We start from the raw sequence: 60,948 nt of genomic DNA, 5'->3' as shown, positions 1-60,948 counted from the left end.
CCCTCTTTCTGCCTTCCATGCAGAGAAGAGGAACATTTCCTGGTGGGTAACATCCATGAAGGGAAAAGATGAACATTTCTCGGTAGCAAACATCCGTGAAGAATCCATAGCTCCTGGAAGTTCTCAGGAGCCAGAGCAGGATGTGAAACAGCAGAGGTGGTGGTGAAAAGGACAGTGAGCCTGAGCACGAAGAAGGCACGTGCCCACCCAACTAGTACTAACTGAATCCTCGTGCAGCTGCCAACGTGAGGCCAAAGGCAGTGTCCCACTCATGTCATCCACGGTCCAGATGAGACTTACCCAAATATCTCAAAAGACCTAACAGTAGCTGAGTCACTTGGGTAGAACCGAACAAGCACTGGAATAAATTAAACTCAGGAGGGATGCCCTGAAGAAGAGATGGGGAATTCACCCTGTGACCAGCCAGATGCAGGAATCTAATCCTCAAAGCTTTTTGCCCATTCCATCTCAGAACTTCTTTTTGTTAAAGAATTACTGTCCTGGAGAATACTAGTGAGTAAGTGAGAGTCGCTCAGTCATGTCCAACTCTTTGTGACCTCATGGACTATACAGTCCATGGAATTCTCCAGGCCACAATACTGGAGTGGGTAGCCTTTCCCTTCTCCAGGGGATCTTCCCAACCCAGGGATCGAACCCAGGTCTCCCTCATTGCAGGAGGATTCTTTACCAGCTGAGCCACAAGGGAAGCCTGAGTGGAGAACACTATTCAGGGCCAAAAGTAGGGATCCTAGACTTAGAGACCATGTTTCTCTGGTGGATCAGACCGTAAAGAATCTGCCTGCAAGGCAGGAGGCCTGGGTTCAATCCCTGAGTCAGGAGGATCACGTGGAGAAGAATGGCTACCCACTCCAGTATTCTTGCCTGGAGCATGCCATGGACAGAGGAGCCTGGCAGTCTCCTATGTCCAAACCTATGGCAGTCCATAGGTTTGCAAAGAGTTAGACACAACTGAGTAACACATACACACACACTCCATCCACTAAAAGAAGCAGTATGATGGGGGAAAGTTTCCTTTAAGGAATTTGAATCTATTACTAAGGAAGAGAATATTACAGAATAGTTTACTGAAATATTTTGCTCTGTTTTCATTGGTGTTAAGAAAATGAGAGCTATTTTGTTTCTGCTATCTGATTTTAAGAATTATCTAGGTCTTCTGTTTTCAAATGAGACTGTCTCACCAAAATAGAAGGTTCCTGAAGAGAACATCTCTTCTTGAACTTTTGATTTAGAAAGCCTAAAATCAATGAGGGAATTCCCTATTAGGAGAAATGAAGAGAGACAATATGTTTGATGTTACAAGACTTTGCAAAGGAGTCTTCCACTGTAAGAAAAATAGAAAAAAATTAGAGATGAGGGAAGAAGACAGAAATATGAAGTTCTAAGAATTAAAATGGGAACCTAACCCACTCCCTAGAATTCCCCAGGGAAATATCAAGAATGGTACAAACAAGAATGGTCTGTCCACAAGATAAACCCAGAGGCTAATACTTGGCTCTAGGGATCCTAGCATCGACAAAGATTTTCATGTTTTAGTGTAGGCTCAACTGAGGCATCTGTCTCCAAGGACCAATCTGGGCTTGTACAATCAGCATACTGTTAGTGATAAACATAGACTAGTTTTATCTAGAGACGCCTTCCTGAATATCTAGGTACTCACAAGCCTCTCCAGGATCTTTTGTGACATGGTTTGCTGAGCAGTGGGAGGAACACCAGCCCCAGTCTCATAACTGATACTGACTTTGCCATGATGGGGAATTGGAGTCTGACTTAAATTTTACTTCAGCATTTAAGAAATATGAAATTTCTTCATGCTACATCACACCTAATACATCTGTGCTTTGTAAGGGTACAGATAATTAAAAAATAAAAACCTGTTAAACAGTTTGAAATATAAAATGAAAGAAATGTAACATTGCATATTTGTATCTGCATCTGAATTATAATTTTATTAAATTCCATACAGTGAACAATATGTGATATAGTCCCTCTGATGTTTATGATGTACTGAGCTTGTAAGTTTTACCACTCTGCATCACCAATGGCTTTTGCAAATACATAGTCTCTCCCTCCAAAACACATAACACCATCTTTCAGATAGAATTTCCATTTGTCCTTGCTTCGATGAATCTGGAGGGAGAAAAATCGTCTAAATTAATCAAATTAAGAAGTTAAAGGATTATTTACATTCCTTTGCATATCCCATGGGATTATTCTGACCCTAAATGGGAGTTCTTTTTTTAGAATATTTATTTATTTACTTATTTATTTGGTTGCCTTGGGTCTTAGTTGTAGCATGCAGGATCTTTATTGTGGCTTGCAGGATCCTTTGCTGCAATGCAGGAATTCTCCAGCTGTGGCTCACAGGCTTAGCAGTTGTGCTGTGCAGGCTCCAGAGCACGTGGGTTTCAACAGTGGTGGCATGTGGGCTCTCTAGCTGTGATGTGTGGGCTTAGCTGCTCCACAGCATATGGGATCTTAGTTCCCTGACCAGGGACAGAACCCACATCCCCTGCATTGGAAGGCAAATTCTTAAGTACTGGACCACCAGGGAGTTCTTTATAAATAAAATCTCTTTAGGATAGTTTATTCACTCATTCAGCAAATATTTGCTGAGTTCCTATGTATCAGGTATTGCTTTAAGCACTAGAGATTTATTAGTTTTTTTAAAAAGGAAAATATATAATTTTTTTTTTGAACAGGAGAAAAATTCCTGTCTTTGAAGAGTTTACATTTTACTAAGGATTGGAGAAACAAAGCCAATAAAACCAGAAACTCCACAGACTATTAAAAAGTAGTGTGCATGCACACTAAGCTGCTTCAGTCGCATCTGACTCTCTGTGACCCTATGAGCTGTAGCCTGCCAGGCTCCTCTGTCCATGGGATTCTCCAGGCAAGAATATTGGAGTGGGTTGCCATGCCCTCCTCCTGGGGATCTTCCCGACCAGGGATCAAACCCAGGTCTCTTATGTCTCCTGCACTGACAAGCAGGTTCTTTACCACTAGCACCACCTGGGAAGTGTTATGAAAAATATATCAGGAAAAAAGAGTATCACAAACACAGAGATGGGGTTACAATTTTAAGTAGAAGCATCAGTGGGAGCTTGAGGTAACATCTGAGCAAAGACTGAAAAAGACTGTGTTGACTAGAGAGCATTATAGGCATAGAGAACAGAAGTCCTGAGAGGGGCATGCCTGGATTGCTCAAGAACAGCAGATGTCACTGTATCTGCAAAGGAATAGAGAGGATGCAGTTAATATCAAGAATGAAAAAAAATACTTGTGTTTCATTTTGAAGAAGAAAGTTAATAGTCCTAAAGAACACACTGAGCAAGGTCAGAAAATATAGCTTATAATCTATCAGATTCTACTGGCTATTCTTTAGATTCAGTAAACCAGGCTGATACAAAATAAAGACTAGAAAATCCTACCATCTTAATAGGTAAGAAATCATACAATTATTGTTACTTCTGGGTAAATCACAAGTGACTATTTAAAAAGCTTAGAAATACATGATCTGAAATCAAGAGTAAAAATTAAACCTAGTTGTTGACTGCAAATAGTCAAACTGAGGAAGAAAACCCTGTGTCTAGTATTCAGATGCATTTTGGGAGGCACAGGAAAATACAAAGGATAAATCCTCCATTTGTGTGGGGAGGGGGGAAATGTCCTAATGATGGAAAATTTCTTCTCTTAGAAAGTTTTGACTTTCTAATTTTCATATGCACTTATCTTTGGTCTCAGGGAACACAACCATGACAACAGAATCCTTAACAGAAATGATAAAATCTGACCAATATTAGGAAAAGAAAAATAGCAGAAGCAGCAACAACTCTGCCTTTATCAAGTGACTATATTTATTAATTATTTTCTATATTTATTCTAGAAATGCAACCATGGTTCAACATTAGGAACTTATTAATATAAAAAACTATATTACTAGACATAAGGAGACAAATAATATAATCATCCCCAATGATGCTGAAAAAGCTTTTGATAAAACTCAAGCATTTTAAGAAAGACTATGTCCTACAAAAACACACACACACTCTCTCTCTCCTACCTCACCCAAAAGCTGTGACTTAGTGCTTAGTGAGGAAAATCCTAAAAATATTCCCACTCAAGTCAGAACATAGACAAGAAAACAATTATCTAACTTTTCACTCTAGAGGTACCAGCCAATAACGGTAGACAAAAGGAAAGTACAACGGGCACTAGGCAACATAATCAGATGGACTGGGGGCAGGAGGAGAGGAGGACGACCGAGGGTGAGACGGCTGGATGGCATCACCGACTCGATGGACGTGAGTTTGGGTAAACTCAGGGAGTTGGTGATGGGCAGGGAGGCCTGGCGTGTGTGATTCATGGGGTCGCAAAGAGTCAGACACGACTGAGTGACTGCACTGAACTGAAGAGACATAAAAACTGAAAGAGATTAAATAAATTTGCAGACACAATGACTGGATATCTGAAAAATCTAAGATAATCAATTAAAAATGACTAAACAAGAATTCAGTATTGGTACAAAATTAGTGTATAGAAATTCATAGCTTTCACATATACAAGCAACAGTTATAAAGAAACAGCCTGTTTCCTGTAGCAAAAAAAAGACATAGCATAGTTAGGAATAAATTTTACAAATACTCGACTACCGGCACCATTAAATACATTCTCCTTTTTGAAATATTTTCCTCATTTGGCTTCCAGAACATTCCTGGTTTTCCACTTCTTTCTATTCCATTTCTTTGACCATTCCTTTGTTTTCTGTACTGATTTCTCCTTCTCTCCCTCACCTCTCTTTTAGAGTGTACCAGGACTCTTCTTCCTGTTTATATCACTCTCTTGGTGATCTTATCTAATCTCATGGTTTTAAATATCAACTAATGAGCCCCGCAATTTATATCCCCAGCTCATATGTCCCCCTTAAAACTCTGATTCTCATTCAACTGCTTCAACACATCTTCCTGAATGTCCAATAAACATCTCAAGCAAGTTTAAAACAAGGACACTGATATATCTTCTCCCCTGAACTTCACAGTCTTCCCCATCTCAGTGGGGAATGGCCACTCATTCAGACAAGAAATCTTGGAGATAATCTTTACCCTTCTTACTCACACCTCACATCCAGGTCCATCAGTAAATGTTAGTGCTACCTGCAAGCCATATTCACACTCCAGCCATTTCCGCCACCTCCATATCTGTTACTCTTGTTTCAGCTACCATCCTCTCTCACCTGGACTGATATGCTCCACGACTAGTTTCCCTATTTTCACCCTTCTCCCCCACTAAGTCTACTCTAAAAATGGTAGCCAGAGTGGCCCTGTTAAAACATAAATCAGATATCACTTCTATGCTCAAACTCTCCAATGACTTCTCATTCAAAAATAAAGTCCTTAAAATGGCCTATAAGGTCATTCCCCCTACTTAATGTTCTTCCCCTCACTTAATGCTCTGGTCTCCTCACTGTTCCCTGAACACACTGGTATTCTTCTACCTCAGGACTTATGTATTTGTTGCTCCCTCTGTCTGAAATGATTATATCCAAATATCCTCATGGCTCATTCTCTTACAATCTTTCGATCTTTACCCTATCACATTGTCAGTAAAGCCTCCCCTGGACATCGCATCCAAAACTGAAACCCACTCCTCCTTAATATTACTAAAATACCAAATTCTATTAATGTGATCTCAGTGAAAATATCAACAGGTTTTTGTTTTTTGTTTTTTTTAACTAGAGAAGCTGATTCTTAAGTCAATACAGAGAAATAAACAAGAATGTCCAGGAAAACTCTGGAAAAGAATATGAAGAAATACCAGCCCTACAAGATATTAAAGCTGTGGTACATATACACAATTGAATATTACTCAGCCATTAAAAAGAATACATTTGAATCAGTTCTAATGAGGTGGATGAAACTGGAGCCTATTATACAGAGTGAAGTTAGAAAGAAAAACACCAATACAGTATATTAATATATATATATGGAATTTAGAAAGATGGTAATGATGACTCTATATGCAAGACAGCAAAAAAGACACAGATGTATAGAACAGTCTTTTGGACTCTGTGGGAGAAAGCGAGGGTGGGATGATCTGAGAGAATAGCATTGAAACATGTATATCATCATATGTGAAACAGATCACCAGTCCATGTTTGATGCATGAGCCAGGGTGCTCAGGGCTGGTGCACTGGGATCCCAGACCCTGAGGGATGGGATGGGGAGGGAGGTGGGAGGGGGATTCAGGATGGGGAATACATGTACACCCATGGCTGATTCATGTCAATATATGGCAAAAACCACTACAATACTGTAAACTAATTAGACTCCAATTAAAGTACGTAAATTTTTAAAAATAAAATAAAGATATTAAAAACCTCAAAACAATTAAAGCAATGTAGCAGAGGTTAATGGACAACCCAATGAGACAAAACAGAAAATCAAGAAGTAAATTCAAAATATTGAACTTCAGTAGATGATAAAGAAATCATTCTCTTTTAAGTGGAGACAAAATAGACTTATCAATAAGCAATATTAAGAAAACTGGGTAGCCATCTGAGAAAAAATTTATAATCATCTGTCACACCAAGAAAAATGGTTCTATCAATCAAGACTTACATTTTTTAAAAGAAACCAAAGAAATACTAGAGAAAAACATGGGTGAATCCCTTTAAAATCCTGAGGTAAAAAAGAACTTTCTATTCATGGCTCAAAACTCAGAAGCCATAAAAATAAAGGTTGACAAGTTCAACATCTGCTTGAAAGGAAGAAAAAGCATTGAAAGCAAACAACTGAGGAAAAAGTATTTTTGCACATACCAAGAGCTAATCTCTCCTAAAATAACACAGAACTCTTAGGACTCAATAAACTGACTAATAATTCAATTTTTTAAAACATAGAGGGTGGGACAAATTGAGAGAGTAGTATTGAAATATATACATTACCATATGTAAAATAGATATCTAATGGGAATTTGCTGTATAATACAGGGAGCTCAGCTCCGTGCTTTATGACAACCTGAAAGGGCGAAAGGGAGGCTCAAGAGAGAGGGTATACATGTATACTCATGGCTGATTCACACTGGTGCACAGCAGAAACCAATATAACAGTGTAAAGCAATTATCCTCCAATTAAAAATAAATAAAAATAAAACAGACAAAGGTTACAAACAAGCAGTTCACATAAAATTAAATATAAATGGTTCATAACACACAAAAAGTTAAAAATGTCACCAAAGTATCATTTTTCACCTTTCATAATAACAAAGATCCAAATGTCTCATTACATTCCATTGGCAAAGCTGTAGAAAAAGGAGGACTCTCAAGTGCTGTAATAGGCATATATACTGGAATAACCTCCAGAAGAGCATTCTGGCAATATCTAAACAAATATATTTGCCCTTTAACCCAGTCATTCCACTTATAGAGATTTATTTAACAGATAAAACTGCCCACATATGAAATGTTTTATGTACATGGTCATTCAATAGCAAACAACTGAAAAATAGCTCAAATAAGAGACGAGTTAAATAAATTTTAATAATTCCACAATGGAATATTACACAGTTATAAAAATATCCAGATAAAGATTTCTAAGATATATTGTTAATCTCTTCAAAGACAAGGTGCAAAATATAGTGTTGTCTATAGTTAAGGCTATGGTTTTTCCAGTGGTCATGTATGGATGTGAGAGTTGGACTGTGAAGAAAGCTGAGCACCAAAGAATTGATGCTTTTGAACTATGGTGTTGAAGAAGACTCTTGAGAGTATCCAACCAGTCCATTCTGAAGGATATCAGTCCTGGGTGTTCTCTGGAAGGAATGATGCTAAAGCTGAAACTCCAGTACTTTGGACACCTCATGCGAAGAGTTGACTCATTGGAAAAGACTGTGATGCTGGGAAGGATTGGGGGCAGGAGGAGAAGGGGACGACAGAGGATGAGATGGCTGGATGGCATCACTGACTCGATGGACGTGAGTCTGAGTGAACTCTGGGAGTTGGTGGTGGACAGGGAGGCCTGGTGTGCTGCAATTCATGGGGTTGCAAGGAGTCGGACATGACTGAGCGTCTGAACTAAACTGAACTGATCCTACCCCTTTAGGCTCTACTTGAATAAAGAGACTAAATATATAAAGATATTAATGTAACTGGTTACTTATTTGCACTGAAGGCAGTGACAGGGAGCAAGTGGTAGGAAGAGCAGATGGTGAAGGACTGGGTACCAGAGTCCTGATGGTATACCTTTTATAGTATTTAGATATGTTAACAATGTGTATGCAATATCTATTCAAAAAACAAAAGAGAGAGAGAGTACTGTGCTACACACCTAGTAATTACCCACTGTAATACTAGCATCTAAGGAACAAAGTCAGCTAAACTGTTAAATGAAAATGGAACATATTTAAATAGTTTCACATTCCACTATTTATAGCACGGAACACTCCTAACTATAGTAAAATGTTTAATTTCACCATTAATCTTCCATATATCTTTATTATTTTAATCTTTATATTAATCTTGTACATTCTCTCTGCCTCTGAAATAGTATGTCCATAACTTTCACTCAGCATGTTTATCAGTGACCTTCATTTAACCCTTTTTCACTGCACATCTTAATCTCAAAGTTTTTCCCTCGACTGTTAGCTTATAAATTTTAAAGTTAAATCTCATATGATAATCAAAGTCAGATAAAATATACTGAAAAGCAAACAAAAAACCCAGCTCTTCTCAAAGTTTAATGAGCAGGAAAATCACCTGGGAGTCTTGTTAAAATGCACTTTTTGATCCAGTACTCTAGGATAAGACTCAAAATTCCTTATTTTTAACACTCTCCCAGGGGAACTGATACTACTGGCACTCAAAACACACTACGCAGTAAAGCTCTTACAAGACTATTACTGAAGTTTTTCAATTTACTTGAGTTTGGTTACATTCAATACTTCTTTAAATAGGACAACTAGTAACCAGAACTTGGAAGTTATTCTTTCATAAAAATTCACTAAAACAATGGTTTCTCCCACCCCACTTTGATTGCAGATACAGTCTCTTTACTAGCTATCTTCCGACTTTCTCACTTCCTTTTCAAAACATTTTCAGTAGTTCCCCAATGTCCTGGGTTTTGTATTGTTCTTAAAATAGCCACTAGTTAGAGTGCCCTCAGAAAACTAGATTTACTAACATGCTACATCCTCAGTTGCGTCTGACTCTGCAACTCCATGGACTGTGCAGCCTGCCAGGCTCCTCTGTCCATGGAATTCTTCAGGAAAGAATACTGGACCAAGTTGCAATTTCCTTCTACAGGGGATCTTCCTGACCCAGGGATCAAACCTGCATCTTCTGCACTGGCAGGAACACTGTTTACCACTGTGCCACCTGGTAACACTAAATATCAAACACCACTCTTTCTACCTCCCAGGTTGTTGCAAGAAGCAAAAGACAGTGTATAAGAAAATACTTTGGGGACTTCCCTGGTGGTCTAGTGGTTAAGAATCCACCTTGAAGTGCAGGGGACATGGGTTCAATCCTTGGTCGGGGAACTAAGATTACACCTGCCACGGAGCAACTAACCCGGTACCACAACTACTGAGTCCCTGCTGCTGCTGCTGCTAAGTCGCTTCAGTCGTGTCCAACTCTGTGCGACCCCATAGACGGCAGCCCACCAGGCTCCCCTGTCCCTGGGATTCTCCAGGCAAGAACACTGGAGTGGGTTGCCATTTCCTTCTCCAATGCGTGAAAGATCTCACATGATGCAGAGAAATCCTGCAAGCCACAACTAATACCTCAAACATCCAAATAAATATTTTTTTTAAATACTTTGAAAAATATAAAGCACTGTGTTAATTAACTGCAAGCTATTTTCCACAGTGCAGTACCACTAAGGATACTATATCCATAATGGTCTAGAAAACTATTTGTGACTCTATGGAATGCAAATATAATCTAATGCCTTATATAAGGCATCACACTGTTTACAGAATGCAATACGCTACTTATAAGAATAAGAATCTAAACAGTTTCAAACCAAGACCAGTTCCTTTTCTATTACCTTTTCCTTCTTATGTTTATGTTTACTAGCATATAAATTGCCATTTTCTATCTATATAAAATGTTATAGGAGAGAAGATCCTATTTTTAGAGAAAATGATTTATTTTTACAGCAATTCAAAATATCATCTTCTGTTTGACCTCAGTATATTGAAATTGTTACTGAAAAAAAAGTGAAAGGTGTAAATATGCATTAGTCATCAGGGAAATGCAACTCAAAACCACAAGACACCACTTTATACTCACTAGGATGGCTAGAATCAAAAAGTCAGATAACAAGTGTTGTGAGAATGTGAAGCAATCTAAACCCTCATACACTACTCACAGGAATGAAAAAACAGTACAGCCGTCTTGGAAAATAGTCTGATAGTGCCTTAAATTATTACTGTATGACCCAGGAATTCCACTCCTAGGTATATACCAAGAGAAATGAAAATATATATTCACAAAAAAAAAAAAACTTGACTACTTATAGCAAAATTCTTCATAACAGCCAAAAGTTAGAAAAAACTCAAATGTCACTCAGCAGATGAACGGATAAGCAAATTGTGGTATATCCATTCAAAGAACCAATATACATCAACCAAAAGGAATGAAGAACTGTTACAAGCCATGGTATGGATGAATCTTGAAACACTGTGTGTGGTAGAAGAAATGAGTTATAAACTATCACCTATTATAAATTCTTCTCATATAAAACTCCAGAATGGGCAAATCTACAGTGACGGAAAGTCCATTACTACTGAGGATGGGAAGAAATGGGGCAGTATGGGAGTGAGAACTAAAGGGAATAGGCTTTCTCTCTCAGGTGGTGAAAACTTTCTAAAATTGACTGTGTTAACACTTTCAAACTGTGGTGCTCGAGAAAACTCTTGAGAGTCCCTTGGACAGCAAGGAGATCAAACCAGTCAATCCTAAAGGAAATCAACCCTGAATATTTATTGGAAGGACTGATGCTGAAGCTCCAATATTTTGACCACCTGATGCGAAGAGCTGATTCACTGAATAAGACCCTGATGCTGGAAAAGGTTGAAGGCAGAAGGAGAAGGGGGTGACAGAGGATGGGAAGGTTGGATGGCATCACTGACTCAATGGACATGAGTTTTAGCAAACTCCGGAGACAGTGAACGACAGGGAAGCTTGATGTGCTGCAGTCCACGGGGTCACAAAGCGTCGGACACAACTGAGCAACTGAACAATAACAATGGTTACACATATCCATAAATATACTAAAAATCACTGAATTATACACTTTAAATAGGTAAAGTGTATAGGGCATCTTCAGAGAAGGCAATGGCACCCCACTCCAGTACTCTTGCCTGGAAAATCCCATGGATGGAGGAGCCTGGTAGGCTGCAGTCCATGGGGTCACTAAGAGTCGGACATGACTGAGTGAATTCACTTTCACTTTTTACTTTCATGCATTGGAGAAGGAAATGGCAACCCACTCCAGTGTTCTTGCCTGGAGAATCCCAGGGACGGGGGAGCCTGGTGGGCTGCCATCTATGGGGTCGCACAGAGTCGGACACGACTGAAGTGACTTAGCAGCAGCAGCAGCAGCAGCATAGGGCATCTTCAACTCTCCCTTGTCAATCCCTCTCTCATATCCAGCTAATTACTAGATCCCAATGATTCTTTTTTCTTTTTCTTAATTTTACTGAAGTATAGCTCATTTACAGTGTTGTGCTAATTTCTTCTGTACAGCAAAGTGACTCAGTTTATACACACATACATATATATTCTTTTTCATATTCTTCCCCATTATAGTTTGTCACAGGATACTGAATATGGTTCCATTTATCCATCCTATGTATAGTATTCTATCTCTGTTAACCCCAAACTTCCAATCCTTCCCTCCGCTACCCCCACTCCTTGGCAACAAGTCTGTTCTCTACATCTGTGAGTCTGTTTTCATTTCATAGGTATGTTGATTTGTGTTGTATTTTAGATTCCATACATAAGTGGTATTATATGGTATTTCTTTCTCTGATTTACTTCACTCAGTATGACAGTCTCTGGGTCCATCCATGCTGCTGCAAATGGCATCATTTCATTCTTTTTTATGGCTGAGTAATACTCCATTGTGCATATGTACCACATCTTCTTTATCCATTCATTTGTAGATGCACATTTAGCTTGTTTCCATGTGCTGGGCTACTGTGTTGTACACAGTGTTTCTATAAACATTGGGGTGCATGTATCTTTTCAAATTAGTTTTGTCCAGATAAGTGCCCAAGAGTGGGATTGCTGAGTCACATGGCAACTCTAGTTTTAGGTTTTTGAGGAACCGCCACACTGTTCTCCATAGTGGCTGTACCAATTTACATTCCCACCAACAGTGTAGGAGGGTTTCCCTTCTCTCCACACCCTCTCCAGCAATTGTTATTTGTAGACTTTTTAATGATGGTCATTCTGATTGGTGTGAGGTGGTACCTCACCATAGCTTTGATTTGCATTTCTCTAATTTAATTAGCGATGCTGATCATCTTTTCATGTCCCTAGTTGCCATCTGTATGTCTTCTTTGGAGAAATATCTATTTAGGTCTTCTGCCCATCTGTGGATTGCATTGTTTTGTTGTTGTTCAGTTGTATGAGCTGTTTTGATATTCTGAAAATTAAGCCCTTGTTAGTTTTTTTTCTTTTTTACTTAATTTTACATTTTTATTGAAGTATAGTAGATTTACAATGTTGTGCCAATCTCTGCTGTATAGCAAAGTGACTCAGTTATGGACACACAGACTTTTTTTTAATATTCTTTTCCACTGTGCTTTATCACAGAATATTGAAACCAGTTCCCTGACCTATACAGTAGGATCTTGTTGTTTAGCTTTTCATTTTATTTATGGTTTCCTTTGCTGTGCAAAAGCTTGTAAGTTTGACTAGGTCCCATTTCTATTGTCTTGGAAGACTGACCTAAGAAAACTAATGTCAGAGAACGCTTTGCCTATGTTCTCTTCTAGGAGTTTAATGGTGTCTTATCTTATATTTAGGCCTTTAATCCATTTTGAATTTACTTTTGTATATCGTGTGAGGGTGTGTTCTAACTTCACTGATACACATGCAACTGTCCGACTTTCCCAGCACTACTTGCTAAAGAGACTGTCTTTTCCTTATTGTATATTTTACCAAACACACAACGAAGAACTTACACCCATCCTTCTCTAACTCTTCCAAAGGACTGAAAAGAAAGAAATATTTCCCAAAACATTCTATGAAGCCACCATCACACGGATACCAAAACAAGACAGAGACACTACCAAAAAGGAAAACTGCAGGCCAATATTTTAGATGAATGCAGACACAAAAATTCTCAACAAAATATTAGCAAACAAAATCCAATAACACATAAAAAAAGTTCATACACCACAACCAAGCTGGATTCATCCCAGGTGCACAAGGATGGTTCAATACACACCAATCCATACGATATACCACATTAACCAAAGAAAGGACAAAAACCATGTGATCCTCTCAACATATGCAGGAAAAGCATCTGATAAAATTCAACACCCATTCATGACAAAAAAAAAAAAAAAAAAAAAAAAACAGGGCTTAGAGGGAACAAATCTCAATATAATGAAAGCTATTTATGACAAACCCACAGCCAATATAATACTCCAGAGTGAAAAGCTGAAAGCCTTCCTGCTAAAATCTAGAACAAGACAAAGATGCCCACTCTCACCACTTCTCTTCAACATAGTATTGAAAGTCCAGTGATTCTTCCATCATAATCTCTAATTCTTCTATGTTCTATGCTTCCATCTTTAGTCTGGGCTCTGTTATTTTATGTACCATCCCTGTTCTTCTTACTATTTGCCACTTCCAAATTAACAAAGCCAGTTTTAGAACCCAATTGAAATTTTCTCAATATCATCCTTAGAGGGCTAATGTCCACCAAATCAAGTTTGAATTTTTCCCTACCAGGATTCTAGGTTTTCCAATCTGCTTCAACCTCTGTCCCCCACCCAGCCTCATTTCCTAAAATAGTCAAAAGGAAAACACTTTATTCAAGGCAGAGTTGTCTCTTCACTCTTTCTTATAATTCTACATGCATTCATTTCTCTGCCTTTTATTAGGCTATTCTACTCTCCTGAATGCCTACTCTCCACACTTATCTATATCCTACAAATCATTCAAGACCTATTTAAAAGCCCCACATCACTGAGAAAGGATTTGTGGAGAACTCCAACTACAAACGATTTCTTGCATTTCCTAGCCACTCCTAGGACTTAACTGTCTGTGCCACTTATCTTAGCATTTGATTTACATGCCACTCATCTTGGTATTTGATTTATATGCCATGTATTTTAGTATTTGATTTATCTGTCACATATTTTAGCTTTTGATTTACCTACCATCTTATTGTATGCCATTCTATTATTCCATACAGAAACATCTTGCTTCAATAAGATTGTCACCTCTTTAAGACAAGGACTATCACTTTTTTGGTATCACTGAGACCACACAGCACAGTGTTAGACCCAAAATACCCCTCAAATTTATAGAATTAACTATCTGTTTGAGATTAATTTAACTGAATAAAAACTCATCATAGTATTTCTTATCATTTTGCTTACTTTCTCCTATAAATGCAATTAATCAATCCAAAGTCTAAAAGGTGAGTACAGTACCTTATCATACTGACAGACAATTACATTATCCATATCAAACAGGTCTGGCACATCTTGCTCACTAACGTCATCTCCAGAATTTAAAGGGTCCTAAAGATGAAAGATAGTCACATTAATGAATTTTATGATACTCTGAATTTTTTAAAGATAGAGGGACATATTCTGTCTCTCCAAGTGCAAAGAATAGTACTGTACTTAAAAGTCAAACAGCCTCAGTTTGACTCCCAGTTTGGCCACTCAACAACCACAAGACTGACCTTTTTGGCAAGCTATTAAAACTCCTCATATCTCAGTTTTCTCATTTGCAAAATGAGAACAGTAATAAGAGCCATAGGGCAGTGGAATGTTAAATAACAAAAGGCAATACAATTTAGTATAGTACCCAGCACATATGTAGGCAAAGGCGAAGTCGCTCAGTCGAGTCCGACTCTTTGCGACCCCATGGACTGTAGCCCACCAGGCTCCTCCATCCATGGAATTTTCTAGGCAAGAGTACTGGAGTGGGGTGCCATTTCCTTCTCCAGAGACATATGTAAGGTCACCATAAATGATAGCTAATAACACGTATGCTTCTTAATTATCACATTCCACAAAGATTTCATGGCATATATTAGGATTAGAGCAGATACATTATGCTTCTACCCTGGATGCCTTCTTTAACTTCACTCCCATCCCTTCAAACTCCCACTATCTCTAGTTAAGACTAACAAATATAGTAACTGATTCCTAAATACTTAATACTGATTTACATTGCAGCTTAAGGTCAAAAGCTTAAATACAAGTACAAATACAAGTAAGTCTCACTTTAAAGACTAAAGACAGCGTTGATCTGAACTGTTATTCCTCTTGATTCCGAAGTATATTAGAGCACAAATGCTATAAATTTTTAAAACTTTCAACTCAAAAATAATCCTTACTTCTTCCACAAGGTCTATCTCAGGGTCTTCATTATCACTACTGTTCACACTTGAATCTTCATTTGATACACTGCCAGTTTCTTCTTCAGGTACCTTCAGGTCTCCTGCACCAATAATCCCTAGCAATCCGTTCTCATCTACATCTCTTGTATTTCCTGTTTCATCATTGGAAGATGTATCTCCAGTTCCACCTATTTGAATTATCTCATTAATGTCACCATCAGTTACCTGAATGCTCAAATCCATCTGAGAACTGGAATCCTAAAAACAGAAAGAAATGCAATAAAGTTTTGTAAGTCAGTATAAAAGGAAAGTATACAAAAGTCAAAATAAAAGGAAAGTATACAAAGGAAGTATACAAAACACTGAATCAGCAAAATATAAAATTATATAAACATTTCACAAGTGGCTTCTTAAACTATATTTCACCTGGTCAGGTGATGTTCCCTAATTTTGAATTTTAGAACACTGCTATAGGAGGAGCCGGGTGGGCTGCCGTCTCTGGGGTCACACAGAGTCGGACACGACTGATGCGACTTAGCAGCAGCAGCAGCAGCATTTCTATGTAATATGGGGATAAATTTATATTTAAATTGTAAATAAACTTGCAGTCATACATAGACAGAAATCAGTTGTCTGCTTTCAGGTAATATTTATCAGTTTTTATACATTTCTAATTAAAAAAAGATATGCAACAAGCAACAGAGGTTAACTGTATAGCACAGGGAACTATAGTCAATATCTTATGATAACCTATAATGGAAAATAATTTCAAAATTAACATGTTTATACTTATAACATGTGTCACATACACAAAAAAGAATTCTACTTTCTTTTTGCCAGTTTTTCTAAATGTCCTATTGACATCTAATAACAACCTATGAGATACAAAATTTTAAATATATTTGTGTAGGATATGATTAATATAAATATAAATCTATTACATTTAAATTATAAATGACATCATTTCAAGATGTTCTTATTCTTATTTTTTCTGCATTTGATAAAATATTCTCAGAGAAATGATCATATATCTCACTATGATTATATATTTTTTTCTTTTCCCTTATATTTCTTCTGATATTCTAGTGGTTTATGATGTCTATCTTCTCAGTGAACTGTACCTTTTATTATTAAAAATATTCATCTTTGTTTCATTTACAATAAATAATTTTTTAAAAAAAGAAAGCCCAGAAAAAAAAGTATCAGCTTTTATACAAACTAATTTAAAATTAAATAATATCTCTAAAGTTTTAACTGTTTTACTTTAAACAACAATGAAGTAGAAAGGACAAGTAACATCACGTTTAATGGATAAATAAAAATATAAAGGACTGTACTAACTAGAATAAGCCAAACCCTAAAAGAAAATATAAATATAAACTGACACAAATGAAAAGATTAACAGACAAATCCACAATCATAGTTGGAGAATTCAACATTCCTCTCCATAGTAATTAATTTAAAAAGCAGAATGAAATTCAGTAAGAATGTAGAAAACCTGAACAACACAATGAACCAACATAACCTAACTGGCATTTATAGAAAACTCTACTCCCAAAGAGCTAAATGCACATTCTTTTCAAGAGCACAAAGAATGTTCACAAGATATATCATATTCTGAACCATCAAACAAACTTTGACAAATGTAACACACACAAAGTATATGTTCACTTAGTAAAAGGAATTATACCAGAAATCAGTAATGGAAAGATCTGGAAAATCCTCAAATACTTACAAATTAAACAACACACTTCTAAATACCCATGGGTCAAAGAATATGTCACAAGGAAAATTAAAACATAATTTTAACTGAATGCAAACAAAACCACGACATTTTAAAACTTGAAAGTGAAAGTGAAGTCGCTCAGTCGTGTCCGACTCTTTGCGACCCCATGGACTGCAGCCTAAGCAAGTCTCAAATCAGTGACCTAAAATTCCACTGTAAGAAACTAAAATGAGAAGACCAAATTAAGCTCATTGCAAACAGGGAAATAATAAAAAGGAGCAGAGTTTTTACATGAAATTAAAGTTGATATCAGTTCAAAACAGGCTGTTAACAACTTTAACCACAAAGAAAACATGGAATACACACAAAAGAAATGAGAAAGGAATCAAAATGTGTCATTACAAAAAATCAACTACACACAAAAGAATATAATAAGGGAAGAAATGAAGGTCAAAAAAGCTAAAAGACACACAGAAAATAACAAAATAGCAAGAATAACTCCTCCCCTATCTGTAATTACTTTAAAGGTAAATAGATTAAATTCCCTAATCAAAAGTAACAGTTTGGCAGAATGGATAAACAGTACCCAGCAATATGCTGTCTACAAGAGACTCATCTTAAATTGAAGGACACACACAGGTCAAAAGTAAAACTATGGAAAAAGATATTCCATGCAAATAGTAACCACAAGAGTTGGGGAAACTATGCTAATATCAGACAAAGTACACTTTAAGTCAAACACTGTCAAAAACAAAGAAATTATGATAAAAGGATCAATTCATCATACATGCACCAAACATCAGAGCTCCTAAATATATGCAACAAAAAGGGAGAAATAGCTCTGCAATAATAGTAGGACATTTCAATACTCCACTTTCAATAATGAATAGAACCACCAGACAGAATATCAATAAGGAAATAAAGTACTTGAACATGACAGACTAATTACACCTAACAAACATAAACAAAATTTGCAAAACAGCTGGACATACATTTTTCTTAAGTTCACACAGAACATTCTCCAGGACAGGCTGGTAAGTTAGGCCACAAAAAAGACTGAAATCATACAAAGTATCTTTTTTGATCACAATGGAATGAAACCAGAAATAAAAGCAGAAGGAAACCCAGAAAATCTACAAGACACAGAAGTTAAACAACAGTCTAAAAAAAATCAATGGATCAAAGAGGAAATCAAAGGAATCAGAATTTTTTGCAAAAGATAAAAAATATCTTCAGACAAATGAAAATACAACACACCAAAACATATGGGATGCTGCAAAACAGTGCTCAGAGGGAAACTGATAGCTGTAAATGTTTGCATTAAAAAAAGTAGATAGATCTCAAATTATTAAAAATAATTGATGCTTTAGAACTGTGGTGTTAGAGAAGACTCTTGAGAATCCCTTGGACTGCAAGGAGATCCAACCAGTCCATTCTGAACGAGATCAACCCTGGGATTTCTTTGGAAGGAATGATGCTAAAGCTGAAACTCCGGTACTTTGGCCACCTCATGAGAAGATTTGACTCACTGGAAAAGACTCTGATGCTGGGAGGGATTGGGGGCAGGAGGAGAAAGGGATGACCGAGGATGAGATGGCTGGATGGCATCACAGACTCGACGGACGTGAGTCTGAGTGAACTCTGGGAGATGGTAATGAACAGGGAGGCCTGGCGTGCTGCGATTCATGGGGTCGCAAAGAGTCAGACACGACTGAGCAACTGAACTGAACTGAACTGAACTGAGAAAAAGAAGAACAAATAAAGCCCAAAGCTAGCAGAAGGAAGGAAATAATACCAAGTAAAGCAAAGATAAAGAAAAAGAAAACAATAGAGAAAATAAAATCAGGAGTTATTTCTTCAAAAAGATCAATAAAATTGATAAATATATGACTCAACTGATAAAGAAAACTACAATCAGAAGTAATGAAAATTTACTACTGATTTTACAGAAATAATAAGAATTATAACAGAATACTATGACTAACTGCATGCCAACAAGCTGGATATCCTAAATGAAATGAACTAATTCCTAAAAACACACAACCTGCCAAGATTGAATCATGAAGAAAGAGAAAATATACACAGACTTATAACCAATTATGAGATTGAATTAGTCATCAAAAATCTCTCAACAAAGAAATGCCCAGGACCAGATGGCTTCACTAAAGAATTCTACTAAACATTTATAACCTCAATCCTCAAAAATCCTCAAGAAGGGAATTTCCTAATGGTCCAGTGATTAGGACTCTGAGTTCTCACTGCAAGGGCTAGGTTCAACCCCCAATCAGGGAACTAAGATCCCACAAGAGGCACAGCACAGCCAAAATAAAAAAATCCTCAACAAAATACTAACAAAATTCAATATCACATTAAAAGGATCATATACCATGGCCAAGTCAGATTTATTCCTGAAATGCAAAAGTGGTTCAAAACATGAAAAATTAACACATTAACAGAATGAAGAGGTGGAAAAAACTATACAATCATCTAAATTAATGCAGAAAAAGCATTTGAAAAATTCAACACTTTTTCATGATTTAAAAGAATTCAAACTAGGAGTAGAAAGAAATTGCCTCAACGTAATAAATGCAAACTATGAGAAGACCTCAGCTAATACAATGATGAAAAGAAAGCTTTTCCTTTTCATCCAAGGTGCCCTGCCCACTCTTGCTACTTCTATTCAATAAATCCTAGCTAGGACAATCAAGCAGGATAAAGAAATAAAAGGCATCCAAATTGAAAACGAAGAAGTAAAACCGGCTCTGTTTGCAGATGACATCTTATTATGTACAAAACCCCAAAAGTTTCATTCTCACACACATATACGCACACATACAATGTTAGAACAAATTCAGCAAAAGGTACAGCATACAAAAAAAATAAGAAAATTAGTTGTATTTCTATGCATTAACAACCTGAACACAAAGCAAGCAATTCCATTTACAATACCATCAAACAGAATGCTAAGGAGTAAACACAACCAAAGAGGAAAATGACTTGTCCACTAAAAAATACAAAACACTGCAAAGAAGTCAAAAATGACACTACTAAATGGGAATAAATTCTTCATTCCTGGGTTAGAAGAGTTAATATTGAATATTAAAATATTGATACTACCCAAAGGCATCTAAGTGGAAAAGGAAATGGCAACCCACTCCAGTGTTCTTGCCTAGAAAATCCTGGGGACAGAGGAACATGGTGGGCTGCTGTCCATGGGGTTGCACAGAGTCGGACACAGCTGAAGTGACTCAGCATGCATGCAAAGGTTAAGATTCAATGCAATCCCTATCAAAATCCAAATGACATTTTTGGTGTGAATGGAATAATCCATCTTGAAATTCATATGGAACCTCAAAGGATGTTGAATAACAAAAACAGTCTTGAAAAAGAAAATATAAGCTGGAGGTCCCATATATCCTGACTTCAAAGCTTAATATAAAACTACAGTAGTCAAAAACAGTATATTTGCATAAAGACAGAAAAAAGACCAGTGAAACAGGGAACCCAGAAATAAACTCTCACATGTATGGTCAAATGATTTTCAATAAAAATAACAAGAATGTTAAACAAGGAAACAACAGTCTTTTCAACAAATGTTAAGAAAAGTAAATATCTACATGCAAAGGAATGAAGCTGAACCCTTACCTTACACCATATACAAAAATTAACTCAAAATGGATTAAAAACTAAAACATAAGACCTAAAACTGCAAGACTCAGAAAAAAATCATAGAGGAGGATCTTCATGACAGTGAATTTGGGAATGATTTCTTAGATATGATATCAAAAGCACAGGCAAAAAGAAAAAAAGATAAAACAGACTTCATCAAAATTAAAACCTTTGTGTATCAAAGGATACTATCAACAAAGTGAAGAAACCCACAAAATAGGAGAAAATATTTGCAAATTATGTATCTGAAACAGATTTCATATACAGAACATATTTTAAAAACTCTACACTGAACAACAGGCTGGATGAAGCACAAGCTGGAAACAAAGCTGCCGGGAGAAATATCAATAACCTCAGATATGCAGATGACACCACCGTTACAGTCAAAAGCAAGAGGAACTAAAGAGCCTCTTGTTGAAAGTGAAAGAGGAGAGTGAAAAAGTTGGCTTAAAACTCAACATTCAGAAAACTAAGATCATGGCATCTGGTCCCATCACTTCATGGGAAATAGATGGGGAAACAGTGGAAACAGTGCCAGACTATTTTGGGGGGCTCCAAAATCACTGCAGATAGTGACTGCAGCCATGAAATTAAAAGACACTTGCTCCTTGGAAGAAAAGCTATAACCAACATAGACAGCATATTAAAAAGCAAAGACATTACTTTGCCAACAAAGGTCAGTCTAGTCAAAGCTATGGTTTTTCCAGTAGTCATGTATGAATGTGAGGGTTAGACCATAAACAAAGCTGAGAGCCAAAGAATTCATGCTTTTGAACTGTGGTGTTGGAGAAGACTCTTCAGAGTCCCTTGGACAGCAACGAGAGCCAACCAATTCATCCTAAAGGAAATCAGTCCTGAATATTCTTTGGAAGGACTGATGCTGAAGCTCAAACTCCAATACTTTGGCTGCCTGATGTGAAAAGCCAACTCATTAGAAAAGACCCTGATGCTGGGAAAGATTGAAGGCGGGAGGAAAAGGGGATGACAGAGGATGAGATGGTTGGATGGCATCACTGACTCAATGGACATGAGTTTGAACAAACTTCGGGAGATAGTGAAGAACAGGGAAGCCTGGCATGCTGCAGTTCATGGGGTCCCAAAGAGTCAGACACAACTTAGTGATTAAACAACAATAATCATAATGGCAGGGTATATCTTCTTTAATTCTTAACAGTAATTGAATCTAAGTATCTCCCATAAAGCAATTGCAATGATTATTTATTACCTAGCTATGTACAAGATCATGTCATGCCACTCTACTCTTACCTGGGGTGAAATATATCTCAACATATTTTGACAAATATAAAAAACAGTATTTTCTTAAATTTGCTTTTGCCTATAAAGAAATAAAAACATCACATCCGGTCAGTTCAGTCACTGAGTCATATCCAACTTTGCAACCCCATGGAGTGCAGCACACCAGGCCTCCCTGTCCATCACCAATCTCAGAGTTTACTCAAACTCATGTCCGTTGAGTCAGTGATGCCATCCAACCATCTCATCCTGTCTTCACCTTCTCCTCCCGCCTTCAGTCTTTCCCAGCATCAGAGTCTTTTCAAATGAGTCAGTTCTTCACATCAGGTGGTCAAAGTGTGGAGTCTGAGCTTCAGCATCAGTCCTTCCAATCAATATTCAGGACTGATCTCCTTTAGGATGGACTGGTTGGATCTCCTTGCAGTCCAAGGGACTCTCAAGAATCTTCTTCAACACCACAGTTTAGTTCAAAAGCATCAATTCTTCAGTGCTCAGCTTTCCTTATAATCCAACTCTCACATCTATACATGACCACTGGAAAAACCATAGCCTTGACTAGACGGAAATTTGTTGGCAAAAAAAAGTCTCTGCTTTTTAATATGCTATCTAGGTTGGTCATAACTTTTCTCCCCAGGGGTAAGCGTCTTTTAATTTCATGGCTGCAGTCACCATCTGCAGTGATTTTGGAGCCCCCCGAAAAGTAAAGTCTGTCACCGTTTCCACTGTTTCCCCATCTATTTCCCATGAAGTGATGGGACCAGATGCCATGATCTTAGCTTTCTGAATGTTGAGCTTTAAGCCAACTTTTGCACTCTCTTCCACTTTCATCAAGAGTCTTTTTAGTTCCTCTTCACTTTCTGTCATAAGGGTGGTGTCATCTGCATATCTGAGATTATTGATATTTCTCCCAGCAATCTTGATTCCAGCTTGTGCTTCCTCCAGCCCAGCGTTTCTCATGATGTACTCTGCATAGAAGTGGAATAAGCAGGGTGACAATATACAGCCTTGATGTACTCCTTTTTCTATTTGGAACCAGTCTGTTGTTCCATGTCCAGTTGTAACTGTTGTTTCTTGACCTGCACACAGATTTCTCAGGAGGCAGGCCAGGTGGTCTGGTATTCCTATCTCTTAAAGAATTTTCCACAGTTTGTTGTGATCCACACAGTCAAAGGCTTTGGCATACTCTATATAGCAGAAGTAGAGGTTTTTCTGGAACTCTCTTGCTTTTTCGATGTTGGCAATTTGATCTCTGGTTTCTCTGCCTTTCCTAAATCCAGCTTTAACATCTGGAAGTTCATGGTTCATGTACTGTTGAAGCCTGGCTTGGAGAATTTTGAGCATTATTTTGCTAGTGTGTGAGATGAGTGCAATTGTGCAGTAGTTTGAACATTCTTTGGCATTGCCTTTCTTTGGGACTGGAATGAAAACTGACCTTTCCCAGTCCTGTGGCTACTGCTGAGTTTTAAAATCTCATTAAGAGATTTTATTCATTTAGAAGTATCATATAGTAACTCAAAAAATATGTGCTCAATTATCTAAATCATCAATTCAAATAACTATCAGTATGATAATTTATCAGAATGGATTTGGAATTTTTTAATGTCCCAATAATTCTAATGGGTGTCCCAAGTGCCACTAGGGCGGGAGTGGTAAGAGACGTGGGTTCCACCCCTGGGTCAGGAAGATCCCCAGGAGGAGGGCATGGTGACCAACTGCAGTATTCTTGCCTGGAGAATCCCAACTACAGAGGAGCCTGGCAGACTACAGTCCAGAGGGTCACAAAGAGTCAGACACGACTGAAGCAACTTAGCATGCATGCACACAGTAATTCTCATATTTAGCCAGAGTTGAGAATTATTGAGCCAAATAAACTAGTCACAGATTCTCCCTTTTAAAGTTTATATTCTAATATACATATATATTTTTCCCCTTCGGGTGTTGGGTACATAGATATTAATCAAATATACCTCTCAGTGCACAGAGGTCATTGTAACATATCTTTTAACTACATTATGACAGATACAGGCTTAAGGGGCTATGATGACACAAAAGAGATACATCCAAACTAATAATAAAAGGGGAGTGGGGAGACAGAAAGGTATTAAAATAAAATTTCTGGAGAAAGTAATAAATGGCTAAGTAGGAATTAACCATAAGAAAGGATGGTGGGAGAAAAATCCAGGCACAAAGCTGAGCGGCTAGCAAAACCAGAGAGGCAGGAAACAACAAAGTCAACACAGCTACTTGCTCGTGGTTTGTTGCTTCCCAGTAAAGCAATAGGTATGAAATGAAGGAAGGGTAAGAAAAGCAGACAACAACACGGGGGTCCTTGTGCGCCACACTGAGTGCTGGCCTAGTAGGAGACTGCCAGGTATTTCTCAGCAAAGACAGGGCTACTCAGGATCAGCAGAGATGTGGGGTGTGCAACCATGGGAGGCTAAGTGCACATCCCCCTGAGGGCAGAACGCTTATAGAAAGAAGGAAGTTGGGAAAGCTACAGTAAACAAAGATCCCACTGCTTTTCATTGGTTAAGTTGTTGTCAGGAAACATGAGGGGTCTTTCTTCTAACTGGGCTCTGCCATTGTCACCGGGTGTGAAGAGTGCCCCCTGCAGGTCTCCCAACTGTATCTAATCGAGGTTTCTATTAATGTTTCTTCACAAGGAGTTTAAATTTTATCCTGTAGCTTGATGGGCAGTCAGTGACATGGCAAGCGGCTGTATGCTGGGTAAATCTATGGCAGCCAAGAGGAGCAGAGATTATAGCTAATGTGCACTGAGTTCTTACCATGTGCTAGGAAGTATGCTGCTGAGCACTTCACACTGATTTTCTCACATAATCTTCCCACCATCACAATTCTATGGTAGATACGATTATCTTTATTTACAAATGAGGATATAGTAACTTGCCCAACTCACATAGTTATTAAGGGATATAAAAGGAATCCAAAACATTTCTCATCCCTGAATCTTTTAACCTCTAGGATGGGCGGATTGGGAAAAGTGGAATAAGAACCCATAGAGACTATAAGGCTAGTAATTAGTTGGAAACTATATTATCCCAAGTGAGAGACAATTAGGGTAATAGATGGAGAAGAGGGAATATATTCCAGAAATACTTGGTTTTAAAAGATGTCAAAAATCATGATTCAGTCTTTAAAAGGAATGAAATTCCTATATATGCTACAACATGAATGAACCTTAAAAATGTGCTAAGTAAAATAAACCTGTCACAAAAGCACAAATATTGTATGATACCATTCACAAGGTACCTAGAATAATCAAATTCATAGAAACAGAAAGTAGAAGTTACCAGTAGCTGAATGGAGAGGGTAATGGGAAGTTATTTTCTAATGGGTACAGAATTTCATTTGGGGGATGATGAGAATGTTCGAGAGATGCACAGTAGTGACGGTTGCACAACAATGTAACATACTTAATGCCACTGAACTGTACACCTACAAAATGGTTAAAATGCTAAATCATATGTTATACAGTGGACCCCTGACCAATATAGGTTTGAAATGTGCAGGTCCATTACACATGGATCTTTTTCAATAAATATGTACTACAAGATCTGTGATTGGTTGAATCCATGGATACAGAGGGCTTCCCTTGTGGCTCAGCTGGTAAAGAGTCTGCCTGCAATGAGGGAGATCTGGGTTCAATCCCTGGGTTGGGAAGATCCCCTGGAGAAGGGAAAGAGTACCCACTCCAGTAGAGTCAGACATAACTGAGCGGCTTTCACTTTCATGGATACAGAAGGCTGACTATAAACTTATACGTAGATTTTTCACTGCAGAGAGCTCAGGGTCCCTAACCCCTCTGCTGTTTAAGAGTTCCACTGTATGATAAGAGAACAGACTCTATATGATTTCAATACTTTTAGTTCAGTTCAGTCACTCAGTCGTGTCCAACTGCTACCCCATGTACTGCAGCATGCCAGTCTATCACCAACTCCCAGAGTTTACTTAAATTCATGTCCATCGAGTTAGAGACTGAAGCTCAAGAGAATAACAAGATTGGAAATGCAGTTATCAATACGAACATCATAGTTAAAACCACGATATTGCATGGGACTGCCCACGGAAAACATGAACTAAGAAATGAGGATAGAACCTTTAGGAAACAGGAAGGGCAGATAAAGAGGAGTCATGAAGGAGATAAGAAGAAGCAGTCAGAAAGGTAAATATTTTAAAGAGAAGGTAGCAGAAATAATATTTGGGAGAGGGACAATGAAGATGGTGGGAAGAGAAGCAAGAGATGAAAAGGAGCTGGGGAAGATACACCATCATACCCATTTCTCTCCTTCTACTTTTGGGAGTTACAATGAAAATCCGAGTTCCTAATTTTCTATAGCACTGTAAGATTAGAAAACAAAATTCTTCCACTGAGGAAAAACTTAACATAGTAATATACAATAATATACACCTTAAAATAGGAGCATGTCAAACACTGTCAGGAATATATTTTATGCAACAGTAATGATGTTAAACCTACATAAAAACTTAAGATCTTTGGCAGTCTACACAGGAAAAGCAGGCTAACTGTACATGAAGGGCTAACTGTAACTTGTTTTCAGCGATAAGAATTTCTGAAAGCTACTTATAAAGAGTTATTTCTAAACTTTTTTGAAAATTATATTAGTATAAATTTTACCAGATTACTATTTTAAGATATCCTATGGAAAAAAATTTTAATAAGTTAAATTCCTTTCAATGTTTGTGTTTTAAATACAGATATATTTTAAAATCAACAAGTTGTATGAACCATTATCCAATATGTCACATGCCCATAAAGCATAACAGCACTAACCTAAATCTTATGGTGACAGAAGCTATTAAAAACTCCATATACATCTCTGATAACTCTAAAAATTATGAGGCTGGTTTTATGCCCAGTTTACGGACAGTCACTGAATTTTAAAGAGCAACAATACATAGTTTGCTTTTAAAAGGCAAACCTGGAATTTGAACCTGTTGTGCCTCTAAAGCTTAAGCTCTTAACCACTACCCTCTAAACAATCCTCGCTTAATCTTCCTTAACTGATCTACTTCTCCATATCAGAACAAAGTACAAGATGACATCTAATAGGTGACAGTAGAATAAGTCCTTGAATCATCACTCCAGAAATCTTTAAAGTTCAGAGTCCAGGAAGAAAATGCCAATAAAATTATAAGTGATGAAAACACTTATAGTCATTTTCTCTCAAAATCATCTGTTTCATAATTAGGAATTTATCCTACATTTCTTAAATTTTATATGGTTTGTGAAAATATGATAAAAAAATGCTCAAAAAGTATTTTACCCTTGGTGTGAGTACTTAGTCACTCAGTTATGTATGACTCTTTGCAACCCTATGGACTGTAGCCTGCCAGATTCCTTTGTCCGTGGGGATTCTCCAGGCAAGAATACTGGAGTGGGTTGTCATTCCCTCCTCCAGGGGATCCTCCCAACCCAGGGATCAAACTCAGGTCTGCTGCACTGCATGTGAATTCTTTACCATCTGAGTCACTAGAGAAGCCCTTAACACATTATACCAAACTAAACTAAAACCACTTGCTAAAAGATTTTAAACAGGGTTCATCAAACATCTGAATAATGAGTTGAATGGTTCCTGATAAACATGTTATTTGTTCGTTATCCTTCACTGTACCCTATAGCATACCTTGGGCTTCCCTGGTGGCTCAGACAATAAAGAATCCAGCCGCAATGCAAGAGACCTGGGTTTGATCCCTGGGTTGGGAAGATCCTCTGGAGAAGGGAACGGCTACCCACTCCAGACTAGATCTGATACACAGAGTGCCTGATGAACTATGGATGGAGGTTAGTGACACTGTACAGGAGACAGGGATCAAGACCATCCCCATGGAAAAGAAATGCAAAAAAGCAAAATGGCCATCTGAGGAGGCCTTACAAATAGCTGTGAAAAGAAGAGAGGCGAAAAGCAAAGGAGAAAAGGAAAGATATTCCCATTTGAATGCAGAGTTCCAAAGAATAGCAAGGAGAGATAAGAAAGCCTTCCTCAGTGATTAATGCAAAGAAATAGAGGAAAACAACAGAATGGAAAAGTCTCTTCAAGAAAATTAGAGATATCAAGGAACATTTCATGCAAAGATGGGCTCGCTAAAGGACAGAAATGGTATGGACCTAACAGAAACAGAAGATATTAAGAAGGGGTGGCAAGAATACACAGAAGAACTGTACAAAAAAGATCTTCACGACCCAGATAATCACGATGGTATGATCACTCATCTAGAGCCAGACACCCTGGAATGTGAAGTCAACTGGGCCTTAGGAAGCATCACTAAGAACAAAGCTAAAGAAGGGGATGGAATTCCAGTTGAGCTATTTCAAATCCTGAAAGATGATGCTGTCAAAGTGCTATACTCAATATGCCAGGAAATTTGGAAAACTCAGCAGTGGCCACAGGACTGGAAAAGGTCAGTTTTCATTCCAATCCCAAAGAAAGGCAATGCCAAAGAATGCTCAAACTACCGAACAACTGCACTCATCTCACACACTAGTAAAGTAATGCTCAGAATTCTCCAAGCCTGGCTTCAGCAATACACGAACTGTGAACTTCCAGATGTTCAAGCTGGTTTTAGAAAAGGCAGAGGAACCAGAGATCAAATTGCCAACATCCATTGGATCATAGAAAAAGGAACAGAGCTCCAGAAAAACATCTATTTCTGCTTTATTGACCATGCCAAAGCCTTTGACAGTGTGGATCACAATAAACTGGAAAATTCTGAAAGAGATGGGAATAACAGACCACCTGACCTGCCTCTTGAGAAACCTGTATGCAGGCCAGGAAGCAACAGTTAGAACTGGACATGGAACAACAGACTGGTTCCAAATAGGAAAAGGAGTACATCAAGGCTGTATATTGGCACCCTGCTTATTTACCTTCTATGCAGAGTACATCATGAGAAACTCTGGGCTGGAGGAAGCACAAGCTGGAATCAAGATTGCCGGGAGAAGTATCAATAATCTCAGATACGCAGATGACACCACTCTTATGGCAGAAAGTGAAGAGGAACTAAAGAGGCTCTTGATGAAAGTGAAAGAGGAGTGAAAAGTTGGCTTAAAGCTCAATATTCAGAAAGCTAAGATCATGGCATCTGGTCCCATCACTTCATGGGAAATAGATGGGGAAACAGTGGAAACAGTGTCAGACTTTATTTTTGGGGGCTCCAAAATCACTGCAGATGGTGATTGCAACCATGAAATTAAAAGACGCTTACTCCTTGGAAGGAAAGTTATGACCAACCTATGGTCATGTATGGATGTGAGAGTTGGACTGTGAAGAAAGCCGAGTGCCGAAGAATTGATGCTTTTGAACTGTGGTGTTGGAGAAGACTCTTGAGAGTCCCTTGGACTGCAAGGAGATCCAACCAGTCCATTCTGAAGGAGATCAGTCCTGGGTGTTCATTGGAAGGAATGATGCTAAAGCTGAAACTCCAATACTTTGGCCACCTCATGCGAAGAGTTGACTCCTTGGAAAAGACCCTGATGCTGGGAGGGACTGGGGGCAGAAGGAGAAGGGGACGACAGAGGATGAGATGGCTGGATGGCACCACTGACTCAAAGGACATGAGTTTGGGTAAACTCTGGGAGTTGGTGATGGATAGGTAGGCCTAGTGTGCTGTGATTCATGGGGTCGCAAAGAGTCAGACATGACTGAGCAACTGAACTGAACTGAACCTACTCCAATATTCTTGCTGGAGAATTCCATGGACAAAGGAGTCTAGCAGGCTACAGTCCATGGGGTCACAAAGAGTCAGACATGACTGAGTGACTTCCTCTTTCATAGTAAACCTTATACTATACCCTTCCCTTTTATCTAAAAAAGTATTAAGGTTGCAGTTAACTACTATATTGCTACAGATTTGTACAGCAATTCTAAAGGACTACTAAATCATTAGTCAGAGACACAAGTTGTCAATTATTTGTCATATGTCACTAAATTGTATAAATGGAATTAGCTGTAAGACATTTTACATTTGTAAAAAGATAACACAAGATTTTTTAATTTTACCATGCAAAATTCTCCATGAATCTTTCTGCAATCACTAGGAATTCCTTGGAAATTAGTAACATGAACCTATTTTTAATATGGAAAGTTAATTAGGAGCTATTTTTTAGTGGTTTGAATTCCAAAAGAAATTAGTATTTTAGCAAACAGAGAAACAAAATATCTACTAGAAAGATACTTCCTCATGGAGAGAAAACTTTCATATGGAAATTTAGGAAAATTATGTAAACAGAGTGACTAAGCACAAAGGTAGAACAAGAAATAAGACTTTTGGATCTCTTTTGAACATTTAATGAATTACCTCAAAATACTCATTTAATTACTAGGATGCATTTCTGAATCTTAAACTTTATCTGCACACAAAAACAATCCTCACAATGTAAGGGAAACATAAAATAGATTGAAAAGTGAAGGTCACTCAGTCGTGTCCAGCTTTTTGCGAGCCCATGGACTATGCAGTCCATGGAATTCTCCAGGTCAGAATACTGGAGTGGGTAGCCGTTCTCTTCTCCAGGGGATCTTCCCAAACCAGAGATCAAACCCAGATCTCCCACACTGCAGGCAGATTCTTTACCAGCTGAACCACCAGGGAAGCTTAAAACAAATGCATTTTCTCCAAAGAAATATTCTAATTCATTCATGAAAACTGTAAGTCTAGAAATGCTGAGCATGAATACTTTTTAAAACTGATAGGTGTGTTTAAAGAAAATAAAGAAACAATTTTCTAAAGGAAAAAGCAAAGCATACTTTTGAGTAATGTTACAGTTTAAAAAAAAAAAAAGCCACTCAGGACATCTAATCACTGGCTACTGTGTATCTGTTAATACCAGTAAGTTAAACACAGTTCTACCTTCTCTGAGACAGGTAGGCTGTTGGGCTCCTCTGTATTTCTTGGCTGCTTTACAGAATCACATCCACACATCTTGTTTTTAAGAACACGAGGCTGAGCCTCAGGCACATGCTGCTGCTGAGCTCCCTGAGGGCTAGTGGAAAGGGGCCCATGCAGATTTTGAGTCATTCGAGCTGAAACCGGGAGCACTGGCTCCACATTGGAACCTGCTTGAGAGGCTTGTGGAGTAAATACAACACCTGGAAAGCTGATGTACTGAGAGCTTACCAGCTGATTCAATAAGGCTTCAGATATGATTTTATGCTCATTTCCAGTGTTTTCTAAATGTTTCCTATCCACTGTCTCAGAAGGAAGAACTATAGGTTGCTGGAGCATAGTTTCCATTCTCAGTGATTTTTCAGTAGTTGCTTGAAGAAAACATGGGTTTAATTGTGGAATACTTGTCTGTATTATTGACGGCTGCCCAAGCAGCTGAAATACTTGCTGAACTGGAGGCTGAAGAATACTTGCTCTTTCAGAAGTCTGTGTCACCATAAATGGTACACTGACTTTATAAAGGTGAGCTTTAAAAGGAGAAAACAAAATTGTAAGTATAACAGAATCCTAATCTCCTTTAAAAAAAACAATCTCATGCACAGGAGGCCAGGAGCTTTTTTTTTTTTTTCCCAGAATTTTTTGTGTGTCTTCTACCATAATAATGTATTACTCTTATTTTGAAAAATTAAACATATCTTGCTTTAACTCCAGCCTTTTCCCACTATTGCTTATATGGCACATATGGAAACATACACAGGCCACCAATATTTATTCCATGAGCCTTTCCCACTGTGTAATAAATTACAGTGTTAATAACCTAAATTGGGATTTTTAAGAAACCTAGTCAGGGAGAATGTATACTTTAGATATAAGATACCATAGAACAACTATAAGACAAGGCTGTCTAAAAAGGGCTTAATAATTTCAAAAGTTAACAAATTTTCCCCTTCTTTCCTTAAAATAATACTAAAAAGAAGAAAGAAATTTACTTTTTGAGCACCGAGTCAGGTGCTTTGCTTAAACTGTAATGACCAAAAAAAAAAAATAGGTATGATTCTCTTTCAAATAAAGAAACAGTTCTCTGAAAAGCAGACACAAGTTAAACCTCCAAATTTTTCAAATATTCTGATACAATCTCCAAAAAGAAAGGAGGCAAATGTTGATAAATCTAATCTTTAGTTTTTCTTGATTAGACCTAGCTGGGACATGTGTATAACAATTCAGGGAACTAGCTTAAACTAGAGAAAACCTACACAAAGCATCTTATACAATGTTGGGAAAGAGTACTGGAAGTGAAATGTGGGGACAAGCTTAGTGCCTGTCTTAATAGAGAGGCTTAGTGTTTTTTGTGGTAGACTGCTTTCGTAACAACTACTATTTATTGTTACTTTTAAGTAAGGTTTATCAAAAGTTCCTATAACTTCAATGACTTGTGGTATAGTTAATTTAAAATTGTGGAAGTTAACATCCAGAAGTCAGTACCAATGCTAAAAACAAAATATTCTTAAGACTATACTCTTACCAGATGCAGTCTGTTGTGTCACACCCACCGGTACATGAATAGGATAACCAGGAAAAGTAAAGCTTGCACTGGAGTTTGAGGTGCCCTAGATATGAAAATTTTATATTAGAAACTTGGAAAGAGGCTTTACTTGAAACTTTTTTCCTGATCTCTTAGAGGATACAAAAAAATCTGATTAAGGTCAACATGACAATAGTGACCCAGCATTAGGGCTGAGTACTCTTGAGTAAACAGCTTTTTAATATTTGATGTAGATCATCTCATTAAAAATAAAAGGATTTCATCCTACGGCTATTAGCAATGAAGTCAGTAAGTCTTCATAAATAACATGAAGACTGACTCATAAAATCTGCCCACAACATAGCTTTTAAATGGGCACTGATCCTCAAGATGTCAAATATAAGAACCACAGTTGTTTATAGGAGCCCTCTAGTCTGTAAGTTGATCACTAATATTATTTTAAAGCAGATAAAAGTGTTATCATTTTTATTTTAGAATAATTAGACCTTAGGGTTTTAAAATTTTTTAAAAACTAAATGAAAAGATAAGGAAACATGTTTGCCTATCTGACATGCAAGAATTTTAAAGACTTATTAATATTATCCACTGTCTCTCACCACTGCTTATATGAGCATATATGGCACAATCCTTTTGGAGGGCAATTTTGCAGTATACGCCAAAACTAAAGACATGCATTATCTTTGACCCAGAAATTCTACTTCTAGAAATTTATCCCAATTACCTGATTATCACAAACACACCAAAACATTATCTACAAGTATCACCAATGTAATGCTATATTAGAAAAATACTAACAATAATTTAAATGTCCATAAACAAAAGACTGGTTAATTAAACTGTGATACATCCACTAAGGCTAATCAATATTTACCTAGCATTGAAAAGGGCCATCTATATTACTAAGTTTAGAAAAAGAAATTACAGAAATAGTCCAGAGAATGACCCTACTTTTACTGTGAAAATTAATATAACTTTCTTTAATGAAGAAGTCTGCTGCTACTGCTAAGTCACTTCAGTCGTGTCCGACTCTGTGCGACCCCATAGACAGCAGCCCACCAGGCTCCCCAGTCCCTGGGATTCTCCAGGCAAGAACACTGGAGTGGGTTGCCATTTCCTTCTCCAATGCATGAAAGTAAAAAGTGAAAGTGAAGTCGCTCAGTCGTGTCCGAACCTCAGCGACCCCATGGACTGCAGCCTTCCAGGCTCCTCTGTCCATGGGGATTTTCCAGGCAAGAGTACTGGAGTGGGGTGCCACTGCCTTCTCTGATGAAGTCTAAATGGATATACATCATACAGGTAAAACAGCTACCTTTGGGATATAATCCTGTAGGCCCTATCACTTTTACTTTCTAAATCTGATTTTACTCTTTGTGTGTTAGTTGCTCCAGTCAGGTCCCAATCTTTGTGACCCTATGGCCTGTAGCCCACCAATCTCCTCTGTCCATTGAATTCTTCAGGCAAGAATACTGGAGTGGGTAGCCATTCCTTTCTCTAGAGGATATTCCCGACCCAAGGAATGAACCTGAGTCTCCTGCACTGTAGGCAGATTCTTTACCATTTGAGCCACCAAGGAAGACCAACATTAATGAGAACTTATTTCCAAGAATTCCAAAGATAGAAATATTTCTTCACTGGTTCCTATCAAAAGCAGCAACATTCTTTCTAAAAATTGTGGTAAGGACTATGATTTTTGTTTTTAATGAAGAAACAGAAGTAAATGGTCCACTAAGTGACTCCAAAATCACTGCAGATGGTGACTGCAGCCATGAAATTAAAAGACGCTTACTGCTTGGAAGAAAAGTTATGACCAACCTAGATAGCATATTCAAAAGCAGAGACATTACTTTGCCAACAAAGGTCCATCTAGTCAAGGCTATGGTTATTCCTGTGGTCATGTATGGATGTGAGAGTTGGACTGTGAAGAAGGCTGAGTGCCGAAGAATTGATGCTTTTGAACTGTGGTGTTAGAGAAGACTCTTGAGAGTCCCTTGGACTGCAAGGAGATCCAACCAGTCCATTCTGAAGGAGATCAGCCCTGGGATTTCTTTGGAAGGAATGATGCTAAAGCTGAAACTCCAATACTTTGGCCACCTCATGCAAAGAGTTGACTCATTGGAAAAGACTCTGATGCTGGTAGGGATTGGGGGCAGGAGGAGAAAGGGACGACAGAGGATGAGATGGCTGGATGGCATCACTGACTCGATGGACATGAGTCTGAGTGAACTCCGGGAGTTGGTGATGAACAGGGAGGCCTGGCGTGTTGCGATTCATGGGGTTGCAGAGAGTCAGACACGACTGAGCAACTGAACCGAACCAACCGAAGTGACTCAGCTGTAAAGCACCTGCCTGCCAATGCAGGAGACACAGGTTCTATACCTGGGTGGGGTAGATCCCCTGGAGAAGGAAATGGCAACCCACTCCAGTATTCTTGCCTGGAGAATCCCAAGGACAGAGGAGCCTGGAGAGCTACAGTCCAAGGAGTCACAAGAATCAGACACAACTTAGCGACTAAACAACAAAATTCTTGTACCCCAGAAAGGTAACTCATGGGCTGAAAGGAAAGGAAGAAGAGTTAGTGGATCATATATCATCTTCTGTTGTTGTTTAGTTGCTAAGTCATGTCCAATTCTGTGACCCCGTGGACTGTGGCCCACTAGGCTCCACTGTCTATGGGATTCTCCAGGCAAGAATACTAGAATGGGTTGCCACTTCCTTCCCCAGGGGATGTCCCTGATCCAGGGATGGAATCTGCATTTCCTGCATTCAGTTCAGTTCAGTTGCTCAGTTGTGTCTGACTCTTTGCGACCCCATGAATCGCAGCACGCCAGGCCTCCCTGTCCATCACCATCTCCCGGAGTTCACTCAGACTCACATCCATCGAGTCAGTGATGCCATCCAGCCATCTCATCCTCTGTCGTCCCCTTCTCCTGCCCCCAATCCCTCCCAGCATCAGAGTCTTTTCCAATGAGTCAACTCTTCTCATGAGGTGGCCAAAGTATTGGAGTTTCAGCTTTAGCATCATTCCTTCCAAAGAAATCCCAGGGCTGATCTCCTTCAGAATGGACTGGTTGGATCTCTTTGCAGTCCAAGGGACTCTCAAGAGTCTTCTCCAACACCACAGTTCAAAAGCATCAATTCTTCAGAGCTCAGCCTTCTTCACAGTGGATTTCTTACCACTAAGCCACCAGGGAAACCTTAGAAAAAAAAAAGAGAGAGAAAGAGAGAAATAGTTCTATTTTTTCCCCACCTGAAAACTGCTCAATTTTCTATATGTAAGTTTTAAATTTTATCTTCTGCCCCCAAATCCTAGGGGCAAAACTGACCTCTATTATACAAAGGTAAAAAATAACCAAAATATTCCACTTAAATAAAAGGAAGAACTATGATGTGCCTCAACACTAGGGGTGAAAAAATCAGAAAATGCAGCATATCAAAATCATCTACTTAGGAACCACTAAGTATATAACATTATACAGTGTATTAAAACGCCATACAATGTAACTTTAGAAATTTCCTAATCTTGTAGGTACAGTCTTGGCAGATGCTAACAACTGCTCTGGAAGATAGGAAAAGCTGGTGAGAAAATATTACATCTGAAACTACTGAATTTTTCCAACACCTATGTTATAGAAGCTATTTTTGTCTTCCCATCCCTTATGACATCTTTCCTCATTCAACTAAAGTTTTAAAAATTACATCTCTGCCCAGCCTTCGGCCACCATTCAGTAAAACTGGGGCATCTCTTTTTAAAATATATCTTAAATAAGCTACATACCAGTTCTGCAGCGGTAAAACTGGGACGAGTTCTACCAGCAGGAATAACTAATGATGCTGTATAGAAAACAAAATAAACATTATATAGTCATTAGATTTTACCAATTTAATACAATTGCTCTAAGTATACCTTATTTTTTTTAATGCTTTCCATCACTAACATTTCAACCATGATAAATTCTATACTTTCTGATTCCAAGTGAGGTAAAAATAGTTAATCATATCTTTTCCCAATAATTTCAGATAAAGACTTTACAACTAACTATTTTAAGTACCAAAAGAAAATCCCATTGCAATCAAGTATATTGTACTATAGAAGTCCATAAGAAAACAGCGAGGTTATCTTTAGGAAGTCAATGTACCTCCATCACAACTTTTCATAACAGAAAAAAGTAATTTTATGGCATGTTTCCAAGCAACTATACTTTGAGCAAAAAAAAAAAACAAAAAATGTAAACTACCATAAACCATTCTAAGTTTTAATAGGTTCAAAATAAATTTCAATTCATTTATTTCATAAAAATTTATTTATAGTACTTTAGTCAAGTAATTAAGCAAACACAGATACACAGTTTTAAGAGTGAATCTAAAAGAACATGTCTCCTGAAGTCTCTGCAGGACTTCAGGTAAACTGAGAAGAAAAATATGACAATAAAGTCTTAGGAGAACACCAACTCAACCTGCATTAAACCTATCATCTCATTTATCTTTATTTGCACCAATTTCCTGTGCTAACTGTCCCTTTGGTTATTGTACATCTAAAAGGTTGGCCAAATGGTTTTAAATGCAGTTGTTTAAAAATAAGTCTAAAAAAGAACAACATAATGTCATTTGCAGCAACGTGGAAACTAGAAACTGTCATACTGAGTGAAGTCAGAAAAACAAATATGTAATATTTATATATGGAATTTTAAAAATGGTACAAATGAACTTATTTACAAAATCAGTCACAGATGGGGAAAACAAACTTACAGTTACTAGGGTGGGAAAAGGTGGTGCTTCTAAGTCGCTTCAGTCCTGTCCGACTCTGTGCAACCCCATAGATGACAGCCCACCAGGCTCCCCCATCCCTGGGATTCTCTAGGCAAGAATACTGGATTGGGTTTCCATTTCCTTCTCCAGTGCATGAAAGTGAAAAGTGAAAGTGAAGTCGCTCAGTCGTGTCCGACTCTTTGCGACCCCATGGACTGCAGCCCACCAGGCTCCTCCATCCATGGGATTTTCCAGGCAAGAGTACTGGAGTGGGTTGCCATTGCCTTCTCTTGCTATATGGCAAAAGCATCTAAAAAAGAGTGGATATATGTATATTTATAACTGATTCACTTTGTTGTACAGCAGAAACTAACACATTTTCAATCTACTATGCTTCAATAAAATTTATTTAAACATCAGTCTAGAAAACAAATAGTTACTAGAAGGATTTTAGTTGACCAATATAATCTTAAACCTTACCTCAAGGTTCATTTTATCTACTTGAACCTGACTGTTAGAAGACCATCTCTTTTCTTTAATGAAATAAAAAACATTTTTCCACGCTTAAGCAGCATGTATGTATTAAACACAATATTTTTATGGCATTTTCTTTCACATACTGTATTAAGGAAGACTTAGAAATGGCTACTCACTCCAGTACCCTTACCTGGAAAATCCCATGGACGGAGGAGCCTGGTGGGCTGCAGCCCATGGGGTCGCACAGAGTCGGACACGACTGAGCGACTTCCCTTTCACTTCCCCAAAGATCCATTTCTGACACTAGAATGGCTCCATCACATACAGCAAACAGCTCAGAAGAGCAGATTTTTTTAACTAACCATTCTTGTCACATTAAGACAACAGAAGTGAAGCGACAGAGATCGATAGTTAATGAGGTACAAAATTATTTTTATCCTCTGCCATCTATGGCTTTGCTTATTAACAGGCATTCTTTTAGAAAGGCTAAATTAGAAAGAATTGGAGTGGCAGGAACACAATGGTATTAGTCTTAATTAGCTGAAGTGAGCAAAGCTTAGGCTGATACAGCTTAAGTCATAGCCTGAGAGGAAACAAAAATCTGTTAACATACTGTCTGCAGCAATTAAAAGAATTTCTTGAGGAAAAATAGCAATAATTCTCCTCTTTTAAATACTCTGAAATAAATCCCAGAGGATAATTCTCTCTACTTATATAAATCAAACAGAGCTATAAGAGAGTTTTAAGAGTTTCTTTATAGTCATCAAAAGAACTGAACTAACAAAATTTTATAATAAAGTTTCACACAGTTCCTACTTAATTTTGATGTTAAATTCACCATTCATACACATTCACAAATTATATGTGCCTGAAATGTACTTTTTAAAATACTCAAGACAGTTTTGATAACCAATTAAGTTTTAACTGAATACATGTTTTTACTTGAACTGAAGAGTCAGAATTTTGATGTTCATTCATACTCTAGAAATAGCAAATTTCACAAACAATAAGCTTTAGAATATAGAAAGAATTAAATCTGCCAAATATAATTTAATGAATTTTATAAAAAGATAGCATAATATATATTATACAATTATATAATACAGCATAACAACATTCACAGTTATAAGTGTGTTTTTCCCTACACACCAAAAAGTCTTTAATACGTTAAGGCAGCTTAACAAACTTGAGTCCACTTTGAACCATTCTAAATTTTAATGTCCAAGTCACATTATTCAAGAGGTGCAAAGACTGGTAAATTTCTTCTTTGTGACTACTCTTTAGCACATGGCTGTCTCCTGATTACCAAACTGAATATTCTAATTCAAATCATCTCAAGAAACAACAGCAATGCTTAAACTTTCAACAGATCCAAGTTCAAGAACAATTGGACATACAGTTTGTACCTGAAATTTAAGAGTTTCAGTGCTCAAAGCTGAAAACCAACAAATCTCTCAATGTTCCTGGTTCTTCCTTATCTTCTTCCCACAGTGACTGATGGTTGCATGAAAAAGACTATGTGGCATGAAGACCAAAAATCAGATGGTGATTGGAACTGCCTAGGAACACAGCAATCAGAGGCAGACTGACGACACACCCCAGTGTGCTCAAGACAGTCCTACTTTACACCTATTATTCTGAGGTTATTATCAATAGAATCCCATTTCTCTCTCAAAAGTGCATTTTAAGCAAAAGATCCAGAATAGCCAATATGATATTCAAGGAGAAAAAAATGAACTACTAATACTACCCAACTTCAAGACTTACTATAAGGCTACAGTCAAGACAGTGTAATATGGCAAAACAAAATAGACAAAAAGACCAATGGAACAGAACAAAGAGCCCAGAGAGAGCCCCCATAAATATAATCAGTTGACCTTAGACAAAAGGAGCAATACGAGGGAGCAAAGACAGTCTCTTCAACAAAAAGTGCTGAAACTGAACCTACAATGCAAAAAAAGAGAAAGGAACCTAGATACAAACCCTACACTCTTCACAAAGACTAACTCAAAATAGATCATAGACCTAAATGTAAAATGCAAAACCATAAAACTCCTAGAAAATAACACAGGAGAAAATCTAGATGACTTAAACATGGCAATCAATTTTTTGATACAACACCAAAAGCACAATCCATGAAAGAAATAACTGGTAATTTGGACTTCATTAAAATTAAAAACTGCTTTGTGAAAGACAAGTCAGGAGAATGAGAAGACAAGCCACAGTTTGGGAGAAGATATTTGCAAAAGACATACCTGATAAGAGACTTATCAAAAATACACAGAGAACTCTTAAAACTTAACAACAAAATAATCGAATTAAAAAATAAATTAAGCACCTAAATAAACACTCGACCAAAGAAGATATACAGATGGCAGACATAACACCAATATGCTGACAAATATGCAGAGCAACAAACTCTCATGGTTCAGCCACTTTGGAAAGTTTGGCACTTTCTTACCAAACGAAATATACTCTTATCGTATGATCCAGCAATCACATTCTTTGGTATTTATACCCAAAGGAGTTGAAAACTTACTTTTACACAAAAACCTGCACACTCATTTTTATGAAGTTTTATTCATAATTGCCAAATTCAGAGACCAATCAGTTATTGTTCAGGGGGTGAGTGGATATATTAACTTCAGTAGCTCCAGACAATGGAATATTATTTAGTGCTGAAATAAAAGGAGCTATCAAGCCATGAAAAGACATGGAACGATCTTAAAATCATATTACTAACGGAAAGAGGCCAACCTGAAAAGGCTATATACTATAGTATCCCAAACATACGACAACCTGGAAAAGGCAAAACTATAGAGATATTAGCAGTAAAAAGATCAGAGATTGCCAAGGACTGGTGTGAGGGGAACTGACAAAAAGGAGCACAGAAGTACTGGGGGCAATGGAAATACTCTGTATCAAACTATTACAATGGATTCAAATCATCATGCACCTGCCCAACCCCACAGAATGTAGAACACCAAAAGTGATCATGTCAACTGTGACTTCACATATCAATGCAGGTTCATAAATTATAACAAATACACCACTCTCCTGAGAGATGCTGATAAATGAAGAGGTTATGCTTGAGTAGGGAGCAAGCAGTACATGGGAAATTTCTCTCAAGTCTGCTGTGAATCTAAAGATGCTCTTTAAAATTAATTATTTTTTTAAAGACTATAAATGATATATAAGTATAGTATGGTGGTCATTTAGTCACTAAGTCATGTCCGACTTTTGTGACCCCCATGGACTGTAGCCCACCAGCCTCCTCTGTCCATGCGGATTCTCCAGGCAAAAATACTGGAGTGGGTTCCCATGCCCTCCTCCAGGGGATCTTCCCAACCCAGAAATAGAACTCAGGTCTTCCGCAGTGCAAGCAGATTCTTTACCATCCGAGCCACCAGGGTATCAAGGCAATTTATGCCTTTTTCATTTCTCACTAAGCATTTGGGGCAGGGTATTGTTGACATCTGCAGTGTGGCACAAAGCCACAATGATTAAAACTGAAGGCACCGTCACATGGATTAAGCCTGTAAGCACCAAACCCTACTAGTGCTCACTGTGTTTACTCTCCATTGCTATTTACTCACAACTAAAAATAAATAAAACCAGCAACAACAAAACTGTTTCACTTAAGAAGTTCCTTAATGTAACTATAAATAATTATTTTTACTAAATTTCAACCCTCAAGAATACTTCCTTTTAATATTCTGAATGAGGAAACTGGAAGAACATATAAAGCGTTTCTGGAGCATACAGAAGTACAAGGAAGTACAACGAGATGCAATGGTGCTATTCTTTAAGTGGGGAGCTGACATAGCTAATTTCTTTTTTTCAAGAAACACTAGTTTTACTTGAAAGAAAAACTGACAGTAACCATGGTTCTTCAAAGTTGGGTATATGGCAGTTTTCTGAAAATGAACTAAGTGTGCCCGTCACTTCAAAGGAAAGCAAACTGACAATGTTCGTTTAGGAATGATAAAATTCAAGTTTTCAAGCAAAAATTAGCATTTTGGAAACTCTATATCCACAACAGTGAGCTTCATTGCTTTCCGATACTTAGAACACTTTTCTGATGAGATGTGGGGGGATGATAATGACTTTTTATCCTGTATCATGAACAATGTGTCAAACATTTAACTCAGTGAACCAACATTTTCCAAGTCATCAACATATGTTGCAAAATTACACATAGGTTAGAGAGTCATTCAAAGTGCAAGATACACCAGGGAACTTTAACAAAAAGTCCACTGATGTGGTTTCAAAAAGTCCACTGATACTGATTCTGCCTGCCTGTCTGCTGTCACTTCAGTCGTGTCTGACCCTGTGCGACCCCATTGACAGCAGCCCACCAGGCTCCCCCGTCCCTGGGACTTGCCATTTCCTTCTCCAATGCATGAAAGTGAAAAGTGAAAGTGAAGTCACTCAGTCGTATCTGACTCTTAGAGATCCCATGGACTGCAGCCTACCAGGCTCCTCCATCCATAGGATTTTCCAGGCAAGAGTACTGACTAGAGTGGGGTGCCATTGCCTTCTCCGGATATTGATTCTACTTTGCACCTAATCTCTCAGAAGCTACCACTTGTTGAGTTTTAGCTTAGTACCAAATTACCTGAAAAAGCTATTAAAATACTCCTGCTTTTTCAATTATCTAACCGTGGAATATTAGATTTTCTTCTTATATGTAGTTTTGCTAAAACTACATATCACAACAGATTAAATTTAGAAATAGATATGAGAATCCAGCTGTCTTGAATTAAGCCAGACATTAACTAGAATTGCAGAAAAGTGAAACAATACCAATCTTCTCACTAAATACTTTTTGCTCTAGAAAATAGTTATTTTAAACAAATATATATTAACATACAATCACTTTTTAAATTAATAAATTAACATTTTAAAAATGTCCCAGCTTTAATTTCTAATATGACAGATATCTATAACCCAAAAGAAAAGTACTTTGAGGTTCTTGATTTTAAAGTGTAAAGCGGTCCTGAGACGCCCCCCACCAAAAAAAGAAAAAAAAGCTGACAACTGAAGATACAGCAAATTATTAAACAAATGGATAATACAGTCAAAGAAAACATAATAAAATGTGTGGAACAGACAAAGGCAAATGACTTATTCCGTTGTAGATTTAATTAGAACTTGTTATCAAGAGATGAAAAGGTTGCATAAGCTTAGGTTATCTTAATCAGGCTTTTAAAAGCATACAATGAGAAGACATAAAAAGCACTTCCAATTTTATGAGGTTATTTACTAGGTACTAGAGTACCTAGAAATGAAGATGGAAGGCAATAAGGCCTATAGTGCAGTTTTACAGGATACACGTGCTTCCTCTTCACTTCATTATGAATGACGCAGAAGAGAATAAGAAAAACTATCTTATTTAAATGTAATTATTTCTATTATTCTAACCTCTAAGAAAGAAATTAGAATGAAGTGTTGAGTGAACGTCAGCTAGATATATTAGTTGCAAGACTATTTTGTGATTTAAATCATTGGTAATATTACCATCTTGCGGCAAAATCTAGTATTGCAATTTTGAATGACAGAAAGTGGAAGTGTTCTGGCTATTCTTTTTTCAAGAACTACGCTTTTGATAAAATTCAGTCAAGTATTTTACTCCTCCACACTGCCCACACTCCAAGCCACTCCTAAGGAAAAAAATCTTTAAAGTTCTTTAATGATGAAAAAAAGAGTAAAAGAATGTTATTTAAATGCAGAAATAAAAGGAATGCCCTAATAAAACAATAAAATTAAAAATGAAAGCATAGCCAAAAAAACACAAAATTTGATGGAAAATGTTTCAGTGTGTCAACTAAGTAATTAAAACTGCTATGGCTAATTCTTACACCGTAATATTCTACATTTTAAGCACAGCATTAGATAAAAGCTGTTTGGTAACTCAACATTCTTTGTTGGTTTCATTTTTATAAGTTACAATTGCTGCCACACTTAAATTCTCTCATCTTGTTATAGAGGAGGTACAAGCCTCCTTACTATTGTCCCTTTGCCTTGGCCCACATGATCTTCATGTGAATTTTCCCAAGTACACCATGAATGATCCAGTTTGTACTGACAATTTAATCTACCCTAGCAGACATTAATCTACTGAATTCCAGCTAAATCAAATAAAACCTACTTGTGTGTGTGTGTGTGTGTGTGTGTGTGTGTGTGTGTGTGTGTCTGGGCATGTCTGTATCTAGGTGTGTCTGCTGGTGTGTGCCTCTGTGTCTGTCAGTATCTCTATCTGCCTGTGTCTCTGTGTATCAACAAGCAGATGTATACACATACACACATCAGGACAGCATAATGATCGTAAGAATCAGGGCAGAAAAAAGAAAGGCTAGAAAGACATAATAGTATTGCTAACTGCTAATCTTTTCCAGTGTAAACTAATAGACATATTATGGACAAATATTTCCCTTAAAAGCAGAAATCTAGATTCAGTAGGACCAAGATTAGTGACAATACATGTAAGTAAGGTCCATTTCTAGCCATCATTTTATATCCAAAACTGTGAAGCAGCCTGAATAACATCCATATCCCTGTTTATAAAAGTGATTGTTCACAAGAGCTCCATTTTGCTTCCAATTCAATGGCAAATTTATAATACATACAGACAGCAAGAAGAAAGAGTGCACAAGCTTGCAAGTACCCACCTTTCCCTCTGCTTCTTTACCAACAATGGTTGGATGACTCCTTGACTACAGCCAATTAAATTTTCTGAAATAACCAGAGGGTACTCCCAATAGCCCATGAACTATACAACTTGTTCTTCTGAAGTATGGCTTTGTCACCTTTTGGGACTATAGAATTTTTTTTTAATAGTTTAAACAACCTAATTTTCCTATCAATAATTACATGGCAGTGATGAGTTATCCTGCATTCATTTATTTAACAATGATTTTTGAAGTCCAAGCCCTCTTACCTTAAGAATATTACCTTAATTCAAAACCACCACCAAAGAAGAATTTGTTACAAAGGCAAATACTACTAATTTACTAATTGTATCCAACCTGCTGATGATTGCAACGTTTGGTGCAAGCTGTGTGGCAACTGAAGTGTGAACAGAGATGAATGAACACTATTTCTGAAGAAGTCTTCTGTGGCTTTAGATTGCAAAACCTTTGTTTCCCAGAGCTGCAGAGAGAAACAAAATGTTTGCTTTAAAAAAAAAAAAAATAGGATAGTTACTGCTATTCTTTTAACTTTTAAATTGTCAACTGAAATCTCAACAAATGGGTGTTAAATGCTAATTAAGAGGTCTGAATTATAGTTTAGCCATTTTTTAAGCTGAAAAAAACAAAAGACAGAAACTTTTACTGTCTACAAACCTGCTTCAAGTCTTTTAAGACTTGTTCTTCTACACCTTCTTCAGCAAAGAGATCCCTCACTCCTTCAATCACATCTTCAATTACAGATCTGTAAAGTTTAGCCTACATAAAAGCAATTGTTAAAAGTTTTACATTCAAGTTTGAGTGTGCCCAGCCTTTAAAAACATGAAATGTACACTTTTCTAATCTTATATTTAAAGAAAAGCCACCACAAGGATTTTCACTAAATGCATCCTATTCCCACTATAGTCTTAGCTTTTCATAAATTGTGTTAATTTCAGATCCATAGTCTCAGTCTATCTATAAGGCTGAATCACAATGAGCGTGTAGGTTGCTCATTCAAGTCTGACTCTTTTGTGATCCCAGGGACTATAGTCTGCCAGGTTCCTCTGTACAAGGGATATTTCAGACAGGAATACTGGAGTGGGCTGCCACTTTCTTCCTCCCAGCCCAGGGATTAAACTGGCATCTCCTGTGTCTCCTGCATTGCAGGAGATTCTTTACCTGCTGAGCCATCAGGGAAGCCCTGAATCACAATACTACAAGAAAATATGAGATACAAATCTCATCAAGACATATGCTTGGTTTTATGTTCCCTGACTTCTGTGTCAGTATTTAACCTCCCCAGTCCTTTTTAAAAGGAAACTAATTTAAGGCAGGCGGAAATGAACCTTTTGTTTTCAGTTTACTCTTTTCTCAAACAGATCAAAAGAGCATTTTTAGAGTTTATTATTTCCACTAATGTAAATAAATTCCACCTCATAAGTTTGGGGCAGGCATTTACAATAGTCACCAAAGTGCTTCCCACTTCCAAAACACATGTAATCCAAAAGATATCCTGAACCATGGTCAAGTAAACTGCAACAAAAAGGATTTCCTAAGAGAAACTAAGAAGGACAGAAACTAAGAAACTAAATGAACCTTACCCTTCCATAGTCTGCAGAGAGTAAGTAACATCCTAAAAGCAGATTTTTACCAGATTAAAAATTGGTCAATATCAATAGAAAAATAGCCCTGTGAAATAAACTCAGTCCTTCAAATCTATGTAAATTGTGCTTCATTTCCACCATAATCCTGGCAGTCCAGTGGTTAAGACTCAACACTTTCACTACTGGGGGCACGAGTTCAATCTCTGGTCAAGGAACGAAGATTCACTGCAAGTCATACAGCGTGGTCAAAAAATAAAATAAAATATAAAATAAATAAAATTTTAAAATTACTAAATGCAAAAAAAAAAAAAAAAAAAAGAGCCACACTAAGTATACTAACAATACTGACCTGACCTAGTGGACTGATAAGAAATGACAAAATAGGAATGTAGTTGAATTGCTCTTATTTCAGCAATTAACAGGCCAAATTGAAAATTCTATTATTCAAGGACTGCTTTTTCTTACTACTCAGTAAATAAATACATTCATGGCAAGAGTAGTTAGGCTTTACATTTATCCTTCTGAAGACCAAGAGTAAGCCTATAAAATAAGCCAATCAGCAATATTTTAAGTAATATGTTATTCACAAGTATGAACAGTAAGATTAGGTGCTCTAGATTAGTCACTTCTTCTAAAACAGTTTACCCTGATAAAGGAGTGCTAAATTGAGGCTTCAGTGTTGGTCTCAGCTAGTGTGATCACATTTAAAGCAAGGGGGAAAAACTCCTACGGATAAAAACATCTTTTAAGGTCTACCCTCAGAATGTAACAGCAGCCATCTAAAATGACCCATTACAACACAAAATTTCAAAAGTAGGAACTGAACATACTTTCTCTTCTAGGACTACAGTTAGATTTTACCTTCATTATAATCAAATGGTATACATGGTAAATTCAAGTATAATTATTTTGCATATCTTAAAACATACTAAAATCAGACAATGGATACACATTAAGATAATAACTTTTCTCGAGACATGAACCCTTTTATGCTGTGTATGTATAGGTGGAACCCATAAAATACCACACATCTGGACAAGCTACATTGCCTTTTACCAAATGTGAACTTCTGACTTGAACTGAAAATCAACATGACTCCTTAACTTTACCTTTAATTCAGGTTTTTAAGATTGATAGAAGGTCTCACAAGGCCATTTAGCCTATCAATTCTCATGTGAGGTTTAGGTACTCCTTAGCAGTAGGCGAGCAATGTCTCCGTTTATCAATTTCAACTGTACTTATGGATGGGAAAATGGAAGGATGAGGGAGACCTCTAAAAATATGTGGTGGGGTTACAAAGTATCACCTTACCTGTTGTATCAGGTAAATAATACAGCTCAGAATCAACAGCGGCCATACTAAAATTAAGGGCTACAATTAAAAGTACAACTGAACTTAGTAATTCTAAACACACAGGAAACTGGCAGGGCGAAGGTGCATTCCACCTCTAACCACCATCTCCCATCCGTATTCTAGAGGACCTCAGGTTGGATGAGAAGCCAGAAGGAGAAGAGGAGGGACATCTGCTCTTCTGATGGGAGCCAGATCCAACTTCCAGGTGAGTTACTGGCTCTAACCCGTGTCCTCCAACACGGAGGCGAAGAACAGCCGAAGCCCCTACGGGAGAGGGCCTCTGAATGTCTGTGAAGGGCCAGGAGGAAAAAAAGTGGTGTGCGGAGCTCCGCTGCCATGACCCCAGCGCCGCACTCCCTCCCCACGGGGCGCAGGCCAAGAGGCCATGCGGAGGAGTCTCACTTACCACCCCGTTGACGCAATCCATGACACCGGCTCCAGCGCCTTGCTGCTTGCGCCTGCGCAGCACGCGGTGCCTCGCTGAGGACCGCCCCCTGGGGGCTTTGAATGTGGGTGCACGTTGTCCGTGCCACTACGTCAGGGCGCTGCGGGCGGGGCAGGGGAGGAGAGAAGGTTAATAAATCGATCAGGGTTAACTGGAGATTCGGTGCTGAGGCAGGGGAGAGGTTGGTCTGCTGGGGCAAAGAAACCAGCTAAAGTGGGATGGTTAATTCCGGTGTAATTAGCCTTGGGCTGTTCACATGACCCTTAAAAAGCCTTTATTTTCTCAAGTTGTAAAATAAAGGCTACGAAAATAGGGGATGAGCAATGCAGTGGTAGATCCCAGCTCACTTTACCTTTGAAAAGAGAGGAATTAGAGGTGTCTGTCTTCTCCTTCTACTAATTTTCATTCCTCTCCTTAGGCCCCACTCACAGCTGAACTCCAGTATGTAACAAGAATCTAACTCTTCTAAGATGGGTTCTCAAAGTGTGGGACAGCAGCAACCGCTTCATCTGGGAAGCTGTTAAAAATGCAAATTATTGGGTCCCACCCCAGACTTTACTGGGCTTCCTTGGTAGCTCAGCTGGTAAAGAATCCACCTGCAATGCAGGAGAACCCGGTTCGATTCCTGGGTCGGGAAGATCCCCTGGAGAAGAGTTAGGCTGCCCCTCCAGTATTCTTGGGCTTTCCTGGTTGCTCAGACAGTAAAGAATCCGCCTGTGATGCGGGAGACCTGGGTTCAATCCCTGGGTTGAGAAGATCCCCCGGAGAAGGGCGTGGCAACCCACTCCTGTATTCTTGCCTGGAGAATCCCCATGGACAGAGGAGGCTGGCGAGCTACAGTCCATGGGGTTAACAAAGAGTTGGACACAACTGAGCGACTAAGCACAGCACAGCACAGCCAGATTTCCTGAGTCTGAAACTCCAGAGGTGGGGACCTAGCCTTCTGTAAGTTTAACATTCTCTCCACGTGATTCTGATGGGCACTTAAATAAGACTTGGTGTCCCAAAACTAAGATTCTCAACTTTGTCTTTACACTGAAATCACCTGCAGAGATTATTAAAGGTTTGGCACCTGGGTCTCTCCCCTAGAGAATCTGATTCTATCTTATGCAGCCAAGGTGGAGAACCACTGCTAAAATAAAGTCAGCATCCCAATACCACCCAGGCTCCTTCTCCTCCTCAGGCAGAAATCACAGTCTCTTGACCTATAATAATTCCCTCCTTCCCTTGAAGGGTAAAGCATCCAGGGGCACAGCTTGCCTGGGACTGAGGGCAGATGTAAGCACAGATAACCTGGAGAGTTAGACAAAGGAAGAAGTCATCTACTGCCAGTACTCTGCCTTTCAAAGAAGACTTTCTGTCCTATCAGATAGGTCCTGACCTAACCAGAAGACTTAAGTTAGTTAATGATTAAAAATCCTATCAGGTTTAAAATTGAGTATTTGTGCATGTAAATTCAGTAGAGCTACTTATGCCCAACCATTCTGTATTTGCTTTGCCTGGGTCAGGTACCTCATGATTGATGAGTTTCAAGAAGCTGATTTATATGAGGCTCTTTAGAAGATTTTCCTACATTGAAAACTATCTGAAATTTCTTTTTCAAAAAGTCAAGAATTTTGTATAATAATTTTTAATGATTGTGTCTCTACCTGGCAATTTACCACCAGAATTATTCAAAGTGACATCTTACACCTAAAATAGAAAAGCTAGAAGCAGTTATTGATTCCTGCAGATATCAAAATATCCAATTAAATTATTCAACCTGGGAAATAAGCTGAAAGGTCTCTTGTTTATCATCTTTTTCATAGTCAAATTTTAAAACTTGATTCCTAAATGCGTAGAATTGGTAATCACTTAACTTTCTGTGATAGCATACTATCTTATATTGGGGCTTCCCCGATGGTTTAGCAGGTAAAGAATCTGCCTACCAAGCAAGAGACTTTATTATATGTTCTATCCTTCTCAGATGAACATACATACTTTTGAAATTAAATGTGGACCTTGGTACTCATCAGTTCAGTTCAGTTTAGTTGTTCAGTCGTGTCCAACTCTTTGCGACCCACAGCACGCCAGGCCTCCCTGTCCATCACCAACTCCCAGAGTTTACCCAAATTCAGGTCCATTGAGTCAGTGATGCCATCCAACCATCTCATCCTCTGTCATCCCTTTCTCCTCCTGCCTTCAATCTTTCCCAGCATCAGGGTCTTTTCCAAGGAGTCAGTTCTTCGCATCAGGTGGCCAAAGTATTGGAGTTTCAGCTTCAGCATCAGTCCTTCCAATGAACACTCAAGACTAATCTCCTTTAGAAAGGACTGGTTGGATCTCCTTACAGCCCAAGGACTCTCAAGAGTCCTCTCCAACACCACAGTTCAAAAGCATCAATTCTTTGGCGCTCAGCTTTCTTTATAGTACAACTCTCACATCCATACATGACTACTGGAAAAACCATAGCCTTAACTAGATGGACCTTTGTTGACAAAGTAACGTCTGCTTTTTATTATGCTGTCTAGGTTGGTCATAACTTTCCTTCCAAGGAGTAAGTGTCTTTTTCATTTCATGGCTGCAGTCACCATCTGCAGTGATTTTGGAGCCCCAAAATATAAAGTCAGCCACTGTTTCCACTGTTTCCCCATCTATTTGCCATGAAATGATAGGACTGGATGCCATGATCTTAGTTTTCTGAATGTTGAGCTTTAAACCAACTTTTTCACTCTCCTCTTTCACTTTCATCAAGAGGCTCTTTACTTCTTCCTCACTTTCTGTCATAAGGGTGCTGCTGCTGCTAATTCGCTTCAGTCGTGTCCAACTCTGTGCGACCCCAGAGATGGCAGCCCACCAGGCTCCCCCGTCCCTGGGAGTCTTCAGGCAAGAACGCTGGAGTGGGTTGCCATTTCCTTCTCCAATGCATGAAAGTGAAAAGTGAAAGTGAAGTCACTCAGTCGAGTCCGACTCAGTGACCCCATGGACTGCAGCCTACCAGGCTCCTCCGTCCATGGGATTTTCCAGGCAAGAGTACTGGAGTGGGGTGCCATTGCCTTCTCCCATAAGGGTGCTGTCATCTGCATATCTGAAGTTATTGATATTTCTCCTGGCAATCTTGATTCCAGCTTGTACTTCCTCCAGCCCAGCATTTCTCATAATGTACTGCATAGAAGTTAAATAAGCAGGGTGACAATATACAGCCTTGATGTACTCCTTTTCCTATTTGGAACCAGTCTGTTGTTCCATGTCCAGTTCTAACTGCTTCCTGACCTGCATACAGGTTTCTCAAGAGGCAGGTCAGGTGGTCTGGTATTCCCATCTCTTTCAGAATTTTCCCCAGTTTATTGTGATCCACACAATCAAAGGGCTTGGCATAGTCAATAAAGCAGAAATAGATGTTTTTCTGGAACTCTCTTCCTTTTTCCATGATCCAGCAAATGTTGGCAATTTGATCTCTGGTTCCTCTTCCTTTTCTAAAACCAGCTTGAACATCTGGAAGTTCACGGTTCACGTATTACTGAAGCCTGGCTTGGAGAATTTTGAACATTATTTTGCTAGCGTGTGAGATGAGTACAATTTGCGGTAGTTTGAGCATTCTTTGGCATTGCCTTTCTTTGGGATTGGAATGAAAACTGACCTTATCCAGTCCTGTGGCCACTGCTGAGTGTTCCAAATTTGCTGGCATACTGAGTGCAGCACTTTGACAGCATCATCTTTCAGGATTTGAAATAGCTCAACTGGAATTCTATCACCTCTACTAGCTTTGTTCATAGTGATGCTTCCTAAAGCCCACTTGACTTCACATTCCAGGATGTCTGGCTCTAGATGAGTGATCACACCATCGTGATTATATGGTCATGAAGATCTTTTTTGTACAGTTCTTCTGTGTATTCTTGCCACCTCTTCTTAATATCTTCTGCTTCTGTTAGGTCCATACCATTTCTGTCCTTTATCAAGCTCATCTTTGCATGAAATGTTCCCTTGGTATCTCTAATTTTCTTGAAGAGATCTCTAGTCTTTCCCATTCTATTGTTTTCCTCTATTTCTTTGCACTGATCACTGAGGAAAGCTTTCTTATCTCTCCTTGCTATTCTTTGGAACTCTGCATTCAAATGGGAATATCTTTCCTTTTCTCCTTTGCTTTTCGCTTCTCTTCTTTTCACAGCTATTTGTAAGGCCTCCTCAGACCACCATTTTGCCTTTTTGCATTTCTTTTTCTTGGGGATGGTCTTGATCCCTGTCTCCTGTACAATGTCATGACCCTCCGTCCATAGTTCATCAGGCACTCTATCAGATATAGTCCCTTAAATATATTTGTCACTTCCACTGTATAATCGTAAGTGATTTGAAGTTGTTGATGGACAGGGAGGCCTGACGTGCTGCGGTTCATGGGGTCGCAAAGAGTCAGACACGACTGAGTGACTGAACTGAACTGAGCTGATACCTGAATGGTCTAGTGATTTTCTCTACTTTCTTCAATTTAAGTCTGAATTTGGCAATAAGGAGTTCATGCTCTGAGCCACAGTCTTATTCCTGGTCTTGTTTTTGCTGACTGTATAGATAGCGTCTCCATCTTTGGCTGCAAAGAATATAATCAGTCTGATTTTGGTGTTGACCATCTGGTGATGTCCATGTGTAGGTTCTTCTCTTGTGTTGTTGGAAGAGGGTGTTTGCTATGACCAGTGCATTCTCTTGGCAAAACTCTATTAGTCTTTGCCCTGCTCCATTCTGTACGCCAAGGCCAAATTTGCCTGTTACTCCAGATGTTTCTTGACTTCCTACTTTTTCATTCAAGTCCCCTATAATGAAAAGGACATCTTTTTTGGGTGTTACTTCTAAAAGGTCTTGTAGGTCTTCATAGAACCTTTCAACTTTAGCTCCTCATAAAAAGTGACTATGTTGAACTGTTATTTCTTAGTATATTTAGTGGACTCAGGTTGCAGAGAGGTTATGTAACTTTAGCAGAGAGATGTCAGTAACTTTCCATTTGCCCCTGAGGGCCTGTATGCCTGGTCACTAATAGACTGAGATGTAGTTTCTTCCCAACAGTAGACAATGGCTTTTAGAGAAGGTATACTTTAACATGGAAACTTACATTACCATATGTAGAATAGATAGCCAAAGGGAATTTTCTGTATGGGTCAGGAAACTCAAACTGGTGCTCTGTATCAATCTAGAGGGGTGGGATGGGGTGGGAGATGGGAGGGAGGCTCAAAAGGGAGAGGATATATGTATACCTATGGCTGATTCACGTAGAGGTTTGACAGAAAGCAACAAAATTCTGTAGAGCAATTATCCTTCAATTAAAAAAAAATATTTTTTAAGAAAAAAAAAAATAGAGGAGATATACTTTAACCTACATTCCAGGTGAATCCAGGCTGCAAATCTGCTCTGAACCTGTGATAGCCAGCTTCCAAGACGGCCCCCAAAATTCCTTACTTCCTGGTATTCAAGACCTTGTGTTTGCCCCTCCCACACTGTACCATGGTTCATCTGGGTGACCCATAGAATAAAGCAGAAGTAATGATGTGTCACTTCTAGGATTATATTATAAATGACTGTGGCTTCCATCTTTGGATTCCTTCAGATTACTCACTTGGGAGAAGATAGCTGTCATGTTGTGAGGACAGTCAAACACTCAGCCTATGGAGAGGTCCGTGTGGTAAGGAACCAAGACTCCAGTCCACAGCTGGCAGGGATCAGAAGCCTGTAGACAGTCACAAAAGTAAGCTTCGAAATTGATCCCTCCCCATATGGGCTCTCAGATGACTGCCGCCCTGACTGATAGCCTGTCTGCATCCGTTTCAGCAACTCTGAATAAGAAACACCCTCTAGGCATTTCCCAGATTCCCAATCCTCAGAAACCGTGCGAGATAATAAATATTTGTCATTTAAGCAGTTAATTTTGGGGATAATTTGTTACACAAAATGGGATAACTAATACAGGCCCCATTCTCTGATTGAACTGTGACTAGTGAAGACTTCAGAGAAGGCAATGGCACCGCACTCCAGTACTCTTGCCTGGAAAACCCCATGGGCGGAGGAGCCTGGTAGGCTGCAGTCCATGGGGTTGCGAAGAGTTGGACACGACTGAGCAACTTGACTTTCACTTTTCACTTTCCTGCATTGGAGAAGGAAATGGCAACCCACTCCAGTGTTCTTGCCTGGAGACTCCCAGGGACGGGGGAGCCTGGTGGGCTGCCGTCTCTGGGATCGCACAGAGTCGGACACGACTGAAGCAACTTAGCAGCAGCAGCAGCAGCAGAAGTGAAGACTTGGTTTTTTCTCATTGTAATCTCAGCATTTAAAGTTTCTTGAATATCCTCATCAGTCACAAGAGCATTTGAAAAGTAGGTAAAGGAATCTGTACAGGCTGCTTTTTGATGGTGTTGACCCCAGGTTATCATCAAACAAGCAGACTGTTGTAGTCATGTAATGATCACATTTCTTTTGTCAATTTTTCAAACTCAGAAGGGAAGTGTGGTGCATACACGAAACACTTTTGATGCTAAAATTGAAATTTCAAGATCCCAAAGTCTCAGTGAGGCAATTTTACAGTGACTCTTTTTTATGTTAGTAAATAGAGAATAAAAAAGGAATGCTGAGTTTTGGTCCTTCTTTGAGTATGTAGTTCTTTGAAATTACACCTGTGGCAAAGCATAAAGCTCCTCCCCAATTGCCCATCACAGTTCAAAGCATCAGATTTTCATTTCCTTCTGCTTTGTTTAGAAGCTATAATATCTATTTAATATATCATTTGTAATCAACACTGGTTTTACAACATTTAAGCAAATCTTAATAATCAGATTAATTTCTCTGCCTTCAGTATGTTCTTATTACTTTTGCCTGGAGGTTTCAGTGATATTATTACAAAAGTAAAGAAACAATTTTTCTTTGCTTATTGTGAGAAACAGCCATATCTATGAAGTCCTTTCTCTGAATAAGAATGTTTTTTAAAATGTATTTTAGAGACAGCCCATTATCTTTTACATATTAAATTTTACAGTCAAACACAGGGCATTTCAGTAACTCTAGACTCTAAATAATATATTTATCAGTAATGAAAAATACAAGTTAGTCTATGAGCATATGGCTTAAGGCAGCAAATATTCATAATTAGTTTCTGAACATTTTTTACGCAAGGCAGTAAACCCAGCAGTATTCTGTTTCTCTGCTTCTGTTTCATCCTTCACCTCACTCAGGAAATGAAAATTCAGATAATCATTGCCTCACCTTGTAACTTTGAGATGTTTGCAATGTTAGCAGTTCTGATTTACACTTTGCACTTTTATAACATTTTCCATTTTCTAATACAACTCTAAAATCAACTTACATTATTGGAACATCAGATACAATGCCACCATGCAGAATCCCTCCCCCAACCTCAACAGGAATTCAGCTAAAGTGACCGTGTGACACAGTGCTATGGCCAACTGGTGACCTTATCACATGGTGGAACACTGTTCATGATCACATTACAACCTGTTTTTAAAAGTTTATCTCATCTACTTGGCACAGCAGTACAGTGTTACAGTTAAGCACAAAGACTGGAGCCAGATTGCGTGGGTTCAAATCCCAGCTTTGCCCATTTATAGCATATAAACTGTGGTGTTTACATTTGAAAAAACTGTGGTGTTGGAGAAGATTCTTGAGAGTCCTTTGGACTGCAAGGAGATCCAACTAGGCCATCCTAAAAGAAATCAGCCCTGAATATTCATTGGAGGGACTGATGCTGAAGCTGAAACTCCAATACTTTGGCCACCTGATGGGAAAACCCAACTCATTGGAAAAGATCCTGATGCTGGGAAAGATTGAAGGTGGGAGGAGAAGGGGATGACAGAAGATGAGGTGGTTGAACGGCATCACTGATGCGATGGACATGCGTTTGAGTAAGCTCCGGGAGTTGGTGATGGACAGGGAAGCCTGGCATGCTGCAGTCCATGGGGTCACAAAAGTAGGACATCTGAGCAACTAAACTGAACTGAACTGAGCAAATAAACTTGTGCAAATTTATTTGCTTCCCTCTGGATATTACACATAAAAGATGGAGAGAAGAGCACAGGCCAGTTAGGGACCTCACACCCCAAAGAATGCACAGCAAATAAATTTGCACAAGTTTATATGCTCAGACATAAAGAATCTGCCTGCAATGCTGGAGACGTGGGTTTGATCCCTGGTTCAGGAAGATCCCCTGGAGAAGGGAATGGCTACCCACTCCAGTATTCTTGGCTGGAGAATTCCATGGACAGAGGAGCCTGGTGCAGTATAGTCCATGGGGTCACATAAGACTGAGCGGCTAAGACATTAATATTGAAGAGATGTACATATTGTGTACATATGAAAATTAGGGACTATAATTAACTCATGGAAAGTGTGAAGGATGTCTTCAAACACAATTTTCCCTGTGGCTACTTTTCAACATTCTCATCAGGGTCTTGATAAGATTCAGTAATTTCCAAGTTAACAAATGATTTCATTTTCATTACTTTAATCACAACATGTATAATCAAATATGAACATGAAATATTAGCAAGAATAATGTCTGTCTCCAGTGAATTTTCCAATCTAAATTTCTACTTAGAGAAGACAGAGGTAAAGACTAATACATTGAACTTAAGGCTATGACCTGGAAAGAACCAACCAGCTTTGTTGCCACAATAACCGTACTTACCTTCTTTCATAATTGGTCTCATTTTGTAAGGTGTAATGGTAGGATCTTAAATATTCTATGTTATCATAGGTGCTTCAAATATCAGGAGAGGCAGGGACAACATGACGTAGACACATTCCTGCCTATTCTTTCTACTGTGCTGTGCTGTGCTTAGTTGCTCAGTTGTGTCTGGCTCTTTGTGATCCCATGGACTGTAGCCTTCGAGGCTCCTCTGTACATGAGGATTCTCCAGGCAAGAATACTTACTGGAGTGGGTTGCCATGCCCTTTTCCAGGGGATCTTCCCAAGCCAGGGATTGAACCCAGGTCTCCTGCATGCAGGCGGATTCTTTACCAGCTGAGCCACCAGGGTAGCCCAAGAATACTACTAAGATGGACAGGGAGGCCTGGCGTGCTGCCATTCATGGGGTTGCAAAGAGTCGGACACGACTGAGCGACTGAACTGAACTGAACAGCTTTAAAAAAAACTCTGGATATTACACATAAAAGATGGAGAGAAGAGCACAGGCCAGTTAGGGACCTCACACCCCAAAAGAATGCACAGCAATAAATTCCCTTGTTTTCTTTTTACCTTGCCTATCACAGACTGGGTACTGCTGAAGCTGGCAATTCAGAGACATCAAAGGCCACAGACAAAAAAGAACAAAAAGTCTTTTTTTCTCCAGCCAAGGGCCAGAAAAATGGGCAGCAAGACAGAAAACTCTTATTAGACAAAAACTGCTCTACTTCACAGAGAAGGCAATGGCACCCCACTCCAGTACTCTTGCCTGGAAAATCCCATAGATGGAGGAGCCTGGTAGGCTGCAGTCCATGGGGTCACTAAGAGTCGGACATGACTAAGTGACTTCACTTTCACTTTTCATTTTCATGCATTGGAGAAGGAAATGGCAACCCACTCCTGGATTTTCCAGGCAAGAGTACTGGAGTGGGGTGCCATTGCCTTCTCCGAGTATTGCATTGGTTTCTACCAAATATCAGCATGAATCAGCCATAGCTTTCCCCATGTCCCCTCCCACTTGAATCTCCCTCCCACCTCCCTCCCCACCCCACCCCTCTAGGTTGTTTTCAAGCCCCAGTTTGAGTTCCCTGAGTCATACAGAAAATTCCCATTGGCTATCTATTTACATACAGTAATGTATGTTTCCATGTTGCTCTCTCCATACTTCCCACTCTCTCCTTCTTCCGCCACCAGCCATGTCCATAAATCTGTTCTCAATGTCTGTATCTCCATTGCTGCTCTCCAAATAGTTCATCGTACCATCTTTCTAGATTCCATATATATGTGTTCAGTTCAGTTCAGTCGCTCAGTCATGTCTGACTCTTTGCGACCCCATGAATTGCAGCACGCCAGGCCTCCCTGTCCATCACCAACTCCCAGAGTTCACCCAAACCCATGTCCATTGAGTCGGTGATGCCATCCAGCCATCTCATCCTCTGTTGTCCCCTTCTCTTCCTGCCCCTAATCCCTCCCAGCATTAGAGTCTTTTCCAATGAGTCAACTCTTCACATGAGGTGGCCAAAGTATTGGAGTTTCAGCTTTAGAATCAGTCCTTCCAAAGAAATCCCAGGGTTGATCTCCTTCAGAATGGACTGGTTGGATCTCTTTGCAGTCCAAGGGACTCTCAAGAGTCTTCTCCAACACCACAGTTCAAAAGTATCAATTCTTAGGCACTCAGCTTTCTTAACAGTCCAACTCTCGCATCCATAATGACCACTGGAAAAACCATAGCCTTGACTAGACAGACCTTTGTTGGCAAAGTAACGTCTCTGCTTTTGAATATGCTGTCTAGGTTGGTCATAACTTTCCTTCCAAGGAGTACGCGTCTTTTAATTTCATGGCTGCAGTCACCATCTGCAGTGATTTTGGAGCCCAGAAAAATTAAGTCAGCCACTGTTTCCACTGTTTCCCCGTCTATTTGCCATGAAATGATGGGACCAGATGCCATGATCTTAGTTTTCTGAATGTTGAGCTTTAAGCCAACTTTTTCACTCTCCTCTTTCACTTTCATGTGTTAGTATATGATAACTGCTTTTCTCTTTCTAACTTACTTCACTCTGTATAATAGGCTCTAGGTTCATCCACCGCATTAGGACTGACTCAAATGCATTCCTTTTTATGGCTGAGTAACATTCCATTGAATATATGTACCACAGCTTCTTTATCCATTCATCTGATGATGGACATCTAGGTTGCTTCCATCTCCTAGCTACTGTAAATAGAGCTGCAATGAACATTGGGTTTCATGTGTCTTTTTCAGTTTGGGTTTCCTCAGGATATATGCTTAGTAGTGGGATTGCTGGGTCATATGGTAGTTATATTGTCAATGGATTTCTTAAGAGAAACCACTGAAGCTAAAAGGAAGTGGCCTGAGAGAAAAGTGCTAAAAGAACTGTCAGCTCAGAATCCCATCAAAGTGTTGAAAGTGTTAGTCATTCCGTTTGTGTCTGACTCTTTGTAACCCCATGGACTGTAGCCCACCAGGCTCCTCTGTCCATGGGGATTCTCCAGGCAAGAATACTTGAGTGGGTAGCCATTCCCTTCTCCAGGGAATCTTCCCAACCCAGGGATCAGATGTTCTGCATTTTAGGCAGATTCTTTACTGTCTGAGACACCAGGTATCCCATACCCAGTGGTAATACTCTTTGGGGGGAAAACAAGGAAGATTAAAATATTCTCAGATTAAAGAAAACTAAGACTACCTCTCACCAGCAAAACCACCATAAAGGGATGGCTAAAGGAAGTTTTTAAATAGAATGGAAATGATAAGAGGAGGAATATCAGGAAGAAAGAAAGAATAATGAAAAGTAAAAATATGAGTTATTTAGTAGATATAGTAGTAGACTATAGTAGACTACTACTATATAGTAGACTGTCCTTTTGAGTTTGCTGGTATGTTTGACAGTTGAAACAAAAATTGTAATATTGCTTCATGTGGTTCTCTAATCCTATCATCAATAGGAGAGGATAAGGAAAAATAAAGTTTCTTCAGTTCACTGGAACTGATAAAAATGTTGAAGATGATAAATTATACATATATGATACATAGAGCAACCACTAGAAAAAGATACACAAAGAAATACACCCCCAAATACTATTTTTGTGTGTGTGCTCAGATGCTCATTCATGAAATAAATCAAAATGGAATTCTTAAAAAGTGTATAAGTAATCAGTGGGAAGGCAGAAAAAAAGAAATAAAGAACAGAGGAAACAAACAAAAAACAAAAAGGCACAAACCAGTGCTGGGAAGAATGTGAAAAAAGTATAAAATAGTACAACTATTTTGGAAAACAGTTTGGCAGTTTCTTGAAAAGTTAAATATAAATTCACCATATGACCCCGAAATTCCACTCATACGCAAGAGAAATGAAACATGTATTGACACAAATACTTGAACATGAGTGTGTGTAGCAGAGCTATTGATGACAGTGGGAAAGTGGGGAAAACCCGAAAGTCCCCCAAGGGATGAATGCATAAATAAAACGTGGTATAATCATACAATGGAATACTACTTGACAATAAAAAGAAATACACTACTGATACATGCATGAACCTGGATAATCAGAGCAGATGAACCTTAAAATATACTAAGTGAAAGAAGCTAGAGACAAAATGCCTATATTGTGAAATTCCACTTATATGAAATATCCAGAAAAGGCAAATATATAAAGAAAATAAGATTAGTGGTTTCCTGGGACTGGGATGAGAACAAAGAGTAAGTGAAAATGGGCTGAAGGGATGTTGGGGGATATGGAAAAGTTCTAAAATAATGGATTGTGGTGATGGAGGTGTAATTCTGTAAATATACCAAAAACTATGGAGCTGTATAATTAAGACAGGCATATTTTATCATATATAAATTAATCCTCAGCAAAACTTTTGAAAGATATTGGGGGGGGCACTCCTTCTTTAGATTGGCCCTGTTTTTTTTAATAGTAAAAAGTACAGCTTTTTTGAAAATATGCAGAAGAATAAATCCCTACTCAAAATAGTAAAAGTCTCTCATTTTTTAACGAAATAGGCTACTGTAGACTCACTGCCGACCCCCATTTCCCTTTCTGATCTCATTTCCTGTTATACTCCTAACTCATTTCATCCTACTCATGTCTCTTGCATCAAGCCATACGTCCCCTTCTGGGGTAAGCTTCTCTTCTTTAAGTCTTCTCTTAAATATCACCTTTTCAGTAAAAATGTTACTCATTCAGTCGTGCCCGACTCTGCAACTCCATGGACTATAGCCTGCCAGGCTCCTCTGTCTGTGGAATTCTCCAGGCAAG

The 60,948-nt window shown here is 38.5% G+C and overlaps 1 protein-coding gene across 1 annotated transcript; it reads right to left on the bottom strand.

Annotated features, from left to right (window-relative positions):
- Positions 1 to 1,938: 1,938 nt before the first annotated feature.
- Positions 1,939 to 48,003, bottom strand: GTF2A1L (general transcription factor IIA subunit 1 like). Its single transcript, XM_040224768.1, has 8 exons — positions 47,983 to 48,003; positions 44,977 to 45,100; positions 36,501 to 36,556; positions 32,705 to 32,789; positions 31,147 to 31,709; positions 15,609 to 15,869; positions 14,692 to 14,781; positions 1,939 to 2,148 (listed from the first exon to the last, which is right to left on the bottom strand). Exons 1-8 carry the CDS (start codon positions 48,001 to 48,003, stop codon positions 2,041 to 2,043), a joined length of 1,308 nt encoding a protein of 435 aa, XP_040080702.1. The 3' UTR covers positions 1,939 to 2,040.
- Between the last annotated feature and the right edge of the window lie 12,945 nt (positions 48,004 to 60,948).

Source organism: Oryx dammah, unplaced genomic scaffold (assembly GCF_014754425.2).
Source record: "Oryx dammah isolate SB20612 unplaced genomic scaffold, SCBI_Odam_1.1 HiC_scaffold_25, whole genome shotgun sequence".
NCBI lineage: Eukaryota > Metazoa > Chordata > Mammalia > Artiodactyla > Bovidae > Oryx > Oryx dammah.
Note: the sequence above shows the minus strand (reverse complement) of the source record. Positions and strands in the feature narration are given on the sequence as shown.

What these genes read in the sequence shown, in the direction of transcription:
- GTF2A1L (XM_040224768.1), bottom strand. Translation starts at nt 48,003, where the DNA reads ATGGATTGCGTCAACGGGGTG. An exon ending in GTTTTACCGCTGCAGAACTG is followed by an intron (nt 32,790 to 36,500) that starts GTATGTAGCTTA and finishes TTTCATATCTAG; the next exon opens with GGCACCTCAAACTCCAGTGC. An exon ending in GACACAACAGACTGCATCTG is followed by an intron (nt 31,710 to 32,704) that starts GTAAGAGTATAG and finishes CTCCTTTTAAAG; the next exon opens with CTCACCTTTATAAAGTCAGT.